Source organism: Miscanthus floridulus, chromosome 3, assembly GCF_019320115.1.
Source record: "Miscanthus floridulus cultivar M001 chromosome 3, ASM1932011v1, whole genome shotgun sequence".
Taxonomy (NCBI): Eukaryota; Viridiplantae; Streptophyta; class Magnoliopsida; order Poales; family Poaceae; genus Miscanthus; species Miscanthus floridulus.
In genome coordinates, this window is record NC_089582.1 from 6,434,878 (window position 1) to 6,505,208 (window position 70,331).

Here is a 70,331-nt window from a genome sequence, read left to right on the forward strand (position 1 = left end):
GTGTTACACGAGAGGCCGGTAACGTGACTTGCCTGTGTGTAGAGTGAGTCCACTGTTTTGTCACTCTAAAAAAAAAAGTGTCATGTCATATATATACATATAATAATCCTCTGCCCATAGTTGATTGATATATATATACGTATAATCCTCTGTCCATAATTGATTGTCGTAGCCTCGTAGGCAAATGACAGTAGACCATAATTTGGTAACATGTCATGTGCATATAATCTATTTTGTTAGTATTTACAATAATAGACATTCTGGTCATTCCAATAGGTCCAGATTAAATGGCAAGGCCCATCTAGTCTCGCGTGATTAGGCCGATCACTGCGGTTGTTTTCACGGAGAAGAAGATTCTCCCCGATCTTTTCTCCCGTCACTAGGGGAATCCAGAGGGATTAATTTTGTTTTTCTGGATTTTTTTAATTCATTAAGTAAATCATAAAATCAGAAAAATCAATGGCTCAGATTGATTTGAGATATTACCTTCTTAAAGGTAAAGGTTGTATCTTAGCTTTTTTACTCTACATATTCCCTCCGTCCCGTAATATAGTGCATTCTAGCATTCAAAATTTATCCTCAAATATAATGCATTGGGGAGGACAAAACCCAATTTTGCATTAAAAACTTTATCAACCAATCACCATTAATCACGTTGTTGATAGCGTCTGATTAGGAAATAAAACGAGGATACATACGTCTTTTATGTTCTCTCTTAATTTATCTTAAAATTACAGGACAGAGGGAGTATCCAGTAATACTCTAAACTTTTTTTTTAGGGAAGCCATGCGGCGCACTTTATTGATTATCAAATAGGATTACATCGTTTACAAGACTCTCAACAATAAAATCAGGGGGTTCATCGACCCAAATACAAATTTCTTTTGCTGATAAAGCAACTTTTGCTAACTCGTGCGCCACCTTATTTGCTTCCCGATCGCACTTCTCAAGAGATATTGCTTCAAAATTCTGCCATAGCTGGAAACATTCATCAAAGATTGGCGCCCCCACTGTAGATGAGATGCCACTTTTCATAGTGTCCATAACCTCCATGCAGTCTGAATGAACGATGAAGCCGTTGCATCCGATGTGTTGAGCAAGTAGCAGTCCTTCTTTCAGTGCCATTGCTTCTGCCATTGGGGCATCAACCACATGCTCCCTATAAGTGTAAGAGCCTGCAATGATGGAGCCATCAGAATCCCTTATGACGACGCCTGTTCCTCCATCCCCACATTGTTCTCTGAAACTACCATCAACATTTGTTAATAACTTCCCTGTTGGAGGTTTTTTCCATCCCTCTCTTTGCCTGACAGTTTTTCTCATCGCTCTTTGGTAATTAGCTAGTGGCAAGAGTAGCTATAGAGAGGGCTGATCGCACCAGACGCTGGATCGGTTCGCCGTGAACAAATTTTTGACGTTCCCACCAAATGTACCAGCCACCCGTTAGGATCAGTTCAGCCAGACCAAAAGAGTTCAGCTTCTCAAGCGGTCGAGAAATCTTGATCAAATCAGCAACAAGCATTGAACCCGATCTATCTGATTCTAGAACTCTTTTTAATTTCCTCCATACTCCAAGCCTCTGCCATATCTCCTTTGCACGGGAGCAAGTAAAAAGGAGATGTTTCATATCCTCACAGTCATCATGGAATGCAGGACAGCTGCTGGAGTTTTCAATATCTCTATTTGCAAGAATCCCCTTGCACGGTAAGTCACCATGCAACACTCTCCAGCCAAAAATTTTGATCTTGCTTGGGATTTGCAATTGCCATAGTTTTTCCCATACTTTCTCATCGCCTACTCCAGTGGCTTGTTCCTGAATCAGGTTTCCTCTAAACTTGTACATCCATTGCTGATGATATGCAGACCAGAACAAGTCTCTAATCATTTGTTCATCCCAATTCCCATCGACAGGGTTTATCAATTCCTCCACATTAGTTACCGGATTATTTCCTCTAGGGGTCAAAATTTTCAGGTTGTGACTGGATGGGATCCAACAATCTTCCCATATTTTAATTTGGGAACCATCTCCAACTCTCCAAATGTATCCTCGTTCAAAACACTCCAAACCCGCCAAAATGCTTTGCCAAGTGTATGAGATTCCTCTCTTCGGTTTAGCTTTTAACAATTACCATATGGATAATACTTTGCTCGTAGAATCCTAGCACACAGAGAGTCCGGCTCAGCTAGGAGTCTCCAGACTTGGCGAACAATGCCAGATTAAACCTTTCCATGTCTCTAAACCCCATTCTACCTCTTTTCTTCGGGGTGCAAAGTTTCCACCATGCCTTCCAGTGAATTATTCTATGGTCATCTTCATCACCCCACCAGAATTGTGATATGGCGTTGAATAGCTTCTCCTTCTCCCTTTGTTTTAGTTCGGACACGATCAATTAGATGTTGAAAATAATCACCGTGATCTGCTCCTACCAACGCAGGAAGACCCAGGTATTTGTCGTTCAATAATACTCTAAACGTTTATATGGAGTACATGCCTGTAGGGTCAAATATATAACTTTATCCAGTGACGCTAGCTGCATGTGGCCAGCGCGCAACGCCGGCCGCCAAGTCCAAATTATTGCACGCCCTGTAGCCGACCAAGGATCCCACAAACACGGTGCTGGGCATAGCGGCTGTCGGCTATATAGAACAGAGCAAGATGCGTCATGTGCGCGCATGCATCTGGTCTCGTGTATGCAGGACAGTTGACTTGGACTAGCGAGGTGGCAATGGCATCCATGCACGCGGATGGGACTGTGCCCTGTCTGCTCGTGTCGTCAAGACGTTTCCTGGAAAAAGGGGATCAGAGGAGAAGAGGTGGGGAGAATATGTGAGGTCAGCCATCGCCGGGCGACACGATGATAAAAACGTCGTCACCAGAGTCTCACTGGCTGGCGACGACGCACCATCCTCTCCGGCCAACACCGCGCAGCTCCGATCCACTGCTCGCATCTCACTCCGGGCGGTTCACTTCTCTCTCTGCTTTGAACTCAAGTACGGCCGCCCGGCCGCGCCCGGCCGATCTGCTCCACCTCCGACTCCAAGCTGCAAACAACCAAGGTAAGCAACCCATGACCGTGAGCAGTCCCACCCCAATGCAAGCGGCAAGCCTAGCTTCATGTACATACATCCTTGTCTCTTCCCATGCCCTCGGATTTGAAAACGATGGCACGGAGCTCGACTCCGGCGATCAACCGCTGTGCGTCGCGGCGGCGCGGTCAGTCGACGACGGACATCGCCTTCCTCCGTCGTCTTTATGACCCACCCTGTCACCGTTTTGTCTCGCTAGCCCAGAACACCAAACGGGCCCAGAGCGCAAGCAGTAAACCACGAAGCTCCACGCGTACGTGCAGCCAAGGTCCAAAGTTCATATATCCTCCGTCCAAACTATGACTCACTACATTCATATAAATTCAAACTTTGTCCATCGAGCCAGATTCATAATTTTTGAAGCTCACTGAATTCAAATTAATTTTGAGTGTGCTTACATTTGTACTGTATTATTTATATGGATTTGTTAATCCGTTTGGTTCTCAGTAGATGTGAATCTGACACGTGCATGGTTTTTGAGGCTGTGGCATCCTACATAGCGGGGATATGCTTAGACGCCTAGACCATGTGAGGTAACTAAAACATAGTGGGGTCATACTACGACATGTAGGATATGCCACAAAAACCATGGACACCAGCCAAACACCATTCGGAGTCATCCCATTTTCTGTAGCACAGGCCATATCTTGCCCATAACCCATCCCTATCGGTGGTATTAGAGACCATCCATCAAATCAAACACAGGAGATGATTTCCACCACCCTTTGTTTCCCATTCCCACCTCTCCTGTCCCGTTATCCGAACACCACCTTTTGCATTTATACACTATAACAGTAACTCAACACTTTACTTTGAAAATAGTAGTTGGGATTTGTACAACATTTAATAGAGGTATGTTTGGTAACTGGTCCTAAGCATAATACAATAGTAATATGATAATCGCCTAAACAGAGCATAATTCAGTCATGTCTAGCTACTAAACCTAGGTCATCAAGGAAATCAATCATGATTAGCAAATATAAATCCATAAATAAGTTAGATGGATTAAAAGTTTGAGGATAAGGAAGAGTTTCTGACTGTGCTATGCACTGTGCACTATCCGACTCCACTAATGACTTGCATGTTCCCTTTTCCACGCACTAGGAGATTAGGACACCATCGAATTCTTTATTTAGGTGTGCAGACCAATTCCTCGACACCCATCTCTATCATTCTTAACTTGTCTCCTCATCCATGATCATAGCCTGTCTAACTTGTGGAGCTCGCTGTCTTCTTAGACCAACTTCAAGGAACTCTTTATATTTTTTATAATTTATATGAACAGAGATTTTGGTGGAAAAAAAATCTCTAACAGTCCTTTAATTGAATATCTAAATATAGACCTCCTCTACTCAAGATTTCTCGCTAGCTGAAGATGACGACCAAGTTAAAGAAAAGCTGTTTGGGGATACAGACATATAGAAACCGATTTTTACTCAAATAACTCTCCAAATGATGATCTAAAGAGAAAATTTTAGAAAGATTCCTGCAGATGCTTTTAATATACTTTCATCTAACATCACAGTTGCATTTAACATCCAGAATACCTCTCTATGGTAAACAGGGTAAAACTGCCACAGCTTTCATGCAGTTGTGTAAATTTTTGCTTGTGGTAAAACGTTCATATACCCTTTTCCAGAAAACAAATAGAAGGTTCATATATCTATTATCTGATAATGTTTCATATCTCTTTCTCCTGAGCAGGGAACGAGTGCTACATATTCTTGTTGAATCCTAATGGCAGCGGAGATGGTCAGTTCTGTGGTTGCCCAGGAGACAGTTAGCCAAATCCTATCTGGTCTGGTTCAGAGATATACAGAATCAAATGACGCAAACAGAAACTTTGAGAGGCTAGAGATGGCACACATCAGGCTGGAGGCTGCTCTTGAGACATCTGACAAGTGGCAGATCACCGATGCATCTTTGCTGCATTGGCGTAAGAAGTTGAAGCGTGTGGCTCAAGAGTGTGGCGACACACTGCACAAATGCAAGCAAAGAATCGAAGAAGATCAATGGGAGGAACAAGAGCTGATGAACTCTTCCCTCCCTAGCCGGATTGTGTGTGCTACCAAGTCATTCATTTTCTCTGCCTTCGGCTTAAAAAATGAGCCGAGCAGATCCATGGTTCAAAGGTTCGAGTGGTTTGCACATGGAGCCAGTGAATTTCTGAGATACGTCGAAGTTGGTGGCACACCACGCTGTCACATGCCATTCAAGTCTCTTAACAGGAACCTTTTTGCAGGCATGGAGCTCCAGCATAAGATTGTTTGGGGAAATGAGTACCCTTCTTATCTGCTATGGCTGGTCCCTTCCATCACTCCAGATCATGGGGTAGAAGCCTGCCTGAAATTCGTCCATAAAGATGATAATGCACCGGAGAACAACTTCTTTCTTGGTGCAATGCTGCAGATATCAGAAAGCACAGACATAGTTGGGACCGTAGTGAACTGCCTGCAGCTCTTTCCTCCTTGTTTCAGGCCTACAATTGAAACCATCAAGAAAGAGCTCACTCAGCTTCCTACGCAGGACTTCGCATGGGTGCCATATGTTGATCTATGGCACAGAAAACACTGGGACAATCTCCACAGCTTCTGCACCCAATGGTTTCGTCCAGATCCATTGTGTTGCAAGAAGCAACAAGGTCTGCAGAACAATAAGCCTCGTTGCATTGGTCACCCAGACATGGTAGGAATTCCAGATGTTTCTCTGGATTCAGTCATTCTAATGCACTTGGAGTGTCAAGTCCCGGTATCCGAGCACAACTATAGGCAGCAGACCACAACCTCGCCATCTCAACGCAGAAGTTCTACGCAGGACTACTCACCATATCTCAAAGCTGGGCTCCTCTTTACCCCCCATGGTTCCTCAAAACAAAGGCTTCCTGAAGAAAAGAACTCTGCAGTAGTGACGGTCCACGGTGAAGAGCAGCACTATGTGCATATTGACATTACCTTAGACCAGCTGAATGAGATCATGCTGCCAAAGGCAACAGATTACTTCTACAGAAACCCCGAAGCGACGGCCTGCCAAATGCTTTGGAAGTCTAGACATGGCACTGAGTACATTAAGTTCGAGAAGCCAAGGATGGAGGAAATGCCATGTGCAGAACGACGGGCAATCTCTAGGGCAGGTAGTAGGAAAAGGAAGCTGGAGGTGCAACAAGATCAGGTGCAGGTGCTGGGGAGCTGGAATCGCAAGGTGGCTTGCTTCCTCAATTCGTGGGTTGCACATGCACCTGTCCGGCTGCGAGGCTTGATCCTGGACTGGATTCAGAGAGGGAAGGAAAGTCAGCTAGCAGCAGTGCCACCACCACTGCACCTGAAGATCTGAATCGATCATGTATAACTTGTATTTAACCGTACAGTAGGCTCCGGAAGGAGATTAGATAATCATGGGATTTTTTTCTGTTGCTTCATGTACTTGTCTGCAATCCATGATCGCATCGCGCCCTGTAAGCATTGTCTTCTTTTTATTTGATTTGACTAGCAATAATTGTCGATTTGATGCCCTCCAACACCTGTACTTCCTCTGTCTTGTATTTTTGAGAGTCAACAAATTTTAAATTTGACAAAATTTCTCTATACATAATAGAGCAGTAAATATAATTGGAAATACTAATGTTGATACTATTTTTATATAAGTGTGGTGAAACTTGAAATTTATTGATCGACTACTACAATGGCAAGGCACTTTTTCTGGGGCGAAAGGAGTAAGAGAATTTAAGTCACCCCATCTCAGTTTTTTTTTTTTCTGAGGAAGCACTATAAACAAAATTTGGATGTGAGGTAAAAGTACTCATGATTTCAAAAGAGATATTTGTAAGGAAATTGTTGTAACAGTGCTTGAGGTTAATAATTTTTTTTAAAAAAAAACAGGAGATTAATAAAAACTTACAATAAGTTTTTGAATGCCTTTTCTGGTTTACTTTGAGAATATACAAGGCAGAAGTGACATTTGTAATCTTGATGAATCCTCTACTGGACAAGAATGGTAGCCTCCCAAGGGGATGGAGGACCCGCTCCTCCTCTCCGTCAACCCCCACTCGCCTGAACCCAAAACACCCAGATCTACACCATCCCCAGCCATTCCATATGCCATCAGCACCCAGATCAGCCTCCAACAACGCCTGATCTATCCTTTGATGGGTCTCACTCTAGCGCTCAACCAAGAATCGGCAAGATCAAAGCCTTCGATGCCCCCATCTAGTTTCTGCTCGAGTCACCGGCGCCACCACTATCAATGCTCGGCTCGTGCTTGAGGAGTGGCCACGCCAACACCGACTCCGAGCCCGGTGGCCATCGCCCTGCGCCGCTTTTCCACTACCTCATCTAGCCTGAAGGACGACCGGCACAGCCGTCTAGTGTCCTCGTCGTCTCCACGCGTGGCGAGGGGCCTCTCTCCCTCCGCCCTGCCTTTCCACCCTGGAGGTAGCTCGGTGGGAAGATCCAAGCTCCATCAGTGGGCTGATGAGGACGACGACCTCCTATCCAATGGGAACCCCACCTCCGTCGCATCCCCGTCTGCCAGCCCAGCCATCGTGCATTTGGTGGATGTGTAGATGCTAGCGCTGCTGCCACTGGAAAATTCCACCTGGGCTCGACTCATGTCTATCCTGGTGCGAACTGGTGATGGGGATCCTCCTGCTGGTGTGTGTGGAGGCTAGATTCATGGCCGCGAGGCTGGCCTAAGGCAATCCAAACGTGGGCATAGGTGCCGAAGGCCCCAGCAGGTTCATGGCTTGCCACTCGAGAGGTCCGACAATCGCATGCCACCTCAATGAGCTCTTGCTCAACAACGGATTGGGCCTAGGGTGTCCCGTCACCATTGCATCATGCCGCCGAACACTACGTGAAAAACGGTTTGTAGTAACGGGACAAATATTTTTATAGGGGCGGCTTGTGATGGAGCTGCCCGTACAGTGGCGTGCTTGGGAGCCTAGAGACCAACTGTCCCTACAAATGGAACAGCAGGGGCGGCTGGATGAAAGGACCTAGGATGCCGCCTAGAGGGGGTGAATAGGTGTTTCTAAAAATTAACACCTTTAAATGCGGAAACAATTAGTAAAGGGAGTTTCCAAAATGGAAACTCCAAATAAGAGTAATACCACCCCTCACAAGTTAGCCACAGAGTATACAAGGTACTAAATAAATCTAGGAGCCACAATCCTGCAACACAACGATTAGCGCAAGGATCAAATAAATTCAGCACTGAGCTCTAATACCGGACGTGTCCGTTAGGTATACCGGACGTGTCCGGTATGCACATGTTCTGCAGAAAAGCCGAGCACAGTGACCAATACCGGACGTGTCCGGTATACATGATTTCAGCAGAACAGCCCCAAACTAGCTCCCTTCGATTTCTATCTTCAAACCAAACTGCAGGTATCTACTGGAGATGACAGTAAACACAGAGAACCTGCACAAGAGCTAGAGCGACACAAATATCGAATGAAAAGCAAATTGAGACACGATATTTGTTTTACCGAAGTTCGGACTCGTTCGAGTCCTACTCTCCGTTGAGGGGGCTGCGGGCGACCCAGCGAAGGTCAGCCCTAGAGGGTACCACGAAGGTCACTCTAGCTGGAGTCTTTTCCAACTTCTTTTCCTCCTTCCACTAGATGATTCGAGGCGGCGGAATCGACTGTTACAAACTTTCCGAGGCACACCACAAGCTCTCGGGTGCTCTCTGGCGACGCCTAACCGTCTAGGACCGAAGAGTCCAAGAGTAACAAATGTGAATCACGAGATTGACAATATGCACAAGTGCTCAAATGGTTGGATTGCTCTCTTTTTGAATTTCACTCAACCCACAATTTGATTTGGCAAATATGATCAATCACTCACTAAGAGAGGGTTGGGAGAGTTGGCAAGGCTCAAAAACGTGTGTGTGTATCAACAGAATCAGCAGCCTCCAAAGGTGGAGGCTTGGGGGTATTTATAGCCCCCTTAGAAAAACTAGCTGTTGCAATACCGAACACGTCCGATATGCATACCGGACACGTCCGGTATGACTTATACTGCACCAACGGTAACTAAGTTATAGTGAAGTTGTGAGGCGTCGGAACTCCCGATGAATGCCGGAACTCTCGACTGTCGGAACTCCCGACTCACGTCGGAACCCCTGACCCTCAGCAAATTTGAAAAACATGTAACTCACTTAAAGTATGTGAGGTGTCGGGACTCCTGACTCATGCCGAAACTTCCGACCATCGGAACTCCCGACTCACGTCAGAACTCCCGACCCTCAAGGCTTTTGAAAACTAGCCATTGGCCTCTGGTCATGCATACCGGACACGTCCGGTATGACCAGGACAGCGAACCCTCCAAGTCAGTTAAAGTGCGAGACGTCGGAACTCCCGACCCTTGCCGGGACTCCCGACCGTCGGAACTCCCGACGAACCAACCCAAGAACAACAATTTTAGCACTGCTGGGTAAATACCGGACACGTCCGGTACCAGCAAAGATAAAGTTAGCTCTTTTGTCGCTCAAATACTCAAAACTCACATGGGTTGGCTTGAGCACTTATGAAACATTATCTATCAACATGATGCATCCCTCTTAATAGAACAGCATACCTATTAAACTCAAGATCAAAGGAAAAATGAATTTATACCACTTGAGTTGATCTCTTTAGAATTAATGTCGTCCCTTTCAATCTTCATCAAGTAAGGGTGCTAACATGTTGATGTTGATCTTTTCACTTGAGCATAGCCATCTTGAGCATGTGACTTGATTCCATACATCAAATTTGAATAATCCTAAATGTATCAAGTCACTTCCATCAAACACTTCCATCAAACGTGGCCATCATAGCTTGATTAGTACCCCAACTAAATGCAAGTACTTCCTTCTTCACCCTAGCTAGGTTCTTCGGCCACCAAGCCGTCGCTTGCCCTTCACCCTTGCTTAGTACCTCGAAGCCTTTCCTTGCTATCTTCACCATCTCAAGCCATCAAGTCACATCTTGTGTTGAATCATCCATTCATGTATTGTTATCTTTTTTATTTCAATTTAGCAAGCTTCAAATATGAGACCAATCCATATGCAATCCCTTATGTCTCATTAATTAATTCTTACAAGCTTGCTTTCTCATAGAACATGGAAATCCCACAATAATTAAGCCTTTGCATGAATTCCATTTGCATTGTTGTCTTGTGCTTGAACTAGATTGTTTACACAACAACACATCATTTTGGCTTTCATTAAGTACATGTGAGATAACCTATTACCTGTCCACACTTAGCAAACGGGTTAGTCCTTTAATCACGTTGTCATTCAATCATCCAAAACCCACTAAAGGGCTAGATGCACTTTCAATCTCCCCCTTTTTGGTGATTGATGATAACTTGATTAAAGCTTACACAAGGATATAAACATTTAAACTTTTGGGTTCAATGATTTATGAGAGGCTCCCCCTTAATATGTGCTTATGATTAGAATTCACAAAATGACCTCAAATGTTAATTGCACATACTAAAACATATAGGAGACTCCCCCTAAATCATTGCATCCGTGGGGTGCATGTGCGTGTGACAAAGTGAAACCATGATGCATATGATAAGATATATCACACAAGAATAAATATAAAGACATCACATCAAATATTTTCATTCTAGCATGCATAGTCTTTATGAAAATAAATATAACACATGTAATTCACACATAGCACTCATTACACATTTTCTCAAGTCCAGAAACCACTGATATATAAATAAAGATCATATCTCAAGAGATACATAGATAAAGCATAATTAAGTCTCATCTCTCACATGATACAATCTCTCTCAAATCCAAGATACATCAATGAAGCTCAAAAACAAGAAACTATAGCCTGCAGTACATATCTTCAGGTACAAAGATAAGCAAATGAAACTATCCTGAAGCTTTAATCAGTCTCTCTCCCCCTTTGTCATCTATCACCACAAAGGTCCAACAATGACATACTAAGGACAAAGGGGCTACAAGCTATCACTGAAAGCTGAGATCACTCATCATCATCATCCCTACCAGCATCCTCGGCATCTGAGCGTGCAACACCAGCTGGACGAGAACCACCCGCACCAGATGGGTCATAGCCACCAGACCCGTAGTAGCCACCACCACCAGTGAGGTCACTCCACCAGTCTGAAGCATAGTCGTCTACAGTGCTGGGACATGGCTGAAAGTGAGTAGGCATACGAGCCTGAAGTGGTAGAGTGTCAGGGCGCTCAGGTGCCTGCTGCTGCTGTCGCTGAATGAACTCAACATACTCTCTATCATATCTAGCCTGCTGCTGCTCCTCAGTCTTAGGCTCACTAGCTGCCTCATCTGATAGTGGAGACCTAGGAGGATCAAGCTCAAGCCTAGAAGCAATTTGCTTCAAGGTTCGAGTATCCTTCCTCCTAGCCTCCCTCTCCTTCTGTTGTTGGGTCTGGATGTCCTAGCACATCCCAAATATGGAGCTAAAGAGCCTGTGGATAGGCGAGGGAGGACTGCCACGGCGTGAAGAAGAACATGAAGGAGCACGTGGTGGAGGTGAAGCTCCTGCTGGTGCACCACTCCCAGGTGCATCTGCCTCTAGTGCTGCTGCTGCTCCTCCTGGTCCTGCTGGAGGTAACCCTGTCTCAGGCAGATCTGCAACAATCTTTAGGGCCTTGTGAATCTTATCATACTCGAATGTGTGCCCTATCACCTGCTCAATCATATACATGATATAAGGAGCAAAACCACAGCCCTTGAGGGGCCTCTCTCCCATACTCCTGATCTCGGACCAAATAAAGTCAAATATGCTGAAGGGCCGAGCATCAGGTGCTATCCTGTGGAGTAGGTTCCTAGAATAATCTGCAATGTTGCCCTTGTCTCCACCCTTGTAGTCAATAGTCTTCCTGAACATCCTATCCAGGTATCTATAGGTAGGGTGCAGACCTAGAACCTTCCCCACTGCTCCTCTCTCACCTCTAGGTGGATACATATATGCGAGCTGCTCAAGAGGCAACACCTGCTCGGTGTGGATCCGGTCTCTCTGGAGGTCATCCTCTGAAAAGCCAAGGTGAGCGGCAAAAACATCATAATCAACACTATACCACTAGCCCTCAAGCATCCAGTGCATCCACCTCTCATCCTCCTCAACAAACAGAGTAGCATAGAACTGAGCTACTACCTCTGTGTTCCAGTCATGATGGAACTCCATGATCTCATAAACCCAGTGCGCTGGCAAATAGCAATGGCATGATCAACTGAGGCCTTCTGCAACTCTCTAATGTACTACCAGTTAATCCACTGAGACCTGGCAATAACTGGGTTCCTGGTGAGAATCACACTAGAGTAGAAGTCCAGGTGAAAAGCTGTCTGGAAGCGGTGATCATACTGAACCTTAGGTAAGCCTCTCGGATCAACCCTTCGCTCATCTCTAGCTTTCCTTGTCATACCCTTTTCCCTGTAGTCAACTCTGGGAACATAAGAGGGCACAATGGGCAAACGTGTCTCAAGGAGACCACAATGCATACCCTGACCAGGCTGGTGCTGAACAGGAGGAACTGGCTCCTCCTCCTCAATCTCCTGCTCCTCATCTGAGCTATCACCATCTGATCTTCTGTCGGTGCTCTTCCTCTTTCTTTCTTCTCTAGACTCCACTCTGAACTCATCAGTGTCAGTGTTAGAAGAAGAGCTCCCTGACCCCTCTGCATACTGAGCTGCTGCACTAGAGGCAGCCCTGGTAGACTTCCTGCTGGTCGGCTTGAATCTAGAATGCATTTCCTGTCTTGCCTTCTTGTACTTTTCAAGTGCTGAATCATGCCTGTGCTTGGACCTCGGCTCCTATCGTCCACTCATAGCTGTTGTCCTGTATCCAAAGATTTGCAAGAAATTTTAGATACATGCCCAAAATTTAATCTCGAATTGCAATTTAGACGTAGAATCTTTGATCCATGGTTTTACATCCATCTTTGACACACAACTATCAATAGGTTTGCAAAACGAAGATACAAAAGAAGCTAAGCCTAACAAACAATTCTAGGATAGGATTGAATCAAAGGAGAGCAGAGAGCCTGCTCTGCTGGGCCATATCGGACACGTCTGGTAGCATACCGGACACGTCCGATATGGGTGACCAGCAACCCTAACTAGGGTTCCTCAATTCAAACCATCACGGATCAATTCCAAACTTTGGACATTGCTTCTATATCACCAATGTAGCATATTGATCGAAGGAATTTCAAAATCATGCATTAACCATGTAGATCGGATGAGGTCCATGATTAGGGTACCTTGAGAGGAGAGATGAGAAGGCGATGAGAAATCCAAGTCCCTGGGCCTTCAATCTTGATGCAAGCCTTTTCCAATGCGATCTCCTTCTCTCCTTTTTCTTGGTGAAGTCCTCGGTCGCCCTAGGAGAGGAAGAAGTCGGTGGCTGGTTTGGTTGGAAGGAGACAAGCCTGTCTAGGCCGAAGGGGTACGCTCGGTTTTATAGCCCCGCTCATACCGGACACGTCCGGTATACGCGGGCTGGCCCAAATAATTCCAAAATTTGTTTTCTCTCTTCCAATCCACTTTTCTGTTATTTCTCAGTCCAAAAAGGTATATAATCTTGATCCAAACCGAGTATCATCACTTTCCTTATCCAATACCATGAAATGATTTATCCTTTTTTCCAAATATTTGGCATAAACAAGATTTCGCTTATTTGAGAGAGATAGAGTGAAACATAGTAGACTATGGACTTAAGAAAGCCATGTCATGTGTGATTAGCCAATCAAACAATCAAGAAGAGCTATAATCATCACATGACAAGGCTAGGTCACAAAGACCAAGATTCAAATAGTTTTTCAAATTCACACCACCTACACATGCTAGTTATGGGTTTTGAAAAAACATCTCTCCTCTATCACACAAATGCACATTCTAACATATAAAAGGCCTTAGATGCACTTACAATGTATGTATGTAGACACATACCTTTGCCTTGAGCCCACAAGAATACCACTAAGAAGATAAATAGCATGATGATCTTTATGTTGACCTCAATTGCCAAATAATCATGCTAGATACATTTTCATCCAAAGAACTACAAAGAATGCTAGATAAATTTGTTAGTCCACAATGGTGCAAAATAAAAATTTAGCTCCCCCTAAATAAGTGCTTCAAGTAATTTGAATGACTTTCAACAAGCACTTTATTCTATTAAGAATTTGGGAGTCAATTTTCTATTTTGAACCACAACCAAATAATTTGCCATAAGTAAATTTGAGTATAAGAGATGCTCATAATCCACTTAGTTTTGGTAAACCACAAGCTTCTGAGTAAATTAAGGATATATGAAAATATATGGATCAAAGACTCAGTTGTAATTCAAATTGTGTTCTGGTTGCTGCAATACCGGACACGTCCGGAATACAAAGAATAGAAACACTTACTTTCTGTCCCTGGCCATACCGGACACGTCCGGTAGTAATATCGGACACGTCCGATAGGTTCAGGACAGAACCAATTAATTCACTACTTGTAATTCTTCGTTTAGCTCTAGTATTTATTGTAAACTTGCACCTCAACAAATGAATTGGTTTACTAGAGAGCCGTTAGAAGCATCATATGGCAAAGTAGAATTCTTTTAATTGAATCTAATTAGCCACTTTCATTATTTCATAAATGTACCTATTTGTGAACTATAGAACACGAAACGAACAAAGTGACTGTCCTAAAAGGTTTAGGTACTTGTTACCAATGGTGAGGATGAAATATATGATATGTTCATTGAATTATCTTCGGGTCAACCATATAAGGGATTATGATAAGAATTGGTTGATAGATTGAGTGAATATTGTCAAATTGCTTGCTCAACCACCCCGACCTTTATCTCATCACCAAGTACCTACATCATTATCCTAAGCATACTTTGGTACCCAACTCTTGTTGGGTCCTTTTGAGTTAGTCAACAAGTGCTTAGACACCCAAATAGCTTTAGCACTAGTTTATGGTGAACACATCACCTTGCTAATGCTAACTCCATTTGTGGTCTTCCTAAGCATATCATTATAAACAAATGTGTTCGGCTTAGGTGAGTTACCATTTGAGCATTCATAGCTTAGATGCCCCTTTCTTCTACAAGCATAGCATATGCGGCCTTTGTTTGCTCTATGCTTGCTTTGCTTGTATGGACATCTATCAACCTTATGGCCCATCTCATTGCATCCATAGCATTTTCTTGTTGCAACTTGGGCTTCCTTTCTTGCCTCTTTGTACATTGGCCATTTCTTGGTAGGATGTCCTAATTTCTTGCTCATGAGACAAGCACTTTGTCCATCACTCTTCATTTGCTTGGCCTCCTTGGTAGAAGCCTTTTGATGGCGGCTTCAACCTTGTCGGCCCAACTCTTGTGTGGACACATAGCCCACTCATGTCCATACAATCTACAACCATAGCATATCCTTTTTCCATGTTTCTTGCTCTTGGTTGTGTTGGCCTTGCTTGAGATGTGATTCTTTTGTTGGGCTTTGGAGGAAGCAAGGGTGTTTAGTTGGGTGAATTTTGGATTTCGGGCTACTGTAGCACTTTCGCTTTTATTTGGCCATTAGTGTTCAATCATGGTCTAATTAGGCTCAAAACGTTCGTCTCGCGATTTTCAACCAAACTGTGCAATTAGTTTTTTTTTTCACCTACATTTAATGCTCATACACGTATCGCAAGATTCGATGTGATGGGTACTGTAGTAACTAAACACGCATAGGTCGACTTTGGCGATTTAAGGATGACGTCCTCAACATGTCAGGTCGCATGCTCGAGGAAGAGGCTATGACTCCGCTGCTAGCTAGTTTCCGGGAGAATGGTCTCATGGAAGGAATCCAGGGATGACCTGAACCCCGGCCCACTGCTCTCGTCATGCCACGGGGTCTCGTGAGTTCCTGGGGCCCATCCTCAGGAGGACTTAAGCCTAATGGGTGGCCAGGCCATGAGCACAAGTCCGACAGCTGATTGTTTTGGGCTTGTGGACTGCATGCTTGCTGTCACGGCATCAACCTCTCCATTACTGCCCTCTCCCCTGTGGAGATTGATGGCCCTGATGGGATGCTTGTGTCACCGGGTTTTTGGCCCAGATGCCATCCAGTCAGCCGCCACCGCCATACCAGACATAGGTCCTACTCGTTTCGCTTAAAAACTATGACCGAAAGTATTGTTTACTAATTTGTTGTGAGAGAAAAATACTGTTCCTTCGCAGAAACAGTATGGCTCATAAGACAAGCGAACAGGATCATAGCTGTCGATGTCATCAAGGATTTCGTCGACTCCTTCCGACGGCCACTGCAACAGCCCCTCGTCCACGTCCCCTTCTAGATTGAGGGTGACCGAGGTGATCGACTATGATACAGATGACAATTTTGTGCCCCAGCACAATGCTCGTCTGGAAGCTAAAATTAAGTTCAGGGAGCCGAAACTAGGCGAGGAAGGTTATGATGAAGAGGTTAGCTTCGAAACCACCACGGAGCTCCCCGATCAGGCATCCTTTGAAAAATTTCAGCAAGGCTTCGCTCTGCCGCTGTCGCCCATGAAGGAGGCAATGCATGCGCTTATTCCTAGGTAGGGGGCGCAAGAAGGGTGCCGCAGTGACGACATGTAGGTTGTGGTTGGCAGCCTTAGTTTTTCAATTCTACTGATGTATAGTATATTTTTAATGGCCTCGCTGGTGGCTCGCTAGCAAGAATGAAAACACTGTTGTAACCTTTTAAAACTTTCTGTCTCTTAACAAAAAAACAGGGCTCAGTCCGGATCGTAAAAAAATAAGAATGGTAAAAGAAGCCGTGAAAATGGCAGCAACATGGTGAGCCAAGCCGAGAAGGTGCAGACTATGGACCCGGCCCAGGTTAGCTCGACACTCATGGTGCCCATATATACTTGAAATATTTACATGTATGACCTTCAAAAAAAAATGTGTCTTCTTTCATGGTCCTATTTTTTTAACTTATCTACAAGGCCCGAAAACAAAAATTCCTTCCTATATGGCCTTCCGTCAATTTCATGCACTTAACGGTGTTAAGTTAGGAGTAAAAGAACCACTTTACCCCTGGTGACAAAATAAAGTACAGAGTTTAGTTTGTCTATTTTAGATTTGGAGTAATATTACACAAATATTTTGACCTTATTTGCGCAATATTACTCCAAATCTAAAATAGACAAACTAAACTTTACAATTTATTTTTTGTTAGGGGTAGAATGGTCATTTACCTCTGACTTAACATTGTTAAGTGATAGAAACGGATGAAAAGTCATACAGGGAAGAAATTTTCGTTTTCGGTAAGTTAAAAAAAATAGGACCGCCATGGAAGAAAGAGTATTTTTTTAAGGGTAAATATCTCTATACACTTTGGTATACGCGGATGCTCTGCTGGGAGGCAAAATGCAAAAATGAGCCAACACGTTGGGCTTAGGCCAAGACAAAACAGAGCGGACTTTGGGCCGGGACCAGCTGGTCAACTGTACTGACGATGAGTTGACAGGCGAGCCGGGATGGAGAGGGACGCGATGCGCGGCAGCGGCGCCGTGCGCCGTGGGGAGGAGGAAGAGCGTGTGCCGCCTGCCGTAGGGTAGCTCCACACTGGCGACATCGGCTACATCGACGATGACGGCGACGTGTTCATCGTCGACTGGATCAAGGAGCTCATCAAGTACAAGGGCTTCCACGTTGCCCCTGCCGAGCTGGAAGCCATCCTCCTGTCTCACCGGTCAGTCAAAGATGCCGCCGTCTTCGGGTAAGCGACCATTCCCATCCGTGGTTGCATGCAGGCTACCGGACGAGGAGGCCGGCGAGATCCCGGCGTCGTGCGTGACTGCGTGGTGCGGCGGAGAGCCTGGCGTACGTGAAGGGGCGCGTGGCGTCGTACAAGAAGCTCCGGCTGCTGCGGTTCGTGGTCGTCATCCCCAAGTCGGTGTCCGGCAATATGCCAAGATCCTGCGGAGGCTGCTCAGGGACGACTTCGTCAAGAGGGCCAACACGGCAGCAGACTGTAGTCACTGCCGGAGACGGTTTCTTTGCCGAGTGCTTTTTATCGGACACTCGGCAAAAGAGATATTTGTCGAGTGTCAGAGAGAAAGCACTCAGCAAACAACTGGCACTCGGCAAAAAGGTGGTTTACCGAGTGCCGAGAACTCGGCAAACAATAACACTCGGCAAAGGGGCTATTTGTCGAGTGTCGGGCACTCGGCAAACCAGAACACTCAGCAAAGGGCCGCCACCGTTAACGGTCGGCAAAGTGGTGATTTGTCGAGTGTCATTTTTGGACACTCGGCAAACCATATTTTTTCACTTTTGACCTCTAAACTTTTTCTGCAGTCCTCATATAATACCTGGTACTCCATGTTCCAATGTGGCACATTTCTCGGACTTTTTCTATATTTCTTTAATTTATTTCATTTAAATGCATTTTCTTGGATAATTCAAATTATAACTGCTAGTCATTCGAATAATGAAAAAAATAAATGGAAAAATGATATTCATGTTATTTAGTATAATGTGAGGCCATATCCAGAAACAGACCACCAATTTCGAACATCTTTTCACGAAACATGACTACGAACTTGCAGTCGAGTTGTTTTTAAATTCTATAAAAAGCAAACGAAGTCCGAAAATCATGAAACTTGTCAAGATGTCATGATATCATATGTGGAGGCTGTGATAAAAATTTGAGAAGGTTTCGCGTAAGTTGTCACATACGGTGTCTAAAGATTCTTCGAAAGAAATGTAGAAATAAATGCAAAATCAAGGCTTCCATTATAGAGACATACATTCTGGAGGAGGTGACGAACTTCACAACAATATACTATGGTGACAACCTCCCTAGCGTGCATAATCGACCCCCTCGTTACAATGCTGGCGAAAATGAATCAAACCTCAGCCTTTTCCGAGGGCAACTCAGAAGCGCAAGTGCATCGAACCCCAACACCTTGAATCATGAAGAGTGGCGCCATATCATGCTATACGTCATGACCAACCTTGACGAAGTGGCGCCGTACATGCAGTAAGTTCTCAACGAACTAGTTAAATACGTTGTCACTATTCTGCATCCAACCCCCTTGTTTCTCATTGGTATAGGGAATTTCTTCATGAATTCTTACGTCAATCAAGGGATCTTACCCCGCAGCAGCTAGATACCCTTCTTAGACAGGGTGCGGGAAATGAAATGTCCGATTTCATTTCTTGGTTCAAACGGAAGGTACCGTCCAATTTAGCTCGTACTTAGTTTGACATTTCAAGTTACTCGTACGTGCGAATAATATAACGATGTATCCTGCTTGAGCTTGTAGGGCCAGAGGGATGTGTCTATGCGTGCCGAGTTGAGTCAGGTTGCTGATGGCTTTGCCTATAGGGTTAGGTCATTTTCCGGTTATGACGTGAATGGATATCGCTTTCGCACAACAAGCTACGAGCAGAGTCGGCCCAATCGAAGAACCACAAGTTCCGGAGTTTTTACGCCCGGCGTTGATGAGGTGAGTATTATGGAAGAATTGAAGAAATATACGAACTCAAGTTTCATGGTTCCAAACCTTTTAATCCCGTCATATTCAAATGCCATTGGTTTGATCCTGAAGTAACAAGACGGACATATTCTAATCTTGGGCTAGTCAAAATTCGACAGGATTCCGTCTTACCAGGAGACAATATCTATATTGTGGCCCAACAGGCCACACAAGTTTATTATCTCCCATATGTGTGTCAAACCATAAGGCATCTTAAGGGTTGGGATATTGTGCACAGGGTATCGCCACACGATAAAGTACCTGTCCCAAACGATGAAGATTACAACTAAGACCCAAACACATATGACGGAGAGTTCTTTCAAGAAGAGGGACTAGAAGGGAGGTTTGAGATAGACTTAACCGAAGCGATCGGAATGAAAGTAGACAATGAAATAGTTATTGAAGAGGACGCTAGAGATGAGGTGCAAAATGTGAAGGACTTACAAATGCTTGAGCGATTACATTTAGACAATGACAATGGCAACATTGCTCATTCGGATAGTGTTGATTACTTCGACATGATTGATAGTGATGATGAGACTTATGATCCAGCTAATCCCGATCATGAAGATTATTTTTAATACATGTAATACTATGTTATTTTGTAATTACGTTTTATTTATTTTGCATCTCTTTCTAAGTGCTTCTTGTTTATCTATGCTTATTGGTTTACTCTTTTTAATTGCAGGTGATTGAACAAAGATGGTGGGTGGTGGGATGAGGAAGCTAACGTCCTTGTACCGAAGGACAAGGACAAGGACCGCTGCACTGGGGGAGAGTAGGACAAGGACCACTTGTGAACTTATCTGTTGATATATTGTGAGACATGTGACGTTTGTGATATATATATGACGTTTGTGATATATATGTGGTGTTGGTGATATATATGTGTTGTTGATGATATATATGTGATGTTGGTGATGTTATATATATATATATATATATATATATATATATATATATATATATATATATATATCTTCTGTTTGTTTCGATGGGATGTAAAAAACAAATAAAAAATGTTGTTTTCAGTCACTTTGCCGAGTGCAATGGCCATGACACTCGGCAAAGTGACTATCTGGGAACTTGTTTTGCCGAGTGCAAAGGCCATTGCACTCGGCAAACATGATAGATTTGCCGAGTGCCACGGGCCAGGCACTCGGCAAAGATCGCTTGTTTGCCGAGTGTCTTCCGGTGGCACTCGGCACAGACGCCACCTTTGCCGAGTGTATGAGTCAACGGCGCTCGGCAAAGCGGCGACCTTTGCCGAGTGCTTGACCTTGACACTCAGCAAAGCTGTCGTCACGGTGGCGCTCGCCGTCACGACGACTTTTCTTTGCCGAGTGTCAGATTAGCACTCGGCAACTATTTATCGAACGCCCTTTGCCGAGTGTATATCGACCTTTGCCGAGTGCCTGAGGCACTCGGCAAAGAAGCTGTCTCCGGTAGTGAGTGCCAATTGTGACTGGCTGACTGTTTGCTTATACCGGAGCTATGCAATGCAAGATGCAAGTACTTGCATTCGAACGAGCAAATGTCAAGCTATAAGACCATGTTCGCTTCGCTGAAAAGCTAGGCTAAAAAGTACTGTTCGCTGATATATTATGAGAGGAAAACACTGTACAATGACTGATAAATTAGGCGGATAATTTCTAGGATGCTCAATTATGCAGGTTTATACTGTATTATGAATGAGAATACATGGGTTGCTTGGCACAGATCTCACCTAAGGCCACGTTTAGTTGCACCGAGTTGGCGCCGCCTGAACCACGTTTAATTTGGTAATAATTGTCCAATCGTTGACTAATTAGGCTCAAAACGTTCATCTCGCAAAGTACAACCAAACTGTACAATTAGTTTTTGATTTCGTCAACATTTAGTACTCCATGCATGTACCGCAAGTTTGATGTGACGGGGAATCTTCTTTTTACATAGTGTCAAAGTTGGGAATTTGGTGGAACTAAACAGGGCCTAAGTTCTACTTGATGAAGACAATAATACAGGTCCAACTGTTAGGGTACAATCAGATGTTCCAAGCTACTCTATTACAATTGGAATCGAAACCGTGCGTGATTGCCAGGAGGCTAGGAGAACACTGCAGCCTGCATTCTTGTTATTTCTGCAAAATTGTAGACCAAAACTGTTGTTTCTGAATAATTTGGGCTTTCCAAATTCCCTGGTAAACTTTCCCAGCTTGCATCCTGGTGATAAGAAACATTATGTACTGCCGATGCAGACAGTTACAGCCGGCTTAGGCACAAGAACCAAGAGACTTTGTGAGAGAGACAAGTGAGTTATGTATTAATAGTGAAGAGCTAACTACTATATGAGTGGGCAGAGAGAAGACTGCAAAGAACCTTACAGCTAACAAGCCGGCTGTATGATTTCCTCTCCTCTCTCTTCCACGTCAGCATTATGCTTGTAGCCTGCTATTATACTCGCTCTTAGTAGCATCTGCAGGCGCAAAGTCGTCATTGCCACTACTCCATGCATGGCCCTTGTTTAGTTCGCAAAATTTGGAATTTGGGGCTACTGTAGCACATTCGTTTTTATTTGGTAAATAGTGTCCAAACATTGACTAATTAGGCTTAAAACGTTCGTCTCGCAATTTCCCACCAAACTGTGCAATTAGTTTTTCTTTTCGTCTACATTTAATGCTCCATGCACGGGCCGCAAACATTCGATGTGACAGGTACTGTAGCAACTTTTTGGACTTTGGGGTCCAACTAAACAAGGGCTGAGTTTGCGAAACATTTAGTGGCTACGTACTAGTAGTAGCAATAATACAGTTAGGCCACTCCAAGCATTGAGTTTGCGAAACATTCAGTGGCTATATACAGTAGTAGCAATAATACAATTAGGGATTAATCGTGAAATGACAACCTGTAATTGTGAATAAGATCTACGTGTGTCGTCTTGTTGCTTGTTTAACACAAATGAGAAAGGACACTGCACAAATAGCATAGTTGCAGCAAGACAATTTTTGAATTAACCATCACTCATCCAGATTTTATATGCTATCACACACCAATCAAATGGTTGTCACTGCTTGAAACATCCCAACTATCAGTACAGTCCCTAGAAGAATAGATGGAAATACTTGTGTGTGCTGTTTAGGGATGAAAATGGATCGGATACGGACGGATATCACCGATATTATATTTGTTTTCATATTTCTGTCCGGATTCGGATTCGAATACGGATAGTGTCAACTATGTCGGATAGGATACGATTGGATATCGACATCATAAATATGCGATTTGAGTATTCGGATACGGATACCGTATCAAATGTTAGATATCCGGACTCGGATACGGACAGATCTCAACCCCTCTAAACGAATTCAGTTTCGAATACGGTCGAAAAATATCCGTACCGTTTTCATCCCTAGTGCTGTTACCTTGGCTAGGAGATTGGACAAATCCATCATGCAAAATCATATTTCTCTAACTGAAACTCTGAAAGGAAATTACATCTACTTATGCTCACAGTCCAAAGACAATTTTATTAACAGACCCATGCAACCATATGCACTATTTAACTTAAACTTGCGCTCTGAATACCATCTATAGAGAAAGCACACATCCCGAGGCCGACCAAACGGCCTCTTAGATCCGCTCGGGGGAAGAAGGACGAGGAAACGACATACGTGGTGGGAGAAGATCAAGACCCTGAACCGTACGCTGGAAGGAGACCCTCCTCCGCATTCAATACTCCATCAGTCCATGTACCGCCCTGCGGGCCAACCAGCCTCCATACATGCTTTTCGTCCCTCTCTCATCCACGGTGTCCTGCTTACCTAGCCATGTCTGCATTTCCACCGGCTTTTCCTTTCCCAATCTCCACGCCCGCTCCCATTCATGTCCGTTCGATCATGGTGGGTACCTCCCGCCGGTTGTACCAAATCCGCGTTCCATTTTTGTGTATCAGCGCGTGTTTAGTTGGGTGGAAGTTGCAAATTTGGCTACCGTAGCACTTTCGTTTTTATTTGATAAATAGTGTTTAATTATGGACTAATTAGGCTTAAAACGTTCGTCTCGTAATTTCCAACCAAACTGTGGAATTAATTTTTTTTCGTCTACATTTAATGCTCCATGCATGTATCGTAAGATTCGATGTGATAGATACTGTAACACTTTTTTGGAATTTGGGGTGGGAACTAAACACGCGCGCAAACACTGTCCTTTTTCACTGACACTCTGACAGTAGTTTGTTGGACCGAATTCACATGGCATCGAGCAATTAGGGAGGACATTAAAAAATGACAAATAAGAGAAAATGCTAGTGAGTTGATCAGGCATCGGTCAACTGACTAGGGTGGCCTGAAAATGAATCGAGAAAGACTCACATAGCCTATTCGTTTCGGCTGAAACGATCGTGAATTATAAGCCAGAAGTACTGCTGGCTGGTTTGGTATGAGAGAAAAATACTGTTGCAGCTTATAATCCACGATCGTATACGACCAAGCGAATAGGCTGTGGCTTCATCTACCAGAAATTGCCGGTGACAAGCAACCATGACTTTTCCATGTTCCTTGTCTAGTGCTGTGGGAATGAAATATTCCTAGGCTGTACAGTAATTCACCTTGTTTCCCTGCCCTTGTTTGTTACTGCACCATTCTACAATTGATTTTCCACGAAACTTCAATGCAACTCTTCGAGCTCTATCAACTTAATGCCTGTTGGCCTATTCCATTCAAACATGGAATAAGTAGCTAGATATTCTCATCGTTGACGAAGACTTCTTGACCAAATTTTCCATTGCAGAGATCATCATGCACACATTCCCTCTCAAAGCCTTGGACATCACTGTCTTCTCTTTAAGTTCTCATCTTACCACGCCGTGCGATTTCCCCCCAAGACATATCTATACACAGGAAGGTGTCCACCATTCACGACTGCAATTCAATCAAACTCTGCTGGGAGGCAAAATGCAAAAATGAGCCAACACGTTGGGCTTGGGCCAAGACAAAACAAAGCAGACTTTGGGCCGGGCCCAGCTGGTCAACTCTACACCGACGATGAGGTGACAGGGGAGCCGGGATGGAGAGGGACGCGGTGCGCGGCTGCGGGGCCGAGCGCCGTGGGGAGAAGGAAGAGCGCGTGCCGCCGGCCGCCGGAGCATACGGCCGAGGTGACGCCACCCTTCCCCACCACAAGCGCAGGCGCTCTCGAGGAGTCATGGTATGGTCGCTTTGCTCCCCAGTTCCCACCTCACAGTCCAGAGTCCACAGCCTGTTATTCCGTTCCGATTGCAGCAGAAGCAGAGTAGCCTGGCTTAGTTGAATAGTTGATGCATTGCAATTCGCAACAGGAGGGTCTGTGGTTGAACTAGCCTTCGAGGAATAGTAAAGCACAAATAATTAAGGGCTCGTATGTGCAATTTTAATACTGTAGATACAGGATCAATCCTCCTTTTAGCTTGAAAGCTTTATGATCTTCTTTTGGGTATTTCTGATCTATTTTATTCTTCAGAGATAATCCTCTCTCTTTTTTTCCTCAGTTGCAGTTTTGTGTTTGATTTTATACAGACATGGTCCTTTTTTCCCCCTCAGTTGCAATTTTGTGTATCAAACACTATCCTTTTTCACTGACACTCTGACAGTAGTTCGTTAGATCGAATTTACAAGGCATCAAGCAATTAGGGGAAACATGTTTGAAATAAGAGAAAATGCTAGTGAGTTGATCAGGCATCGGTCAACAGACTAGCGTGGCATGAAAATGATCTGACCAAGACTCATATATTGGCTTCATCTACCAGAAATTGCCATGACTTTTCCAAATTCCTTGTCTACTGCTGTGTGTGGATGGAATATTTTCAGGCTGTATTCCACCTGCTTTTCCTCTCCTTGTCTGTGACTTCAGTGCAACTCTTCCACATCTGTCGAAATGATGCGTTCAAACATGGAACTAATTAGCTAGAGAGGTTCTCATCTTTGACGAAGACTTCTTGACAAGTTTCCCTTGCAGAGAGCTACCAGAGAGCAGAGACCATCATCAACACGAAACCTCAGCCCTCTCTATCAGGCTTGTCTACCACGTTCCCCCCTCTAAGCCTTCTACATCACAGTCTTCTCTTTGACTTTAAGTTCCCATCTTACCACACCGTGGGATTTTGCCCTCAAGACATATCTATAGACAGGATAGCTGTCCACCATTCACGTCCATGCAATTCAACCAAAGGTATGTTCTTCGTCCCATTAATTAAGCTAAATCATTTCCTGTGATCCAAAGTTCATGTGTCTAATCTCTCAACGATACTGTTATCTGTTGAATATCGTGAACAGGGAAGGGATATTGTAGATGCTTGAATCCTAATGGCGGAGATTGTCGGTTCTGCAGTTGTTCAGGAGTCAGTAAGCCAAATCGTATCTGGTCTGCTTCAAAAATATGAAGATAAACACAACTCAAATGCGTTCCGAAACCTTGAGAGGCTAGAGATGGCACACATCAGGCTGGAGGCTGTTCTTCAGACATCTGATAAGTGGGATATCACTGATACATCCTTGTTGCGTTGGCGTAGGAAGCTTAAGTCTGCTGCTCAAGAGTGTGATGACACGCTGCACAGATGCAAGCTGAGAATCCTAGAAGACGAACGCATGGAGAAGGAAGTAAGTAATTTCTCCCTTCCTAAGAGGGTTGTGCATGCTACCAGGTCATTCGTTTCTTCTATCTTTAACCACGACAACAATGACTTGAACAGATCCATTGTTCAAAGATTTGAGTGGTTTGCAGATGGTGCTAGTGAGTTTCTAAGATTACTAGAGCTTGGTGGCACGCCACGGTGTTGCATGCCCTTTAACCCTTTTATCAGGCACCTTCTTGCTGGCAAGATACTACAGCATAGAATCATTAGGGCAAACAAGTGCCCTTTGTTTCTACAGTTGGCACCATTTATTAGTGCAGAGCATGGAATTCAAGGTAGGCTTTTCTTTATGCAAAAAGATAGTAAAGTACCAAATGATGATTTTTGCCTTACTTTAATGCTACAACTTTCGGAGAGTACAGACATAGTTGGGGTTGCAATTCAGTGCTTACAGCTGTTTGCCCCTCTAAACAAGTCTACGGTTGAAAATATTAGGATAGAACTTATCCAGCTACCTACTCAAGACTTCTCATGGGTACCATATGTTGATTCACACCAGAAAAAATATTGGGACAATTCTCACAGATTGGGCACACAATGGTTTCGCCCAAACCCATTATGTTGCAAGCAGCATGATAAGAACAACCTTTGTCATGGTAGCAAGGTAGACAAGTCATCTGGATTAGGACATGTTTCTCTAGAACCGGTTATTGAAGTAGGTCTACGGTGCCAACTCTTGCTCCCAGAGTGCAACAAACAGAGGGCCTCACTGTCCGAATGTAAAAGTTCTCTACGTGATCATCCATATCTGAGAGGTGGAGTCCTCTTTGCACCACATGGCTCTTCAGAAGGCATGTTGCTTGTGGATAAATTTCCTGCAATAGCTGCAATCTACAGTGAGGAGCAACATTGTTTGCATACTGTCTTTACCTTGGGACAACTTGAGGAGATCATGCTGCCAGAAGCAATAGATTACTTCTGTCAGCATGAGAAAGCGGCAGTCTACCAAATGCTTTGGAGGTCTAGGCATGGCACTGCATACATTCAGGTTGAGAGAGCAAGCATCTTCATGCCAAACACACGACAAACGTTTCATGGAGCTAATAAGAGAAGGAAGCTGCTGCAAAGACAGGATGAGGAGTTGGAATTGTCTCGGAGATATTGGGTCTCTCACTTCCTTGACTTATGGGCTGCACATGCACCCATCCAACATCAAGGTTCTATCAGGGACTGGTATAAGGAAGTAGAGGAAAAACAGAAGCAGCACATCACAGCAGCCTGAAATTCTTGATCATATATGTACCATGGATCGATCAACAAATGATGAAGAAATAAAATAATGGAGTGTATGTTCCATGAAAGGATCAAAGGGTGGATTTACTGTTCATGACCAAGAACATCTATCAAAATAACAGGGTACACATATTTTTAGATCTTGAATTTGGGATAGATGCTCCGACTAGAGGTTTGTTGGTATTTATAAGTGCAAATAGAATATGAAGGATTCCGCAAGCGCACAGAATACCATTGTAGTGTTTTACCGGGAGTATTCCAAGTATCATTATTTATATTTTACCACAGGGAAACAATGGAGTAAAGACTTATTGAATATCATAGGAGTATCTATCAGTCAACATACCAGCATGGCTAGAGCAGAGGTGAAGGTAATGATAGGAATTAAGGATAATGATACTCAGGGGGTAGATCTATAAGATAACGTAAACTAGTCAACTCGGGAGAGCAACGAGTGAGGTAGATTCCTGTGACATTCTTATTACATGGTCAAAGTATATATATCCAACTATAGTTAAGACTAACTCTACTCTTGTGCACTTCAGGACGCCGCTAAGACGGTAGAGTATCCACAATAGATAACTCTACCAACGCGACTACGGTCCTACAATTTAAGAACCTGCTCAATTCGGAGTGGACTATAAAGGATAGACGGGGCTGTCACCTCCTGCTGCTACCACCCAACGAGAGAACAGGGTGTACTCACAGGCAGAGCATCGTATAAGCACCATACTTACACGAGGCTCGGCTACTTAGCCCAATCGATAAACTAGCAGGCTAAGCGCTCTATGAACCCGCACACAAAAGTAATGATAACCTCAACTAAGCAAGATACATATTAAAAGTAAGCATAGCATGTAGATAGGAATATGATAAATTGGTAATAAGTCTTACAAGATGTAGAATTGAAGATTCAAGGCTTTGCCGAGCCACCAAGACTAGATCCGGAACCTGAGCATGAGCCCTAATCGACCCTAACTCCCGAGTTACTAATCTACTACATTGGAGAGTCTAGACCTAATCCTCCTGGTGTATCTTGATCTCTGAATGAGAGATATGAATTAGGGTTTCAGGGATGCTCTAGGGAGGGGGTTAGGGGCTGCTATATATAGGGCGGAGCATCAATTCTGGACCCTACGTAATACAATCGGTGTAAGATGCAACATCATTGTAAGTGTAATTTCTGTGTGTGTTGTCGCTTATGGTTACCTAATACAGTCGAGGAACTAAACTTCAAAATGTTATGTTTATTGCTTATTAGCTATTCCATATTTATTATTGAATCCAAAATATTTTCCTTTAATGGGAAACTGTCAAGTTCGATTTCTCACCTGGCCTAGATCAAGCACATCTCATTTTTGTGTTGCGGTTACCTAATACAATCGAGGAACTACAATTCTAAATTTTTTGTTTATTACTTATTAGCTATTCCATATTTATTCTTGAATTCAGCATATTTTACTTAGATAGAAAACTGTCAAGGTTCATATTCTCACCTTGCCTAGACCAAGCACATCCTTGCTACAATAAGGGTACTCTTAAGCGGCCTCCACATCGGCACTGGGCCTGTTCAGTCGCTCATCGTCTACTTGGATGGGACTGGGCGGCTGTCCTGACTCGTGGCGTTCTACTTCATGGTACTAAATCTTCTTGGGCGACAACCTAGTATCCTAGTTGGCCAAGCATCGGACAACAATCTCCTGCACCAACACCGAGGCCGAGTACCAAGCCGCCACACACACTGTAGCCAAGTGTTGTTGGTTGCATCAGCTGCTTCAGAAGCTTTACGTCCCAATTGCTTCTGTGATCATCGTTTATTGTGACAATGTTAGCGTCTATCTCATCAATTCTTTTTTGCCGACCTGCGCGTGTGCGAAGCGCAAAATGTGCTCGTGGAGTTCCTCGATGCGCACAGGTAATCACGGCAGAGCCGTATCGAGCTGCTGATGTGCGAGCGCTCCAGGGTGGTGAGCTTGAAATCCAACCAAGAGGGTGAACGGCCACCACATGGCTTTCATGTGGCACAATTTATGTATCAACAACGGCCTCGAGGTTGGTGACACCTATTTCTTCAGTGTGATCCATGAGGGCATCGATTACGGCGACGATGACGATGAAGAGTGGGAGCATGACCAGGAGGACGATGATGCGAAGTTCAAGGTGGAGGTGTGCAAGAAGAACAACGGATTCTTCTCGCAAACTCAACGCTTGATGTGCCACGATAGTTTCAAGAAGGGACCTGCCCATATTATGAAATCGCTCATACATCTACCGAATAAAATTAAACTAAACTTCTGTTGTATTTATTTGTTCATCTAATGAATAGGCCAATAAGTTGTTCTCTGTTATGAAATTAATTAGGTGTTGGTATGCTGCTGGTGCGTTTGATTCATCGTAATTAGTTGATGAACGTAGAAGACCGAGGTAGCAACTCAAAGTAGGCGATTAGCCCACAGACAACGCCAAACCATTCTTCTTCTCTTTCTCGGCACAAAAGCACCACATCAAACTACCTCTCCGTGTGATTTCACCGCCGGATAAAAATGAATGAATTATGATCCATCGTTGAAAAGTTTTTTTTGCTGCCGGTGTAATACCAAGGTTGCACGCTGCTCTTTCGGCCCGGTGGTGAAAGCACTTTTCACTATGGGGTCAATTGCACACTGCCCATCCCCTGGCTCTGGAACCCATGGTAAAACAGTTTCACTGCCAGTTCAACAAAATCTGAAGGTGAAAAGGTTGCGGGGATAATGGTTTCTATAGTAGTAATTGGTCGAGATCGGACTTGAAATAGACTGAAAAACAGTGCCAAAAGCACGCTACGGATGATGGGGTTGAGCCCCAATGGATCGTTCAGTGATGCTGCTCAGTGACTTAGCACAGTAATGCAGTGGGTGCCATATAATCCGGTGGAGGACTGTGTGACCTCACAGATCATCCAGTGATGCCAAGATAAAATTGGTGACTAGTTATTCAGCTTACTGTGGAGCATCGTATGATCCAGCGAAGGACTGTGTGACTTCAGTGAATTATCCAGTGAAAGTCCAACTTGACTTAGTGACTTGTTGTGTCATGGTTACTAGTATGCACCTTATGATCATACAAAGAACTATGTGACCTCAGCGCCTTATGATCATACAACAGTGTGACTAGTTGGCCAATTCATTATGGTGCACCATTTGTTCTAGTAATATTGTGTGTCCCACCGGTGTATCATACGACAATGAATATTCCCAACTAGCAATTGAAGGAATCTCACAACACAACACCACCATATGATCCGGCGGGGCCTTTGGTGGCTGGCAGATCATGCGGTACTAAATGCATCTACCAACTTTTCCAATAGCTAGCAACATTTTCACCCTCTATGTGAGTGCTACCCCTAGCTCATTTGGAGATGCTCTTGGACCCCATTGTACCTAGCACTTATAGACAGGATAGCGATGCATTTGGAGAGCCACCAAAGCAAGAAGTGAGACTCGAGCGTTAGCCTAGAGTGCTATCAGTGTTCTTACTTGGGTTTCTGAAGTTGAAGCTTGAAAACTTGTTACTCTTGGTGTTTGCCAGCATCAAGACAGTCCAGTGAAGGACTTGGTGACCTTCTACAGAACTATTGTGTGGAGGCTCAAAGCGCCTGTACATGGTATTGAGACCCACCATGCCAGAGTGGAGAACAAGTATTCACTAGCGGAGCGAAGTGTAACAAGTCTTTGCGACTTAGGTGCTGCAACATGGGGCTGTGGCAACAACCTAAGACCATGGGGAAAAAATTCAGTTGTCTCATTGTCTCTCTTTCATACTTGGTTTACTCTCATTGCTTGCAATTCTTGTTGAGTGACAACTATGATTCATGCTAGTATGTGGGTAGCGTATATTTCATTCTTGTTCTTAAGGACCTTATTTTTGTATGAAATTTCGCTAAGGACATGGTTCGCTTGTTGTCTCTAAGGACTATCTACTTTGCTTTGTAAAAGAACTTAGGAGATAAGAAGTTTTGGGAGTATAGAATTTGCATAATCTTTGTAGAAGAACTCAGTACATTAGACGTAAGAAAATTATTATGGACATTTTTAACTGCACTTGAGATGAAAATCTAAATAAGTCCATAAAACACATTTTGACTTATTTTTTTCCCTAAATTGAGACATACCGGTGTGGTACGCGGAAACTCTGCTGAGAGGCAAAATGCAAAAATGAGCCAACACGTTGGGCTTGGGCCAAGAAAAAACAAAGCAGACTTTGGGTCGGGCCCAGCTGGTCAACTCTACACCGACGATGAGGTGACAGGGGAGGGGCTGCGGCACCGAGCTCCGTCGGGAGAAGGAAGAGCGCGTGCCGCCGGCCGAGGCGACGCCACCCTTTCCCACCACAAGCGCAGGCGCTCTCGAGGAGTCAAGGTATGGTCGCTTTGCTCCCCAGTCCCCACCTCACAGTCCAGAGTCTGCCGCCTGTTATTCCGTTCCGATTGCAGCAGAAGCAGAGTAGCCTGGCTTAGTTGAATAGTCGATGCATTGCAATTCGCAGCAGGAGGGTCTGTGATTGAACTAGCCTACGAGGAATAGTAAAGCACAAATAATTAATGGCTCGTATGTGCAATTTTAATACAGTAGATACAGGATCAATCCTCCTTTTAGCTTCAAAGCTTTATGATCTTCTTTTGGGTATTTCTGATCTATTTTATTCTTCAGAGATAATCCTCTCTCTTTTTTTCCTCAGTTGCAGTTTTGTGTTTGATTTTATACAGACATGGTCCCTTTTTTCCCTTTTTTCCCCCTCAGTTGTAGTTTTGTGTATCAAACACTATCCTTTTTCACTGACACTCTGACAGTAGTTCGTTAGATCGAATTTACAAGGCATCAAGCAATTAGGGGAAACATGTTTGAAATAAGAGAAAATGCTAGTGAGTTGATCAGGCATCGGTCAACAGACTAGCGTGGCATGAAAATGATCTGACCAAGACTCATATATTGGCTTCATCTACCAGAAATTGCCCTGACTTTTCCAAATTCCTTGTCTACTGCTATGTGTGGATGGAATATTTTCAGGCTGTATTCCACCTGCTTTTCCTGTCCTTGTCTGTGACTTCAGTGCAACTCTTCCACATCTGTCGAAATGATGCCTTTTGGCCTATTGCGTTCAAACATGGAACTAATTAGCTAGAGAGGTTCTCATCTTTGACGAAGACTTCTTGACAAGTTTCCCTTGCAGAGAGCTATCAGAGAGCAGAGACCATCATCAACACGAAACCTCAGCCCTGTCTATCAGGCTTGCCTACCACGTTCCCCCCTCTAAGCCTTTTACATCACAGTCTTCTCTTTGACTAAGTTCCCATCTTACCACACCGTGGGATTTTGCCCTCAAGACATATCTATAGACAGGATAACTGTCCACCGTTCACGTCCATGCAATTCAACCAAAGGTATGTTCTTCCTCCCATTAATTAAGCTAAATCATTTCCTGTGATCCAAAGTTCATGTGTCTAATCTCTCATCGATACTGTTATCTGTTGAATATCGTGAACAGGGAAGGGATATTGTAGATGCTTGAATCCTAATGGCGGAGATTGTCGGTTCTGCAGTTGTTCAGGAGTCAGTAAGCCAAATCGTATCTGGTCTGCTTCAAAAATATGAAGATAAACACAACTCAAATGCGTTCCGAAACCTTGAGAGGCTAGAGATGGCACACATCAGGCTGGAGGCTGTTCTTCAGACATCTGATAAGTGGGATATCACTGATACATCCTTGTTGCGTTGGCGTAGGAAGCTTAAGTCTGCTACTCAAGAGTGTGATGACACGCTGCACAGATGCAGGCAGAGAATCCTAGAAGATGAACACATAGAAAAGGAAGTAAGCAATTCCTCCCTTCCTAAGCGGGTTGTGCATGCTACCAGGTCATTCGTTTCTTCTATCTTTAACCACGACAACGACGACTTGAATAGATCCATTGTTCAAAGATTTGAATGGTTTGCAGATGGTGCTAGCGAGTTTCTAAGATTACTAGAGCTTGGTGGCACGCCACGGTGTTGCATGCCCTTTAACCCTTTTATCAGGCACCTTCTTGCTGGCAAGATACTACAGCATAGAATCATTAGGGCAAACAAGCGCCCTTTGTTTCTACTGTTGGAACCATTTATTAGTGCAGAGCATGGAATAGAAGGTAGGCTTTTCTTTATGCAAAAAGATAGTAAAGCTCCAAATGATGATTTTTGCCTTACTTTAACGCTACAACTTTCGGAGAGTACGGACATAGTTGGGGTTGCAATTCAGTGCTTACAGCTGTTTGCCCCTCTAAACAAGTCTACAGTTGAAAATATTAGGATAGAACTTATGCAGCTACCTACTCAAGACTTCTCATGGGTACCATATGTTGATTCACACCAGAAAAAATATTGGGACAATGCTCACAGATTGGGCACACAATGGTTTCGCCCAAACCCATTATGTTGCAAGCAGCATGATAAGAACAACCTTTGTCATGGTAGCAAGGTAGACAAGTCATCTGGATTAGGACATGTTTCTCTAGAACCGGTTATTGAAGTAAGTCTACACTGCCAACTCTTTCTCTCAGAGTGCAACAAACAGAGGGCCTCACTGTCCGAATGTAAAAGTTCTCTACGTGATCATCCATATCTGAGTGGTGGAGTCCTCTTTGCACCACATGGCTCTTCAGAAGGCATGTTGCTTGTGGATAAATTTCCTGCAATAGCTGCAATCTACAGTGAGGAGCAACATTGTTTGCATACTGTCTTTACCCTGGGACAACTTGAGGAGATCATGCTGCCAGAAGCAATAGATTACTTCTGTCAGCATGAGAAAGCGGCAGTCTACCAAATGCTTTGGAGGTCTAGGCATGGCACTGCATACATTCAGGTTGAGAGAGCAAGCATCTTCATGCCAAACACACGACAAACGTTTCATGGAGCCAATAAGAGAAGGAAGTTGCTGCAAGGACAGGATGAGGAGTTGGAATTGTCTATGAGATATTGGGTCTCTCACTTCCTTGACTTATGGGCTGCACATGCACCCATCCAACATCAAGGCTCTATCAGGGATGGGTATCAGGAAGTAAAGGAAAAACAGAAGCAGCACATCACAGCAGCCTGAAATTCTTGATCATATATGTACCATGGATCGATCAACAAATGATGAAGAAATAAAATAATGGAGTGTATGTTTCATGAAAGGATCAAAGTGTGGATTTACTGTTCATGACCAAGAACAGATCTATCAAAATAACAGGGTACACATATTTTCAGATCTCGAATTTGGGATAGATGCTCCTACTAGAGAGTCAACACTCAACAAGAAGCAGAGCTACATCATGGAGGAATTTTGCTTTACTGAATAGAAACTTGTGTTTAATGTTGGTTTCAGTTGAGAACCCTATTCCAAATCAGGAATGTATGTGACCATTTTGTATAGTAGTGTTTATTAATCAGCATTTGATCTTTAAGTGGCCATTCCATGGTTACAGTATATATATACACATAATACATCTAATTGATCGTACAAATGTGTAAGATGCAACTGCATTGTCAGTGTCGTTTTTATATGTAGTCGCTTGCTGTTACGTAATACAGTCGGTGTAAGATGCAACAGCATTGTAAGTGTAATTTCTGTGTGTGTTATCGCTTATGGTTACCTAATACAGTCAAGGAACTAAACTTCAAAATGTTATGTTTATTGCTTATTAGCTATTCCATATTTATTATTGAATCCAAAATATTTTCCTTTAATGGGAAACTCTCAAGTTCGATTTCTCACCTCGCCTAGATCAAGCAATCTCGTTTTTGTGTTGCGGTTACCTAATACAGTCGAGGAACTACAATTCTAAATTTTTGTTTATTACTTATTATCTATTCCATATTTATTCTTGAATTCAGCCTATTTTACTTTGATAGAAAGCTGTCAAGGTTCATATTCTCACCTTGCCAAGATCAAGCACATCCTTGCTACAATAAGGGTACTCTTAAGCGGCCTCCACATCGGCATTGGGCCTCTTCAGTCGCTCATCGTCTACTTGGATGGGACTGGGCGGCTGTCCTGACTCGTGGCGTTCTACTTGATGGTACTAAATCTTCTTGGGCGACAACCTAGTATCCTAGTTGGCCAAGCATCGGACAACACTCTCCTGCACCAACACCGAGGCCGAGTACCGAGCCGCTACACACACTGTAGCCAAGTGTTGTTGGTTGCATCAGTTGCTTCAGAAGTTTCACGTCCCAATTGCTTCTGTGATCGTCGTTTATTGTGACAATGTTAGCGTCTATCTCATCAATTCCTTTTTGCGGACCAGCGCGTGTGCGAAGCGCAAAATGTGCTCGTGGAATTCCTCGATGCGCACAGGTATTTCTGATCTATTTTATTCTTCAGAGATAATCCTCTCTCTTTTTTTTTCCTCAGTTGCAGTTTTGTGTTTGATTTTGTACAGACATGGTCCCTTTTTTCCCCCTCAGTTGCAGTTTTGTGTATCAAACACTATCCTTTTTCACTGACACTCTGACAGTAGTTCGTTAGATCGAATTTACAAGGCATCAAGCAATTAGGGGAAACATGTTTGAAATAAGAGAAAATGCTAGTGAGTTGATCAGGCATCGGTCAACAGACTAGCGTGGCATGAAAATGATCTGACCAAGACTCATATATTGGCTTCATCTACCAGAAATTGCCCTGACTTTTCCAAATTCCTTGTCTACTGCTATGTGTGGATGGAATATTTTCAGGCTGTATTCCACCTGCTTTTCCTCTCCTTGTCTGTGACTTCAGTGCAACTCTTCCACATCTGTCGAAATGATGCCTTTTGGCCTATTGCGTTCAAACATGGAACTAATTAGCTAGAGAGGTTCTCATCTTTGACGAAGACTTCTTGACAAGATTCCCTTGCAGAGAGCTACCAGAGAGCAGAGACCATCATCAACACGAAACCTCAGCCCTCTCTATCAGGCTTGTCTACCACGTTCCCCCCTCTAAGCCTTTTACATCACAGTCTTCTCTTTGACTTTAAGTTCCCATCTTACCACACCGTGGGATTTTGCCCTCAAGACATATCTATAGACAGGATAGCTGTCCACCATTCACGTCCATGCAATTCAACCAAAGGTATGTTCTTCCTCCCATTAATTAAGCTAAATCATTTCCTGTGATCCAAAGTTCATGTGTCTAATCTCTCATCGATACTGTTATCTGTTGAATATCGTGAACAGGGAAGGGATATTGTATATGCTTGAATCCTAATGGCGGAGATTGTCAGTTCTGCAGTTGTTCAGGAGTCAGTAAGCCAAATCATATCTGGTCTGCTTCAAAAATATGAAGATAAACACAACTCAAATGCGTTCCGAAACCTTGAGAGGCTAGAGATGGCACACATCAGGCTGGAGGCTGTTCTTCAGACATCTGATAAGTGGGATATCACTGATACATCCTTGTTGCGTTGGCGTAGGAAGCTTAAGTCTGCTGCTCAAGAGTGTGATGACACGCTGCACAGATGCAGGCAGAGAATCCTAGAAGATGAACACATAGAAAAGGAAGTAAGCAATTCCTCCGTTCCTAAGCGGATTGTGCATGCTACCAGGTCATTTGTTTCTTCTATCTTTAACCACGACAACGATGACTTGAATATATCCATTATTCATAGATTTGAATGGTTTGCTGATGGTGCTAGCGAGTTTCTGAGATTACTAGAGCTTGGTGGCACGCCACGGTGTCACATGCCCTTTGACCCTTTTATCAGGCACCTTTTTGCTGGCAAGATACTACAACATAGAATCATTAGGGCAAACAAATGCCCTTTGTTTTTACAGTTGGCTCCATTTTTTAGTGCAGAGCATGGAATTCAAGGTAGGCTTTACTTCATGCAGAAAGATCCTAATGGGCCGGATGATGATTTTTGCTTTACTGTAACACTGCAGCTTTCGGAGAGTACGGACATAGTTGGGGTTGCAATTCAGTGCTTACATCTGTTTGCCCCTATTTTCATGTCTACGGTTGAAAATATTAGGAAAAGGCTTATGCAACTACCTACAGAAGACTTCTCGTGGGTACCATATGTTGATTCACACCAGAAAAAACATTGGGACAATGTTCACAGATTTGGCAGTCAATGGTTTCGCCCAAACCCATTATGTTGCAAGCAGCATGATAAGAACAAACTTTGTCATAGTTGCAAGCTAGACAAGTCATCTGGATTACCATATGTTTCTCTAGAACCGGTTATTTATGTAGGTCTGTGGTGCCAAGTCTCACTCTCAGAGTCCGACAAACAGAGGGCGTCACTGTCCGAATGTAGAAGTTCTCTACGTGATCATCCATATCAGAAAGCTGGAGTCCTCTTTGCACCACATGGCTCTTCAGAAGACATACTGCTTGTGGATAAGTTTCCTGCAATAGCAGCAACCAACAGTGAGGAGCAACATTGTTTGCACCCTATCTTCACCTTGGGACAACTTGAGGGGATCATGCTGCCAAAAGCAATAGATTACTTCTGCCAGAATGAGGAAGCAACAGTCTACCAAATGCTTTGGAGGTCTAGGCATGGCACTGCATACATCCAGGTTGAAAGAGCAAGCATCTTCAGGCCAAGAACACGGCAACCGTTTCATGGAGCTAAGAGAAAGAAGCTGTTGCAAGGACTGGATGAGGAGTTCGAGTGCCTGACATATTGGGTCTCTCGCTTCCTTGACTTATGGACTTCTCATGCATCCATCCAACTGGAAGGCTCGATCATGGACTGGTATCAGGAAGTAAAGGAAAAACACAAGCAGCACATCGCTGCCGCCTGAAATTCTTGATCAGATATCTACCATGGATCGATCAGCAAGTGATGGAGAAATAAAAGAATGGAGTGTTCCATGAAAGGAACAAAGTGTGGATTTACTGTTCATGACCAAGAGCAGATCTATCAAAACAACAGAGATCAAGTACATATATTTTCAGATCTCAAATTTGGGATAGATGCTCTAACTACAGGGTCAACACTCAATACAGAAGCAGAGCTGCAGCATGGAGGAATTTATGCTTTAATGGCTAGCAACTTGTGTATAATGTTGGTCTTAGTTGAGAATTCTGTTCTGAAATAGGAATGTATGTGAGAATTCTGTATCGTGGTGTTTCTTAATCACCATTTGATCTTATAGTGGACGTTCCATGGTTATAGTATTATTTATCTAATTGTATCGCACAAATAAATGTAAGATGCAACTGCATTGCAAATTTCGTTTTTGTGTGTAATCACGTAGTATGATTACCTTATACAGTTGAGGAACTAAAGACAATTGAGTATTATAGATCAAGGTTTTTTTTAGCAGTACGATAACCAAAAGAAAAATATGGATTAGCAAATCCTGGTCTATTATTTGCCAACCAAAAGATCATGGAGGTCTAGTTATTCCAAACCCAGACATACAAAATAAATGCTTACTAAGCAAGTGGTTGTTTAATGGTTTAAGGCAACAATTACTTAGGAATAGATACGTCAAAGATAAAACAATAACACAACTCACAAAGAAGGCTGGTGATTCTCATTTTTGGATGGTTCTGATGGGGGTGAACGACCAATTCATAAAACTAGGCAAATTCAAATTGAGAGATGGCTCACAAATCAGATTCTGGGAAGATATTTTGTTGGGAAGACACCACCTTAAGGCACAATACCCAAACCTATATAATATTGTACCTCTAAATGTCTCTTTAGAAGGGCTTTAGCATGAAACAAGTTGACAGAGTGGCACCATCTAGTAGCTAGAATAGTGAACATTCAGATTGGTGGAAAGGGATGCCTTCTTTTGCTTGTTAAAAGAAAATGGATCTTTCACGGTAAATGCACCAGACATTCATTAACTTATGCGGGGGTTTCAGTTAGGTCCATCAACTTAAAAGTTGATCTTTTAGGTCCATAAACTTTTAAGACATTCACCGGAGGTCCATACCATTTCACTTGGAGCTTAGATTGAACATCTGGATCTATAAACTTTTAAGTGGTTCACAGAGGTCCGTACCCCTTTGTTTGGCCTTTAGATATGATGTGGCATATAGAGTTAAGGGTTAAGTCCAATTTACACCCTCCAACTTGCAGCAAAGTTCGGATTTCAACCTCGAACTTCAAAACCGGACAACTTTGGCCCTCTAACTCTCGAAAAAGTTCAACTTTCAACCTTCTGGGCGGTTTTGCTGGTAAACAGTAACTTTTGATATTTTTGGGTGGCGCCGAAATTTTATATTATTTTTCAAGCATCTTAACGTCCTCAAATGAAAAAACTCAAAACTACAAAGTTGTAGATCTCGTCGAGTTCTACAATTTATATATAACAATTATCTTCATCCGACATCGTATTGAAGGGTTTTCTATTTTTTGAAATTTGAGTCTCATCACGCGATAAAATATGGTGCTGAAATTTTATATTATTTTTTCGAGCATCTTACTGTCCTCAAATGAAAAAACTCAAAACTACAAAGTTGTAGATCTCATCGAGGTATACAATTTACATATAAAAATTATCTTCATCTGACATCGTATTAAAGGGTTTTCTATTTTTTGAAATTTGAGTAAAATCACGCGACTGGTCGGCAGCGAAGCTTTCCGCAACACGTTTGGCTAAGATGAATATGGACTTTGGGCCCGGCCCAGGATATCATAATGATGACACGATGGGCCCTTGGAGCAAGCGAAGAAGGCTCAAAACTCTGGGCCCGGCCTACGCTATGCTACCTCGACACTAGGCTACTCGCCTGGGCCGCACGGCCATGGTTCGCCGGGGCGGAGCGGAGAACGGCGGTGGAGGCCGGCGGTCGGAGAGGATAGAGACACGGCGCCGTGGAGGAGTGGGAGCCGCGACGGACCGGGAGATGACGGCCGAGGCGCTCCTACCTCACACAAGCGCTCTCCAGGTACGCGCGATTTTTTTCCCCAACTCACGGTGCTGCTGCAGCCGGGCAGGAGCACACAACCTAGCTATGTTCGGCGCCTCCTCTGCCTGCTAGCTGCTCTGCTTTCAGAAACCAGACTGCCTCTAGCTCTGCTCGCTCCATGGCCTTCAATCTTGTACCACTAGATCCGGGCATCTGGCCATGTCGGAGTCGGATCAGTCGTAGTAGTATAACAGTCTGTTCTTAGAATCTTATCTATGTACATGTACTATACTGTTAGAAAAACATATACAGATAGTTCCTTTTTCTTTTTTCTTGTTGTGTACTATAGTTTCATGCATCGAACACAGTCCATTTCATTGACAGTAGTCTGTTTGAACAAACTTCCATGGCATCAAGCAAGCAAGCAAGCAAATTAAATGAGGGGAGACATGGAAAAATGTTATGAGTTAATCAGACATCAGTGAACCAGTACGTGGCAAGAAATATGAATTTACAGAGACTTGAATGTTGGCTTCATCTACTAGAAACTGCCACTGCTAACGAAAACTCTCTAAAAAGAAGTTCCAAGCTCATTGTCCACTTGCTAACAAGAAACCTGAAAAGGAATTCCAAGTGGCGCACGGTTTAAGCATCTGAGAGGCCAAGACCTTTTAAATTATTCTCAAGTTGCATTCCACTTTCTTTCCCTGCCGTTGGTTTATCGCACCAACCTTCATTCTTTGATTTTCCACACATGACACGGTTTTGAACGGACCTCTCCTACTTTTCTCTACTCGGTGCCTATTATATATCCAGATGTGTAACCAAGTGCAGACTCTCATCATTAACTTTTGAGGGACTGGTCTACCTTTTTTTCCCTGCAGAGACCAATTATTGGACTTGCCTACCTCTTTTTCTCCTTCAAAGTCTCTGATATATATCACTGAGTTCTCTTCAAGTTCACATCTTGCTTCATTCTATGATTTGGACTCGAGATATCTATGCATGAAAAGGATAGCTGTCCATGTGATTCAGTCCAAGGTATGTCCTTACAGTTGCTAAGCTAAATCTTTGCTTCTGATACAAAGATCATATGTTTAGTCTCTCATGTGTGCTGTTTCATGTTCAATTTTTATGAAGAGGGAAGGGATACTATGGATCCTTGAATCCTGATGGCAGAGATTGTCAGCTCTGCACTTGTCCATGAGACAGTGAACCAGCTCCTATCCAATCTGGTTCAGAAATATGAGGAGAAAGTGGAATCAAGTGCCAACAGAAACTTGGAGAGGCTAGAGATGGCACACATCAGGCTCGAGGCTGCTCTTGAGACGTCAGAGAAGTGGCAGATCACTGATGCATCCTTGTTGCGTTGGCGCGGGAAGCTGAAGCGTGCTGCTCAGGAGTGTGATGACATGCTGCATAGATGCAAGCAGAGGATCCTAGAAGACGAACAGACAGAGGAGGAGGTGAGAAAGTCCTCGTTTCCTGTACGTATAGCACATACTACCAAGTCATTTGTTTCCTCCATCTTTAGTCCCAACAAAGACGAGTCAAACAGCTCCACTGTTCGAAGGTTTGAGTGGTTCACAGATGGTGCTAGCGAGTTTCTCAGATTACTAGAGCTTGGTGGCAGGCCACGCCACCACATGCCCTTTGACCCTCTTGTTAGGCATCTTCTGAATGGCAAGAAACTACAGCACAGAATCATTCAGGCAAACAGGCGTCCTTTGTTTTTACAGTTGGCGCCCTATATTACTTCAGACTACGGAATAGAGGCTAGATTCATCTTTATTCAGACAGATGGTAATGCATCGGAGGATGACTTCTTCTTTTCTTTGATGCTACAACTTTCAGAGAGTACCGACATAGTAGGGATGGCAATTCAGTGCCTACAGCTATATGCCCCTCTTTTCAATTTCAAGTCTGCAGTTGAAACAGTTAGGAATAAACTTCTGCAACTACCTACAGAAGATTTCTCATGGGTGCCAGATATTGATACACATCACAAAGAACATTGGGATATTCTTCACAGGTTTGGCACAGATTGGTTTCGCCCAAACCCATTATGTTGCAAGCAGCATGATCAGCACAAGCTTAGAAAGTTAAACAGGTCAAGATTACGAGATGTTTTTCTGGAACCAGTAATTGAAGTACATCTGGAGTGCCATGTCTCAGTCTTGGACTGCAACCAACATAGGTCCTTACTGTCTGAAACCAAATATTCTCTACAAGATTCTCCATATCTGAAAGTTGGACTCCTAGTTACCCCCCATGGATGTTTAGAAGACATCCTACTTGTCGATAGAACTCCTGCAGTACCGGTGATCTACTGTGAGGAGCAGCATTTCTTGCATACAGACTTCACATTGGGACAACTGGAAGAGACCATGCTGCCAAAGGCAATAGATTACTTCTGCAAGAATGATGAAGCGGCAGTCTACCAAATGCTTGGGAAATTAGAACATGGCGCTGCATATATTCAGGTTGAGAAGGCAAGCATGGGCACACAAAGAACAAGCATGAGGACTTCTCAGGGGCCTAGGAAAGGGAAGATGTTGCAATGGCATGATCTGGAGATAGGGAGAAAAACAAGTACCATCTTTCAATTCCTCAACCTGTGGGTTGCACATGCGCCTGTCCAGCTGCAGGGCACAATTGTCAACTGGATTCAGAAAGAAAAGGAAAAACAGTTAGCAGCTCTGCAGCTACATCAGAAATTCCAAATCATGTAAGGAAAATGAGGAACACAAGACTGGAAATGGGATGTTCAAGGAACAAATCATGTATTTGGAGTTACTATTCATAGCTGAGCAAAAATATGCAGAAAACATAAATACTCCAAATACAGAGGCATGTTGAGCACATAACTGTTTTTAGTTTTTTATATGGTGCTGCGTGTTTCTCTCCAGCTGATCCTATGCTGACATGGTTTTACCATCATATATCAACTGTAATTTGTTTGTAAGAGGTGTCTAGTTAATTTCTATGTGAATTTTAAGAGGGTCGTTATGGACCATGGGCTATTCCATTCCTTTTCAGAGAATTATAAAGCTAATGCTCTTTTGCTACCATGCACAACTCTCTGTTTTGTTCTAACTTGGAACACATTGGTGTAATGCTCTGTCTCCCCCATGTCCTAAACTCTGACACTCTGTAAATTATGAGTGGTGACTTGCATTGCCTCTCCAGTGAGGACAATGTACTCTGGCTGATAATTGCATCTGCAAACTTTATTTGACTGCAATTTCTCCATTTGACAGTCCTCTGTGCCTGATGATTTTAGACAGCAGATAAAACCACAGTTTCCCCGTGCATGGTTTGGGTGTGACACTTTTGACTTCTGTTTGCTTTGTACCTGCTGTTTGACTGTTCTCCATGGACTATGGGCGTGCCCGTCGTTTCTTGAGCTAAAAAATGCGGAGAACCGCAGCACTGCAGTGGTCTAGACTCCAAAACTGCAGGCATTTCTTCTCCACCAAATGCACCACTCTGTCCTAGACGCGCCGTGCTCTGCTGACTACCCAGGTAAAGAGGACGACGACCGAACTCTGAGGCATGTGCAGGGAATTCTGGAAGCTTGGACGATATTTGCATGAAGCATCCAGTGCCATTCTGTTCACGTGGCTAAGTTCCTAGAGTATGCTCTCCTATGACTTTGCTAGTGAGTAGTGACGTGTAGCTTTTCATCTGGTACAGACTCTCCAAACACCATGACTTTGCTGAATTCCTTTTTCATTCGTGCACAAAGTAGAAGTGCTCAGGTTGTCATTTGCTTTGTTGTCTGGTCCTTGGTCAAATATCACCCCACCCACCATTTGATTTTCTTGCACAAACACGTGCAGACCGGCAGATTCTCATGTTGCTGTTAAGTCAAAGAGATAATTTTTTTAGGCATTAATTAAGCCAAAAAGCAATCATTAATTAGTTTTTTCCTTCTACAAACCAACTCCTGTGCACGGATCACTACCAGACCCCAGTTGTTGACTTCTCGACGTCTCTTTCCTCTGAAAATCTTGGGCATCACATTCACATTACCCTCCAGAATATATTTATATACACTTGCGACAACTCCTCAGTCCTCACCACTTCCTTGCACATCAACTGAGGGTAGGTCCTCTGTGGAACACATTTTTTTTCTGTCCCGAGATTTTGTTCATATATTTAGTCTCCTCATGTACAAATGCTTTTTTTCTGAGCAGGGAAGGAATGCTACAAATACTTATTGGATCCTAATGACCGAGATGGTCAGTTCTGTGGTTATCCAGGAGACAGTTAGCTAAATTCTATCCGGTCTGGTTCACAGGTATGAGGGCAAAGAAGACTCAAATCCAAATGATAACTTGGAGAGGCTTGAGATGGCGCATATCAAGCTGGAGGCAGCTCTTGAGACATCCAGTAAGTGGCAGATCACTGATTCGTCGTTGTTGCGTTGGCGCAAGAAGCTGAAGCGGGCTGCTCAAGAGTGCGATGACACACTGTACGGATACAAGAAGATAATCCTTGAAGAAGAACAGATGGAACAGGAGGTGAGGAATTCTTCCTTTCCTAGACGAATAGCACATGCTACCAAATCTTTTATTTTCTCTGCCTTTGGCCGCAACAACTATGAGTCCAGCAGATCTGTTGTTAGAAGATTCGAGTGGTTTGCAAATAGTGCTAGTGAGTTTCTGAGATTCATAGAGGTTGGTGGCACACCATCCCGTCAGATGTCATTCAACTCTTTTGTCAAGCACCTTTTTGCAGGCAGGGAACTACAACACAAAATTGTCCGTGGAAATGAGTACCCTTTGTTTCTACTATGGTTGGTGCCCTTTGCTACGAAAGAACATGGAATAGAAGTTTGCCTGGTATTTATCAAGAAAGACAGAAATACACTTGAAGATAACTTCTTTCTTGGTGCAATGCTGCAGATATCAGAAAGCACAGACATTGTTGGGACCGTAGTGAACTGCCTGCAGCTCTTCCCTCCTTGTTTCCAGCCTACAGTTGAAACCATCAAGAAAGAGCTCACTCAGCTACCTACACAGGACTTCTCATGGGTGCCATATGTTGATCTATGGCACAGAAAACACTGGGACAATCTTCATAGTTTTAGCACTCAATGGTTTCGTCCAGACCCATTATGTTGCAAGCAGCATGATCAGCATAAGGTTGGCCATATTAGTAACCTAGGCATGGATGCTTCTCTGGATTCAATTATTGTAGTAAATTTGCAGTGTCAGATCTCACTATCCGAGTATAATCAACAACGGACCTCACTGTCTGAATACAAATATTCTCTGCGCGATTATCAAAAGCTGAAAGCTGGACTCCTCTTTACTCCCCATGGTTCTTCAGAAAACATGCTACCTGCGGATAGAAGTTCTACAATGGTGCCGATCTTCAGGAGGGTAAAACATTGCGAGCATACTGACATCAACTGAAAGAAATCATGCTGCCGAAGGCGATAGATTACTTCCAACAAAACACTGAAGCGACGGTCTACCAAATACTTTGGAAGGCTATACATGGCACTGCATACGTTCATTTTGGAAAGCCAAGCATGGAGGCTCCAGGTGCACGGAGAACTTTTAAGGGAGCTAGGAAAAGAAAACTGGTGCAACAAAAGGATCAGGAGCTGCAGCATCGGACGCGTATGATCTCTCACTTGATCGACTTATGGGGTGCACATGCGCCCGTTCGGCTACAAGGCTTGATCTTGGACTGGATTCAGAAAGAAAAGGAAAGTCAGTTAGCAGCACCAGTGCACCACTGCTGCACCTGAAATTCTAAATCGTTTAACCTGGAGAGATAACCGTAACAGATCAAAGGTTGGATTACTACTCAGAAAAGAGAGCAAATCTGTCAGAAAAAAAAAATTGCAGATATATTGGGGATGCTCTGTTTCCAGTGAAGAGGGGCAAACCCATAGCATGAAGGTCTTAAATTACATGTCAATGGTTTGTGTTTTCTTGGTCTTAAAATTAGGAAGTACTACTATAATTCTACATTAGGAACTTATGGAAGTACAGCACATCACTTGATCTCAGTTTGAGTTATGCATATATGACCAGCTGATCAAGTGATCATGTAATGGGAATTACATGGGAATAAAAAGTGAAACCTATTTGTAACCGTATGGTTCTGTTGCTTTTGTGAACGTTTAGATTGTGGTTACGCCATGCCTCGGCTTGAATTTAAAGGTTGTCATAACTTCTACTTATTTATATTGATTAAATTAAAGCTTGACCATGGTTGCTTTCTTCCCATTCTTTCTTCTTTCCACTAATCTAATGGTTTCATTCTACAAAGATGATTAAAAACAAACCTTAGAGGTAGAGGTGCATGTATGATGTATGAGTGTTTGTTTTTCAAAAACAATCAAAGCAAATTTACATGCTTGTATGAATGTTTTTTTTTTCAAAAAAAAAATTCACATGTTTGCCCCATTGCTTGTCATAAGTCAGCCCACCTACTGCAAAGTGCAACTTTAATCTCTTGCCGCAAAACTTTCGTATTGACTTGCTGACGCAGATTCTCCTTGTACCCAAACCATAATTCCACAGAAATCTTGTTGTGGAAAGAGCATGCGGGAATTTGGATTTGTTTGACAGGTGGAATTTCGTGGTACTAAGGAAATACTCCACGCGCTCTACAACCATAATTTAAACAGTCAAATCTCAGTCCATGATATTGAACGGCGAAAATAGAAAGAGCTGTGAAATCAGCCAAGTAGAGCAGCCGACAAAAAGAAAAGAAACACCAATCACGAAGCAATCTAGCTAGGCCGTCCATCTTTCTAAGTTACAAAAAAATGTTATCAATATTGTAATTCTAGATAGATTATAAAAATGTATATGTTCTAGAATTTATCTAATGATAGGTTAGAGTGCGCAGCGCATCCGGCCCAAGACTACCTAATAGGCGAGGGCAAGGCTGCCCCCACTTTATAAGTTGCACTCCCCTGCCATCAAGTTTTTTGACTATGGGCTCCAATATCATATTATTTGTTAGAGTGCGTAGCGGATCTAGCCTAGCTCACTATGCCCATAAATTGGCACCTCCTTAAGCCCAGGTGCATCGGAGCGCACAACATATTAAGGCCTATACCTAACTCAACCCAAAATACTAGGGCCTGTTCGCTTGAACTTATCAGCTATAATCTACAGTATTTTTCTCTCACAATAAATCAGCCAAAGCCAGCTTATCAGCCGACTTTAATACCAGCCGACCAGGCCCTAGTATAACAGGAGAGGGTTGCCCCGCCTTATATGTTATACTCCCCACAATCAATTATGGATGTGAGACTAAATCCAAAGATGATGGTGACATTTTTTTTTACTAAAGGCTACAACATAAATAAAAATAGAAAAAGCCACAAAGAATATTTGTTAGTTGGACCAAAACGAATATTTTATTACGCTCTGGCCTCTAGGCCTAGGCCTAGCCCAGTTCTCGCCACACTGCACACCGCTGGCTGCTGGGGAAAGCTGTGGATTATGGGACCCCACCGCAGTGCTTTTGCCGGACACAGTGGAGAGGCACGCCGCCGTCGCGGAGGATCCCACCCACGAGCGACGACCGGTTAGGGAGGCGAGAGAGGGTGCGCGTTTTGTGGGCGGGGGGCCATGGAGGACAGGGTCAAACCGCCGGACTTGGCGGCCGAGGCGTCGTCCGCCACTGCGCCCACGCGTCCCAGTCGGCTAGTCCTCTACGACATGACATGCTGGGCCAAAACAAAAGTTGTTAACTCTTGGCCCGGCCCAGTTAGCAGCGCCACGCCACTGGAGAAGCAAGGAGCTGTAGGTTTGCCCTTGGGTCCCACGTGGCAGTGGTTTGCCGAGGTGGGCAGGTGGCAGAATTCGTCGGTCGGTCGAGGAGGGTGCACGGGGCGGCGGCGCCGTCGAGATTCGAGAAGGAACGAAGAATGAGCGGAGATGGCGGTGGAGTCGCCGTCCGCCGCTACTCCGTGCGGCGGCGCTAGAGGTGAGCTCGATTTACTCCCCACCGCGGATGCCACAACCTGCCCTGCGTCGAGGGCGTCGAGCAGCCTGTCAGTCGATGTGAGATTTATAACAAGCACCTTGTTCGCTTGATCCGGCTGATGCTGTTTTGTTGTGAGAGAAAAACATTGCATGGCTGATACGATCAAGCCAGGGTGGTGCTCTGCGATTTTAGCTAGGTTAGGACCTACTGTAGGAGAGAAAGAAAAAGCACAAATTTTCTTCTACTACAGTGGACTTTAGATGTAGTCAATGCCTCAATGGTCATGTACGAGCAAATCTTCTTTTGCTTAATTGGCTGTGAAGATTTCTGATCTGTCACTGCACTTCTGCACTCTGTCATACATCTTACAGGATATACAGGAGTCCTCTGTACTCTGAGGTGTATACATATGTTGTCCTTTTGAGTTTTGACTATCGATGATCAGTTACACAATGAGGTGAACTGGCGAAGGAAGTATAGAAAACTAAGGCTTACGGTGATTGTAGGTGACTAGTGGACGTTAGGCCATACTGGTACACCATGGAAAAAAGTTTGCCAAAGACTCAAAATATTTGCTTTGCCCACTACAAATTGCCAGTGGCAACGGGCAGTTTCAGGCTTTGCATCATTCATCTGGTAAGGACCAAGTATTTCTGAGTTCCATGTACGGCGCTGAATTCATGGATGAGAGAAGTTCTAGATGACATATTTCCTATTTTTCTCCAGTTGTCGGCGCTGATTAGCATAGAAGCCTCCATATGGTTCAACAAGTCATCATTTAATGCATGTTAGCCAATTATTTTCAAACGCGTAAAGAGAAGCAGAGGCTTTCATTGTTGATTGAAGACAGATTTTCCTCCTTGAATCGACATTTCTGCCCTATAAAGACCAAATCATCCCCCCCCCCCCCCCCCCCCCCCCCCCCCACACACCCACCCACACCCACATCCTTCAACCTATGCTATCATACCCTGTTAGTGAATTGAATGCCTCTTTTTTCTTCGTCTTGGACTGCGTTATCTTATCTGCCACTTCTGTTTTATTATGTCAAAGGTATATTCTTACAGCTACTAAGCTAAATCTTTGCTTCTGAATTTTGATCCAAAGACATATTTAGTATCTCACGTATACTTAGTTACTGACTCAATGTTCTATGTTGCATTTTCTTAGCAGGAAATGGATGCTGTGATTCTTTTGGATAACCGGTTGGAATTCATCATGATCTGTCAGTGTATTTGTCATCCATCTTTCAGCATATGCAGATATAGAATAGAAGCCCTTTTCATCCCAGCAGTCCTTTTGTTACTAAAGAAGCAGTGAGGGGAAGGAAAGATAGAAAAAAGAGGATACAAGGAAAACTGCCGACAGTCAGCCTGTTCGCTGGTTGGTTTCTGAGCTGATAAGTTCGGCTGGTGCTGGTTTGGTGTGAGAGGAAAACACTGTTGGGTGGCTGATAAGTCCTGGCTGAAACCAACGAACGAACAGGCTGAGTAAGGGTAGTTTCAAGCTGTCTACTGCGCGGCATTAGTGGATGAAAGATGCTCAAGTTCACGTATTTCACTTTACTTTCAGGTCAACTAGCATGGCAGCCTCCATTTGATTATTCACACAGCATGTGCTTCGTCAACTTGCCACCACTTAATGCGTGTCAGGCAATTATATTCAGACATTTATAGAAGCAGAGACTGTCATTGTTGATTGAAGTCACATATACCTTTGCGGAGTTAGTGGATGAAAGATGCTCAAATTGACATATTTCACTTTACTTTCAGGTCAACTAGCATGGCAGCCTCCATTTGATTATTCACATAGCATGTGCTTCGTCAACTTGCCACCACTAAATGCATGTTAGGCAATTATATTCACAGCAGCAGCAACAATAACAACAACAACAAAGTCTTTAAGTCCCAAACAAATTGGGGTAGGCTAGAGTTGAAACCCAGCAGAAGCAATCAAGGTTCAAGCACGTGAATAGCTGTTTTCCAAGCACTCCTATCTAAGGCTAAGTCTTTGGGTATATTCCATCATTTCAAGTCTCCTTTTATTGCCTCTACCCAAGTCAACTTCAGTCTTCCTCTGCCTCTCTTCACGTTACTATCCTGGCTTAGGATTCCACTACGCACCGGTGTCTCTGGAGGTCTCCGTTGGACATGTCTAAACCATCTCAACCGATGTTGGACAAGCTTTTCTTCAATTGGTGCTACCCCTAATCTATCACGTATATCATCGTTCCGAACTCGATCCCTTCTTGTATGACCGCAAATCCAACGCAACATACGCATTTCCGCGACACTTATCTATTGAACATATCGTTTTTTCGTAGGTCAACATTCTGCACCATACAACATAGCAGGTCTAATCGCCATCCTATAAAACTTGTCTTTTAGCTTATGTGGTATCCTAAGGATAGCTAAGCTGATCACTGACTTCATGAGTAGGCAATTATATTCAACCATATATAAAAGCAGAGACTCGCATTGTTGATTGAAGTCACATATCCCTTCTTGAGCCAACATTTCCCCTTATGGAGACCAACACCTCCTTATAAAGATACCTTCATACACAGGATAGCTAAGCTGATCACTACTTCCATGCAACTGTATCAAAGGTAAATTCTTATAGCCCTTAAACTAATCCTTGTTTGCAATCCAAATTCCATATTTTTATTCTCATGTATGCTAACTTATGGTATATGCTAATTTTCATGAGTAGGGAAGGGACGCGATGCTTGAGTCCTAATGAAAGAGATGGTCGGTTCTGTGGTTGTCCAAGGGGCAGTTAGTCAAATCCTATCTGATCTGATTGACAGGCATGAGGGGAAAGAGAAATCGAAGGACAACGAAAACTTGGAGAGGCTAGAGATGGTGCACATCAAGTTGGGGGCTGCTTTCGAGACATCTGAAAAGTGTCAGATCACTGATGCATCATTGTTACGTTGGCGGAAAAATCTGAAGCATGCTGCTCAACAGTGGAAAACATTCATGGAAATGGAATTTTCTTGGGAATAGATTGAACATAAATGGTTCGGAATTCTTCCCAGCTAAGGACCTGTCTGTACGTTGAGGACATTCTCAGGTATGAGCTAAATTCTGTGTATGGGGTTAAGACTTGAGAGAAGGTTGTTGAGTACTTGAGTTAGATATGTGAACAGTTCTCTGGAAGAGTAGGAATGCCAGGCCTTTAATGACCATGACGTCTCTGCTGCTAAACTCTTCGAACGCTGCATTGGATCTTCGCCTCTGGTCACACCGAGCTAGAAAGCCTGCCCATTGTTCTCTTCAACTTTTGGGTTGAGTTTTTTTTTTTTTTTTTTTGACAATGTGACATAGCTTTGCACTTTACATCTTTCTTCTCATTTTGCATATCCTCTGGTCCCTGCATATTCATTTATATATCAAAGTTCAGGCTGGCAATCGCCTACCATAGTACCAATCGTGATCTTCTTTATATTCTTTTTGTCCTTTTCCGTTTCTTGAATTCTGTTGCTTGGACACATCTTTTTTTTTCTTTTATGATTAATATATATTATTAATCAGTAGGGTGCTACCACTCCTGTTTCCTCAAAAAGAATCGCCTACCGTAGTTACTCTAAAGAAAATCCACTCTAAGAATTTATGTAAGTGCAGTGCAGTGCGCTGTTCATGTGTTTAGCTTCATGTAAATCTATTTCACACTAGAGATTATATATAGTAAGAAAAGGGAAAAATAGAAAAACATAGGGGTATGGCCAAAATAAATATTGTCAGACTCTTGGCCTGGCCCAGGTGGTGGTGCAACACCGCTGCAGGTTCTAGCTTCTGGGCCCCACGCGTTTGACTAGAATGCCATGGAGCAAGGGGAGGTTTCAAGCTTTCCATGTTCACCTGCAAAGGACCAAGCCTTCTGAGTTCCCTGTACGCTGCTGAACTAATATAATGGATGAAAGATGTTGAAGCTCACGTATTATATTTCCCCTTGTTCTCTTTCAGTTTATTAGCATAGCAGCCTCCGTATGGTTCAACTTGTCACTATTTAATGCATGTTCAATACTATGTTAGCCAATTATATTCAAACGCGTAAAGAGAAGCATAGCAGACTCCATTTGATTATTCACACAGCATGTGCTTCGTCAACTTGCCACCACTTAATGAATGTTAGTCAATTATATGCATATATAGAAGCAGAGACTCTACCATCATTGATTGAACTCACATATCCCTTCTTGAACCAACATTTCCGTGGCTTATGGAGACCAACACCTCCTTATAGAGGTACCTTCATACACAGGACAGCTAAGCTGATCACTACTCCCATGCAATTCTATCAAAGGTAGATTCTTACAGCCACTCAGCTAAATCCTTGCTTGTGATCAAAATTCCATATTTTTACTCTCTCATGTGTGCTGACTAATGGTATATGCTACTTTTCATGAGCAGGGAAGGGACGCTATAGATGCTTGAGTCCTAATGGCAGAGATGGTCGGTTCTGCGGTTGTCCAAGGGGCAGTTAGCCAAATCCTATCTGATCTGATTGACAGGCATGAGGGGAAAGAGAAATCGAAGGACAACGAAAACTTGGAGAGGCTAGACATGGCGCACATCAAGCTGGAGGCTGCTCTCGAGACATCTGAAAAGTGGCAGATCACTGATGCATCGTTGTTGCGTTGGCGGAAAAATCTGAAGCGTGCTGCTCAAGAGTGCGACGACGTGCTCCACAAGTGCAAGAATAGAATCCTGGAAGAAGAAAAGATGGAACAGGAGGTCAGTAGTTCAGCCTTTCCTAAACGGATAGCACATGCTACCAAGTCATTTATCTCTTCAACCTTTGGTCTCAACAACCAGCTAAGCAGATCCATTGTTCGAAGATTTGAGTGGTATGCAGATGGTGCTAGCGACTTCTTGAGATTCATAGAGCTTGGTTGCACACCGCATTGTCACATGCCCTTCAACCCTTTTGTCAAAAACCTTTTTACAGGCAAGAAGCTACAACACAATATCGATCTGGGAAATCAGAGCACATTTTTTTTGCTGTGGTTGCCCTTCAGTACTCCAGAGCATGGAATAGAGGTTGTCCTGTTCTTCATCCAGAAAGATGGTCTGGCACCCGAGAATAGTTTTTTCTATAGTGTCACTCTACAACTTTTAGAGAGTATGGACATAGTTGGAACTGCCATTGATTGCTTGAGGTTGTACACACCCCTTTTTAAGTCTAAAGTTGAAATTATTAGGAATAAGCTTATGCAACTACCTACACAAGACTTCTCATGGGTGCCATTTCTTGATTCACGCCAGAAAAAACATTGGGAAAATCTCCATAATTGTGTTTCTCAATGGAATCGCCCAAACCCATCATGTTGCAAGGAGCTTGACCAGCATGAACTTCACTGTAGTAGCAACACAGGCACGCTAGATATTTCTCTAGAATCAGTTATTGGAGTGCACTTGCAGTGCCAAGTCTCACTGCATGGAGGCGATTTTTGTCTGCAAGATTCTCAATATCTGATAGCTGGACTACTGTTTATGCCCCATGGCTCTTCAGAGGACCTGCTGGCTGCGGATAAAAGCTCAGCTATAGTGGTGAATCAGAGTGAGGAGCAACATTGCGCTCATACAGGCATTACCTTGGCACAGCTGGAAGAGATCGCACTACCAAAGGCTGTAGATTACTTCTGCCAAAACACAGACACATTAGTGTACCAGATGCTTTGGAAGTCTAAACATGGTGCTGCATATTTTCAAGTTGCGAAGGCAAGCACGACAATGCAAAGCACACGGCGAATGACTCGGGGCACTAGGGCAAGAAAGGCAGTGCAACGACAGGATCAGGAGCTGGAGGAGCAGCCGTATGTGGTTCCTCACTTCCTCAACTTATGGGCTGGGCATGCGCCTAGCCGGCTGCAAGGCTCTCTCGCAAGCTGGATGCAGAAAGAAAAAGAAAATCGGTTAGCACCTTCACAAATGCGCCTGAAGTTCTAGATAATTTAGCATGGATCGATAATAGAAACTAGCAGAAAAAGATTCATAGAAATGGAATTTTCTTGGGAACAGATTAAACATAAATGTTGGGAATTCTTCACAGTTAAGGACATGTCTGTACGTTGAGGACATTCTCAGGTATGAGCTAAATTATGTGTATGAGGTCATGACTTGAGAGAAGGTTGTTGAGTACTTGAGTTACATATGCGAATTCTCTGGAAGAGTAGGAATGCCAAGGCCTTCAATGACCATGACGTCTCTGCTGCCAAACTCTTCGAATGCTGCTTTGGATCTTCGCCTCTGGTCACACCGAGCTTAGAAAGCCTGCCCATCGTTTTCTTCAACTTTTGGGTTGAGTTTTTTTTTTTTTTTTGGAATGTGACAAAGCTCTTAGCACTCCTGCTCTCCCTTCCCATTTTGCAAATCCTGTATGCACTGATCCTTGCATATTCATTTATATATCAAAGTTTGGGCTGTCAATCGCCTACCATAGTACCAATTGTGACCTTATTTATATTCTTTTTGTTCTTTTCTATTTCTTGAATTCTGTTGCTTGGACACATCCTTTTTTTCTTCTATTATTAATACTAGCAAATATGCCCGTGCGTTGCAACGGGAGAGAAAAAAAACTATCAAGCATTCATGCAAAACGATGAAGTGAATGGTACATATCTACTTATCTTTTATCCTTTTATAATTTATTTTATGATGACCGTGACATCCATAATATAAGTTAATGCTAACAATAAATATCAATGTCTTACTAAACCTATATCAAATTGAAATACACATTGGTATATTTTTCCTTTCATTACAAAACACATAATTATTTAGCTATAAGTATGTCATAACTTTAATTTTTCATAATACCCATGTGTTTCTATGACTCAATATCGACCTTTGTAGCTTTTTGATGCATCATATCAACCTCCGTAATTTTTTTGTCAATGTGTCAAGGATTTGTCTGTCCACCGGTGATTGAGACCTCTCTTGAATTTTCAGACGGCAGTTCTCGTTAGGAATTACATAAATACATTTGTAAAATTTTATTAGATAATAATCTACGAAGTTTTCGGTTCATGAAATATTTAGTTGTGCCGCAAAACTGGTTTGGTATTTTAATGATCTTTCTATGATTTTGACAAATTTTGCAATATCTCCGTTTTTATAGAAAAAGAGAAAAACGAAAGAAAAGGAAAAAGGCTTGCATAAGGAAAAAGGCTTGCATAGGCTTGATCCAGCCCACAACGAAGCCAGCCCAACTGCAAGAATCCAACCCAGGTCGGAAAAAAAGCCCACCAGAGAGGCCCACTCGGATCTGGACATTTTGCATCACCTGATATATTTCAAAAACTATTAAGGTCCTCCCATATTTTCTTTCTCTCTAGTATCTTTACATCTGGAACTCTATATATTTTTTCTATTATCTTCCCTACTCTTGGAGGAGGAAGAGGCTGGAAAAAAAATACGGCGAAAATTTTGTCTTTTTATTATTAGGTATAGATATATATTAACCAGTAAGGGGCTCCCACTCTTGTTTCCTAAAAAAAATTCACTCTAAGAATTTATGTAGGTGCAGTGCACTTCTCATGCATTTAGCGTCATGTAAATCCATTTCTTACTAGAGATTATATAGTAAGAAAAAGGAAAATAGAAAAACAGAGACATACGCTGGGCCCAAATAAAAATAAAATTGTCAGACTCTTACCCCGGCCCAGGTGGCGGTGCAACACAGCTGCAAAAGTTCTGACTTTCACGCCACACCTTGCCCGTGCTGATGCACATGGTGTACGGTGATTTTGCCACGCCACACGGCCTGACACGGCCAAAAGAGTTAAAAATAGAAATATGATGGGTTATTTTAAAAATATGATTTAGAGAAACGTTAAAAATATATTTAAAAAACTCTCATTGTTAGTAGGTGGTGTTTCATTAGGTAGCCTTAGCATATATGCCAAGCATGTCAATACCATTCCGATACCACTACCACCTGGAATGACGAGTATATATCATACCGGTGCTAGACCGGTATTAAAACATTCTTATCACGTACCGACCTCAATACCAGCTATTCCGGCCAATATCGGTCATATCGGTACCGGCTAAGAATCAAGTAATATCTGATTTAATGTACAATTTATAAACCTGTTAAATTATATGATATCTTAAACATAAGCCTATATATTTTTTGGAATGGTCGCTACTAAAGTTGTATGAAAATATATCATATATAGTTACTCATATATAGAATTATTTATATATATTATAATTTTGTTAAAAAAGTCTAAACGGTATTATGGTATTGACCAGTTCCGGAATGTTCTGTTCCATGTGGAAAAAAAAACAGAATAGTCTCTGGAACGGATTTTTTATTTTTATTGTAAACGGAGGGGAAGAGAGCTCCCACCAGTTCATTGCTTGAGTGTAAAACCAATTGCTAGTTTGCAACTCAGAAAACAGAGTAGCTATCAGCACACCAGGAGCAGAACAGAGCATCGTTATTAGCTGAAAAGTATTGTTGGCTGATTTATTGTGAGAGAAAAACATTGTATTGACTGATAAGATAAGTTAACGGAATTGACAAGCACTCCACTCCACGCCGCTGGCCAGTGCTTTTCCCAACAATCACGTTTGCGACGCGGACGCTCGGCGGTGTTGGCCCGGCGCCGAACCCGCGAACAAGACAGAAGCTGTGGTCTGGCCCCGCGAAACCGCAGCCGCCCGTCGTCTCCATTGCAGGGGCATGTGCGTGTGCCCCTGGTTTCTCCACGGGATGCGCGCGCCTCCCTGACCACCGCGTGCCGACACGCGTCCCGTCACCCGTGCGCGCTCTGACCGCCGCGTATGCACGCGCCGACCACACCACACCGCCAATACTACAAACGAGCCCGCACGACGTCGTGTGCCTCCTCGCGCTCACAAGTCACACCGCGGACACAGCGAACACCAAGTCTGCACTCTGCACCCACCAGCGAGCCAGACTCCGCGTCGTCTTCTCGGCGACGCCCGACGCCGGGGCCGTGCCGCCGCCGCGTCGCGCCTCGTCGGAGCCTGCTGCTGCGGCTGCGAGTCGTCGTCCAAACGGCTCAGGAACGGGTGGCTCCGGCTCGTCTGGCGATGCCGACGATGAGCTTCATGCTGCAGCCGCCGCACCGTCGCCGTCGCCGGGTCTCACCGCCGAGATGGCTCTGTCCATCCTCGTCGACTGCTTCGGCCACTAGCTTAGAGATCGTGCTCGCACTGTAGCCCTTTTCAGGCTCCGAATGACTTGACTACTGCATTTCTAAATTATTATTATTGTATACTACTGTAATACGGAGTTGCATGTACGCGTGTATTGTATTATAGATTTATTTTATATATTATATATACAAATGCGTGGGATATTTATATTAGCAAATGCAAAGTGTAGAAACTGAATTTTGAGCACAAAGTCAAAAGGAGCTACGGTACGGAGTATTTGGAATTGTTGCTTTACTGACGTTCATCAACAGGGAATGTGGAAGAAACACTTGGACCAACGCAAAAAAGTTGCCCAGGTGGCCCACACTCACCGTTCCGCAAGCCCATATATGAGTCCAAACAGCCAAGAATTCGCGCTTGTTCAAGCCCATATATGAGTCCAAATAGCCAATAATTCACGCTTGTTCCTCGTAGCCTTTGCGGGAGACCGGAGCTCGATCGAGGAAGCCCAGAAGAAATACTCCCTCTGTCAAAAAAAAAAAAAAAAAAAAAAAAGACCACAATTGTAAGACCAGACACAGAATACCAAGGATTGGTGGTAAATTACTAAATTGACCCTATAAAGATCAGCCCAATCCTCACACTTTGTCCAACCACTTCGGAACTCTGGAAGCTTCCTCACTATGAATTCTCCAGAGCCCCTTACAATTTCAGTCTTTTTGGGACAAATTTTGAATACTACAATTGCATTCTTTTTGGGACGGAGGGAGTACTCTGTTTGATGGAGTGTCGGTGTTTCGAATCATCGGCTAGTAAATTTGTATTTACACGTTTGGCCCGGATGGTGTGCTCGGAGGACACAAGGATTTATACTGATTCGGGCGGAATGTCCCTACATCCAGTTTGAGGCTGCTCGTGTTACCGGCACTGAGTTTATAGTAGGAAGTTATAAACAGGCGAGAGAGGGAGCGGATCCCAAGTCTCTGGTGAAAAAGTTGAATGGCGTTGAGTCTAGTTGAGCTCATCTAGCTGTTCAGCCGTGCCCCTATGGGGTGTCCTGCTTTTCCTTTTATAGAAGAAGGGGAAGGCGTAGGTTACACGAGAGGAAGAAAAGGAGAGGGAGAGAGAGAGAGAAAAGCTAAGAGCCAAAGGCCTCCGAGGCCACGGCGCCCTTCATGTCCTTTATGCGGGTCCCGCCGATGCTGTAGACGACAACGGGGACGGCTTCACATCGTGCTCCTGTTCATCATCGTGAGCATCGTCAGTTGGTCGTGGCGCTCCACTCCGTCCCGGCAGTGGCATGGTTAGCCGATACCCCTGTCAGCGACCGTATGGGGATTAGGCAGCACAGTGTCCGCACGACTGACGCTGTTGGAGACGTGAGCCCCCGGGAGTGGCCCATCATGGCCATGGGTCATGTCAAGATGCGCCTACTCCCTTTTCGATGTCAGAAGTTTGACCTAGGGTCCACACTCTTTGATGAGGACATGAGCTCCACGCATACGACCATGCTTGGAGATAGAGGATGAGGAGATCAGCGAGGGTGTCCTAACCAAGAAGGAGGCTCGAAGCTCATCCAGTTCGAGTCACCAAGGTGGAGGCCCAAATCAAGTTCGAGCCCATCTCGGGTTCCAGGACCAGTATGTCATAAAACTGGTCACACGGGCGCGTCCGGGCTCCTTTTTTGACGATCCACATATGGATGGAAAGCTATTTAGATAAGCAAGCCAATGCAAGTGGTGTCACATAAAAAACCCTTCGGAATTAATGGAAATCGTCGAAACAAGTCAGCGTCTAGAATCTGCCAGGGTGCTACGACATCGTCTTTTGATCCGTTGGGCCGTATATCGTCTTAAAGCCCATTAGGGGCGCGTCCAGGGGTGAAATCTGGGGCTCTATAATTAGCAGTCGTCTCTCTCCTTATGGTTTGGGTTTTGTTTAGTTCTTGATTTCCTCATAAAACCGACGTAGTTTTGCTACAACTGTGCCGCCAAGAGCGCTTGCTGTGAACCAGGGCCCCGGTTCTTGATCTTTTTTGCCTGTGGTGATTAGTCCTTTCGAATAAAGACCTGAACTCCTTCTCGTTATCATAAGCCTCATATTTATTTACAATTTCAGATTGCGTTCATCATGTTATTGCTTGTGTTCTCGATTTGCTTGCAGGAAAGCCTTCTCGCGCGAAGTCAATCGCGTTCGCGTGGTTGATAACCAACGAAGCAGTGGTGTAACGGTTGCGAGGATCTGAATTAGTCTTGGTTCGAAGCCTAGATCGTAAACGTCGAGTCTCCATCAATCAATGCTATCGTACCTATCGAAAGATCGGGCCTTGTCTACATTAGGTGGTATCAGAGCCCTTGTTGCCCGTTAGGTATACTTTTATTTTCTCTTTTATATTGTTACTGTTTTTGTTTTACCTATAGTCCACAAAAAGCCAAAAAAATACACCGCCTCATATTCGCTATCCTATAGCCTCGTTGTACCATGCAATTTCGTCTCTGTTTTGTGTTGTTGAGTTTGTGTCCTAAGGCAAGTTCTGGTTGCTGGTTTTAGATCGTTTTTTAGTCCAGTTTGTGTCTCTCCCTTTGTTGTTCATCATAATCCGTGAACACCTTCAAGTCTTGTTGTGTTTCCTTTGTATCCATCAAATCCTAGTCCACGCTATCTAATTTGTTACACTTATCTTGACTGTTTGCATCTATCCATAGCCGCCGCAATAACTTTTGCGCGCATTGTTCCGCTTTGTCCTCTAATTCGGAGTCAGTTCTCAAAACTGGTCTAGTTTTCGCATACAAACTCGGATTTCGACGTTCCATATATCAAAATCGATTAGAAAAAAATTTCAGATCCATTCATCCCCTGTTTCGTCGGGTTCAGAAAATTTTATTTTGGCCAAAAACTGGTCACAAGATCCTCTTTTCGTGGTCACAAGTTTTTTGTCAATTTTGAGCACGTCTTCTAAATTTTCCATGGGCCACGTCTTTCACTTATTTAAGCTTATATTTTCTATGGTTACTTCTTTTGTGCTCCTAAGTGAAGAAAAAATATCAAAAAAATAAAAACAAAAAGTCAAAGAATCCTAAAAAAACAACGACAGCCCAAAGATAGAGAAAAAAGAGGGGCAAAAGTGGAACAATATCTAGAGGAGCACATAGAGAACGCCATTTGAGCTGTGTTTGCGTGTGCTGATTTCTGCCTTGTTACTAATCATATTTCTGCTGCTCACATCACTTAATTCATCTGGTACTTGGAACATGAATATGCCAGCAACTAAGACAAGTACTCGGGATACTTATTCAGCTTTGCTATTTAGTTACGAATATTGCTATTTCTTGCTACTATATTATGCCTGTCTAAGTTCCACTTTCTTCTAACCAAGTACATGTTCGTCTTGCAACTGTTACACTCAAGCTACAACGGTATCACAGTCATCGACCGATTGCACCACTTGTTGCTTTGGTAAGAATACTTATAAGACCATGGTAAGATGCTTGAGAGTGTGTGACTTTACTCCTTGACCACATCCTATAGTAGCTGATAGGAAAATACATACTTGTGTATTTTCTTGTTTGATGCTAACAATGACAGGTTACAACACGTATCCATATGAGACATCAATGATGCATGGGCCACGCACTATTGCTGCTACACCTCCTCCCGTAGGTCAATTTATTCTTTCTTTTCTGCCTACTTATGATGGTATTGGTGCTGATGAGTACATTGAGTGGAAAACTAAAATAGATAATATTTTTGCACAAAGTTATATGTGCGAATGGAGGAAAATTAAAAATGCAACTAGTGTTTTGAGACAATCTGCATCAACTTGGTGGGAGTCTTTAAGTTTTTCAGATAAACCTCACACATGGAATGATATGAAAGATCTTATGAGCGAAAATTTTGTTAATCCATCTCTTGTAATTAATTCAAATGATGAGGTGCATCAACTAGATCAATCTCTTGTTATTCGTCCTGCTATGCCTAACCTTTTGCAGGACAATGTATAAAAGAGCGAGGATGACGTGACAGAAAATGAGATGCTCACAGCCTCATGTAAAAATTCAGAACCATCAACTATTACTCCTGCTAAACATGAGAGCAAAGATAATGCCCATGATGCTAAACTCACGAAAGGTGGGCATTCTCTTGATGTGCTGAATTCTTCCACGAATGCTATGATAGAGCAAATATTAGTGGAACCTTCCCTTGATTTACCTTTGTCACAAGATGCTTTGCTTGATGTTCCTTGTTATAAAGATGACTTGTGTGATGAAATTTATGTTATACCCATGCAACCATTAATGAATGATCATGCTACATGTGTGTTGGAATCGAACATTTGTGCTGAAAATAAACATGTTATTCATAATGCTAGTGATGTTGATGAACTGGAACTTTTATCTTCTTTAAATACTTTGAGTTACATTGAATTTGATGTTTTGTGCAATGTTAGTTATTTGGAGGAGAAACTTAATGCATATGCTGATTTTCTATGGTTGTCTAGACATACATATCATGTTTTTGGCAAATATAACAATAAAGGACAATATATGATGGAACGAGTTTATATTTGTACAAATCTGAATTCTCCTTTTGTTGTACAAAGTAATGATCAACTAGAGGATAGTTTAATCAACACTGTTGTTATGCCACATTCCTCTAGTTTTGCTTTTCGAACACAAGTGGAATCAAAGAAAGGGAGCATATGTTTCTTGTTAGTACTAATCTTCTGCAGGATAGTATTGGCAAAGATCGTATGTATTTCAATCGAGCAGACTACATGTCTGTAGGACAAAACAAGCTACAAACCTAGACATGTGGTCATATTCTTTATCACAACATTGTCCATTCCCATTATTTTGGAAACCTCGTTTGTCCTCATGTTGCGCAGGATCGACTTCAAGCAAAATCGACGCCGAGGACGGCTTTTCATCAAGAAAGAGAGGATGATGAGGACATGAGCTCCATGCATATGACCATGCTTAGAGATAGAGGACAACGAGATCAACAAGGGTGTCCTAACTGAGAAGGAGGCTTGAAGCTTATTCGGTTCGAGTCACCAAGGTGGATGCCCAAATCAAGTTCGAGCCTATCTCGGGTTCCAGGACCAGTATGTCATAAAATTGGTCACACGGGTGTGTCTAGGCTCCTTTTTCGACAATCCACATATGGATGGAAAGCTAATTAGATAAGGAATCCAATGCAAGTGGTCTCACGCCAAAAGCCCTTCGAAATCAATGGGAATCGTTAAAACAAGCCAGCGTCTAGAATTTGCTAGGGTGTTGCGACACCATCTTTTAGTCCATTGGGCCATGTATCATCTTAGAGCCCATTAGGGGGCGTGTCTAGGGGAGTTGAAAGGTCCTTATTTGGTTTTAGTAATTGAGTGACAACTTAGGTGGACTAATTGTGTTTATATGAGATACACAGGTGATTAGTCCACAGGTACATGTGTGTGAGCAACATATGCCATGAAGGTGAAAATAGCTTGGAGATGTTGCAAAGCTCACACATGTAATGATGAAGGAGCTTAAATGCACATGAGACATGACATTGGGTCATGTGATCAAGGTGGAGAAGATCAAGACAAGACTTGGCTTGATGGACCGGTTGTAAGCGTGAAGGGCAAGTTGAAGGCTTTGGAGTGATGGACCATGTGGCGGTGAAGCTTGAGCATGACTTGGCGCCGATGGACGATGGCAACGGTGAAGGGCAAGTGAAGTTAAGATCGATGAACCAATATGATCACGTGATGATATGAAGTGGATCATATCATTGTTGATCATGTTGGTGCATGTGTTGCATCGACGTTGGAGGAGATGGAATGGAATGTGCAAGGCAAAGGTATAACCTAGGGCATTTCATTTCACCGGTCATAAGTGTGTAGAGAAGTTTATGACCGGGTTTAGGATAGATGGCTGTACTATCAAGAGGGGCAAACTTGTTTGCATATCGGTCATCTAGTGCCACTCGAGTGATCTAACTTTGCATCGTCGCTAAGATCGAGTGGTGTGGCAAGTTGAGTGGCTAACATCCTTTGGGAAATGATTGTGAAAAGCTAACACACATACACATGGTGGTGTACACTTGGTAGTGTTGGCACATTTACAAAGTAGATGGAGTTGGAGTTGATGTGGATCAACTTGGTGAAGAAACTCCACCGGCACCCTACACAGAAAAGACAGAGTCTCACTGGGTGCACCGGACGCTGGCACTGGTAGTGACCAGACGCTGGTAGGGCGCGTCCGGTTAGGATGACGCATGGTGACACATGAGCTGGAGTGTGACCGGACACTAAGCTGCGTCCGATCACGTGTGACCGGACGCGTCCGGTCAAGGTCAGTACCTTACTGTAAACGACTAGATGCTGAGGGTCCAGCGTTCGGTCAGTTGAAGCTGCTGTGTCCAGTCAGAAGATGACCGTTGAGATCGGAAGAATGCCGTTGAACGCAGGTGACACGTGGCTGTCATCGGACGACCGGACGCTAAGGTCCAGCATCCGGTCAACACGACCGGAGCGTCCGGTCGACCCGACAGTTGCCCAGTGAAGGGGTAACAGCTAGTTTAGTCCTTGGGGCTATAAATAGAAGTGGCCTTCGGCCATGGATGGAGCTGAGCACCTTGGGGGACTTTGTGTCCATGTTTGAGAGTGCTTAGGAGCCCTCCATCTCACACATACTTGATACTGATCATCCGATTATGTGAGTGAGCGATTCTAGTGCGATTGCATCATGAGGTTGCATCGAGTGGCACTAGGTGATCGAGTTGCAAGCCAGTGGTGCTTGTTACTCTTGGAGGTTGCCACCTCCTAGATGTCTTGGTGGTTGTCTCTGTCGAAGCCCGCAAGAAGCTTGTGTGGCGCTCCAGAGAAGAGCTTGTGAGGGGCATTGTGCTCGCCCCGCGGGAGTTGCAAAGAGCAACTTTAGTAAAGCGTGTCATTGAGCTACCCTCACCTTCGGGGTAGGTTCTTGCGGCGCCCGACGTGCGGGCTTAGCGGGTGATGCTAATTAGCCGCCGAACCACCAAGTGAGCGGTCGACACAACGGGGACTAGCGTGTTGGCAAACACGTGAACCTCGAGAGAGAAATCATCGTGTCAACCTTGTTCTTCCCGTTGGTTTGCATTCCCATTACACAAGCTTGCAATTACTTTCATATACATTGAGCTTGTGTTGTTGCTTTTGTAATTAGTTAGCTTGTGTAGCTTGCTAGTTATCTTCTTGCTTGTGTAGCATAGAAGTAGCTCCCTTGCGTGGCTAATTTAGTTTATGTAACCTTGTTAGTCACATTGCTTAGTTTGTGTAGCTAAGTAATTGCGCTCTCTAATTTGGCATTGGTTGCCTTGTTATTGAGCATTGTTAGTAAGCTTAGTTGGCTTTGTGTTTTTGCTTACTAGCATGTGTAGGAGCTCCCTTGTTGCTTAAAGTACTAGTGGCATAGGTTTGTGTGACCTTGCTCCTAGAATTGGTTAGGTGAGCTCTAGCTAGCCCGGCACCTTTGTTGATTAATTAGTATCTTTGGAAGGTGCTAGTGAACATAGATAGAGGGGTGTAGTCTTGGCTAGACCGATAGTTTTAATTCCATACTTGTTTCGGTTAGCCAACGTGATTAAGTTTTAAAAAGGACTATTCACCCCCCCTCTAGTCGCCATCTCGACCCTTTCAGGAGTGACGTCCGGGGCTCTATAATTAGCAGCCGTCGCTCTCCTTAGGGTTTAGATTTTGTTTAGTTCTTGATTTTCTTGTGAAACAGAAGTAGTTTTGCTGCAACTATGCCACCAAGACCGCTTGCTGTAAACCAGGGCCGCTAGTTCTTGATCTTATTCACCTGTGGTGATTGGTCCTTTCGAATAAATACCTAAACTCTTTCTCGTTATCATAAGCCTCATATTTATTTGCAATTTCATATTGTGTTCATCCCATTCTTGATTGTGTTCTCGATTCGCTTTTAGGAAAGCCTTCTCGGCGAGGTCAATCACGTTCGCTTGGTTGATAACCAACGGAGCAGTGGTGTAACAGTTGCGAGGGTCCAAATCAGTCTTGGTTCAAAGCCTAGATCGTGAACGTTGAGTCTCCACCAATCGATGCTATCGTACCTATCGGAAGATCAGGCCTTGTCTACATTACTCTTGGACGTGTAGTGGTTGGGGGCGGTACGGACCCCGTCGGGCGAGGCGGAGTCCACGCCCGAGGGGTCTGGCGAGGCGGAGTCCTCGCCCGAGGGGTTGGGCGAGACGAAATCCGCTCCTAAGGGGTCTGGTGAGGCGGAGTCCTCGCCCGAGGGGTCGGGCGAGACGGAATCCACGCCCGAGGGGTCAGGCGAGACGGAGCTCGTGCCCTCGGGGTCGATCGAGTCGGAGCCCGCGCCCTCGGGATCGGGCGACACGCGGCTCGCACCCAAGGGGTCTGGCGAGGCGGAGCCCGCACCCTCGGGGTCGGGAGACACGGGGCCCGCATCCGAGGGGTCTGGCGAGGCGGAGCCCGCACCCTCGGGTTTGGGCGACACGGGGCCCGCACCCAAGGGGTCTGGCGAGGCGGAGCCTACGCCCTCGGGGTCGGGCGACACGAGGCAAATTATTGTCACATAGCCATTAGCTTCTCACTTCCGGGTATCCTTAATACTAATACCCGACACGGAGTGTCATGGTCATACACCCCTGTTTGGCTGGTAGCACACATCCTGACATTGTCTTGTCCCTGGAGCCCAAAACCTCGAATAGCACGCGCTACCATAGATATAGAATCACTACGGGAGTACTGGTTCATGTCTACGATCGGTAGTGGTAGTACAACCAATAGTAATAATATTATTTGGTGTTTATTATAAATTGATAATATAACACCACCACACCTAAAATTTTATTGCTGAAATCTATTGGACTCAACCTCACACCTACTCAGTTTTTCTACATTCCTTTCTCACGCCCACTCAGTCTCTCTAGTCTCTCCCATTCCTCTCCCTCTCTCCACACCCACAAGAGCACCGGCTTCTCTCCTCTCCCTTTGCTCTTGCTCATCCTCTCCATGCCCAGCGGCCTTGAGTGCACGCATAGGTGGCTTGGAGGCCTGGCGTAGCCCCCCCCCCCCCCCGGTGCTCAACGGTTCGCCATGGGGAGGGGGGGCGGGCCGGCATCCCGAGAGCCCGACGTGGGTGTTTGTTGGCACTAGCACAACCTCCCCATCGTCAATGACCTTTTTTGTTTTTACAATTGATTTTCACCACTGGTTGGTTACTGAAGATAGAGTCATTGTCAACTTATCACCACCATGTGGTTAATCAAGTAGGCGGTGACATTAGTTTTATCATCATCGGATGCAAACCGGCGGTCATTAGCTCGATTATCACCAACAGGGTGAAGTGAAACTCGCTAGTGATGGGGCATTCCTAACCGGCAGTGAATCTAGCTAGCAATAATACTAAGTCTGAAGTGTATCTACATGGTGCCTTGATGACTATACATACCAGATCGTGTTACTAAGTAGGTGACACGTATGCTAAGTATTCATGCTGGCTTATAATACTAATTGGTTCAGATACGTCATCGAATATACTGTATATGTGTTGGCACATATTACGAACCGACGTAGATATTAAGGGCTAAAAGGAAATAGGTCATTCTTGGTGAAAAGTTTTATAGCATTGTTTTCACAAACACCATGTTATTTAAAATAAAATGAGACATGGTTGAAACAACTATCATCCATTGGCGTGATCGGCTGGGGCTGGCTCTGGGCTGGCTGGCCAGCCCCCTCATATGGACACTATTCACATGAACCAGCCAGCAGTACTTCTCTCACATAAACGAACCAGCAACGATACGAACCAGCCAACCGAACAGGCTGCATACATGGTTTCATTCTAGTATATTATAGACATTTAATTCCATGACCATCTAGAGTAAAAAACCGAGTCAACGGAGTTCATCCAAATAAAACTCAATTCTTCTCTATTCCATGACCATCTAGAGTAAAAAAACCGAGCCAACAGAGTTCATCCAAATAAAACTCAATTCTTCTCTATCTTATTAAAAACATTGCAACATCATGCAAAAAAATGTTTGTATTGTAGCCTACTAAATACAGATTAAACTCGAACAAAAACTCATTAAAGGCTGGCATGCTATGTTTGGTAGGATGGCGAGAAGGCTACTCACGGAAGTCGTGGGTCAAGGATGCGATTTTAGAATGGCAAGTGTGTGAAAGACCGCGTAAGTGGTTTAGGTTTAGATATCCAAGACATATACTCCCTCCGTCCCCAATTAACTGTCATCGTTGGTTTCCGTGCCGAAAGTTTGACTAGATTTGTAGAAAATACGTGCAATATTTGTATCTCCAAATAAATTTATTAAAAAACTAGATTCACATATCTATCTAATGATATTAATTATGTACCATAAATATTAATATTTTTTTACATATATTTAGTCAAAATTATTTCTCGGGAAGCGAAAATGATAGATATTTAGGGACGGAGGGAGTACTCGACTAGCTACTGTTGAGGTCCGTCGGCTATCCAATAGAGGTGGAAGCACATGATGATAATAAGGCTGTGGCAGGATGTGTCCTTACGGATGGAAAAGTAAGGATGGGAGGACCTTTCTACTTGACGATTAAGAGATCATGATTTATGATCCAATTATCATGGGAGTTTCCTCAAACGGAAATTTCTTAATACCACTAGAATATAACGGTTATTTTCCCCCCCTAAAAGTCGTAATAAGGGCACCTCTAAGAAATTGAGGTATGTAGTAAACTAAATAATAGTCTCGTAGTTCGTTCGAGCCTAGGAAATAAGAGTCTATTTCTTTCACTCCTCTTTCTTCCACATAAGCAAAAGCCTGAGATCTTCTGTAATGTTTAAAGCACGCATCATGAGTAATTCACAAATTAATAAGGAGCTATAGCTAAGAAGGGTCGTCGTAGTACTAGTATATGTACTGTAGTATATATACATCGTCACATTTCCACCCGGATATATAGTAAGGAATACTCGATCACTATCGCGGGTAGGTTCAACGAATCTAACGAGAAAATTAACACCTAGGCTAGCTTTGCCGTGTTAATTGGGAGGACACGCACGAACTTTCGTTGACTTTGATCCGATGCGGCCAGCTAGCTGTACGTAGCCTGTACGAGCCTGGTTGGTCCCCGGTAACCAAGGGCGGTGGAGAAAGCTGCAGTAGGCTACTGGCGCCGGAAGACGTGCTCCTCGCCGGTGCGGTGGTTGAAGTGGCGGATCCACCGCCCACGCCCGGACCTCCTGCTCTGCTGCTGCGCCGTCGTCAGGCTGGGGCCCTTGCCGACCCCGACGTGCAGCACCTCGACGCCGCCGGCGCCGATGGGGAGGTAGGCGGCGCGCACGACCCTGGTCCCGGCCGCCATCGTCCCCCACGGCGCGGTGGCGGAGGCGGCAGCGCGGCGCCGGACGCCGCCGCCGGTGGGGTCGCCGTGGCGCACCACGACCATGCCCCTGGGCCCCGGCCTCGCCGCCCTCAGCACGGCCGCCGCGTCTCGCCGCCGCGCGTCCAGCACGAGGAGGTCGACGCCCTCCAGCCGCGCCATGGCCGCCTCGGCGGCCGAGGACGAGGAGCCGGAGTTGATGGCCTCCTGAGTCGTGGCGCCGTCGTTGTCGTTGTCGTCGTCGAGGCGGGCGTAGCGGCCGCCCGTGCGGCGCGCGGCGGCGGCGAGCGCGAGGCTGGTGGCGGGCGGGCGGCGGCTGCTAGACGGCGACGGCGACGGCGACGGCGAGGCGTCCACGTCCACGTACGGGGCGTCGACGATGAGCTGGGCGTTCCAGCCGCCGGCCATGGCGGCGACGAGCTCGGCGAGCTCGGGCGAACCGTCGGCGGAGTCGTTGCCCGCGATCGCCCGGACGCCGTCGATGTAGGCCTTGGAGGCCGTGTCGGGGCACCACACCAGCTTCATCGTCCACCGTCTCTGCTGGACGATGGATGGATTGGTTACTTGGCGGCCAAGGAAGGAAGGAATGGAATGGAAGGGAAGGGGAGAAGAGAAGGAAGAGTTTATTCGGGCGTGGAGAAGGGGGCATAGAATTGAAAAGCGGAGTGTCGGGCGATGGATGGAGGATAAGCGAGAGCGGATATATGCGATGCCGCCCCGCCGATCTGTGGGCTGCGCTGCGCTGACCAGCAAAAAAGGAAAAGGACAGCACGGACAGGCGCAGGGTGTAGTAGTGGTGTAATCAAATCAATGTGGAAAGGCTGGGTCTGTGAACGGACGGACGTGCGGGTGCGTGAGTTGGGTGCAGGTGGATGGGTGGGCCGGCGTGTCACGTAACGTATCTTGACGACCCAACTAAAGGCTCTCCTTGTCGGCTCGTGACACCCAATAACTGCCAGCCGGCCGAGCAAGTGCTTCCTTTTTCTTCTTGCTTTTCTTTTCTTTTTCCATCTCAGAGAGAGGGAGGATGGTTGAGTCAATATACGTGCTTTCGGGGTGTGCCCGCAGGCCTTTCCGGGACGTCCTAGTTGGGCGACTCCTGCCGTCCCCCTCCCTTCCCCTCCGGCATCTTGCCAGGGGCTGAAGAGAGTGGAGATTCATGCTTTTTAATAAGCTTTACCTAGTAGATCGAGTCATTAGGGTTAGTGTCTCCCCATACCAATTTTTTTAGTATTGGAGTTTTATCTCCTTCTCCTCCTCTCCGGCGACGGTGAAGGGGAATGGTGGAATCGTCTTCTCTATGGCGGCTCCGTTGAAGATGAGGGCGACCACTTCGACGTCGGCATCTTCATCGACATGACGACATGGAGACTTTTTTTCGGACGGCGGCGTCATGGCGGAGGTGATGTCGCCGCCATGGAATAATTTTCTCCGGTCTCTTCTCCGTTTTGTTGTGGTTAGATCTGGCCATGATGAAGGACTAGGGAGAATAATTTTCAGATCAGTCTTCCTCACTCTTCGGTGGTAGAAAGAAGAAGAAGGACACC

General features: G+C 44.2%; 8 protein-coding genes and 1 pseudogene across 16 annotated transcripts; 7 read left to right on the forward strand and 2 right to left on the reverse strand.

Moving 5' to 3' along the window:
- Nucleotides 1-798: 798 nt before the first annotated feature.
- LOC136543046 (uncharacterized) lies at nt 799-1,323 on the reverse strand. The gene has a single exon (XM_066535618.1). It carries the CDS (start codon nt 1,321-1,323, stop codon nt 799-801), a length of 525 nt encoding a protein of 174 aa, XP_066391715.1.
- A 1,351-nt stretch (nt 1,324-2,674) lies between these two features.
- Nucleotides 2,675-6,531, forward strand: LOC136541283 (uncharacterized). Its single transcript, XM_066533099.1, has 2 exons — nt 2,675-3,057; nt 4,792-6,531. Exon 2 carries the CDS (start codon nt 4,825-4,827, stop codon nt 6,415-6,417), a length of 1,593 nt encoding a protein of 530 aa, XP_066389196.1. The 5' UTR covers nt 2,675-3,057; nt 4,792-4,824; the 3' UTR covers nt 6,418-6,531.
- Nucleotides 6,532-24,611: 18,080 nt separating this feature from the next.
- On the forward strand, nt 24,612-30,445 carry LOC136544854 (uncharacterized). 4 transcript variants are annotated; one of them, XM_066536910.1, is made up of 3 exons: nt 24,612-24,752; nt 25,539-25,751; nt 25,856-30,445. In XM_066536910.1, exon 3 carries the CDS (start codon nt 25,886-25,888, stop codon nt 27,434-27,436), a length of 1,551 nt encoding a protein of 516 aa, XP_066393007.1. In that variant the 5' UTR covers nt 24,612-24,752; nt 25,539-25,751; nt 25,856-25,885; the 3' UTR covers nt 27,437-30,445. The 4 variants fall into 4 exon arrangements, 3 of the variants coding, with proteins under 3 accessions (XP_066393007.1, XP_066393006.1, XP_066393008.1); XR_010780850.1 differs by having other exon boundaries at nt 24,639-25,751; nt 25,856-27,906; nt 27,993-30,445; XM_066536911.1 differs by having other exon boundaries at nt 24,650-24,752; nt 25,550-25,751.
- Nucleotides 30,446-31,744: 1,299 nt separating this feature from the next.
- LOC136544855 (uncharacterized) lies at nt 31,745-34,907 on the forward strand. 2 transcript variants are annotated; one of them, XM_066536913.1, is made up of 3 exons: nt 31,745-31,844; nt 32,656-32,866; nt 32,971-34,907. In XM_066536913.1, exon 3 carries the CDS (start codon nt 33,001-33,003, stop codon nt 34,549-34,551), a length of 1,551 nt encoding a protein of 516 aa, XP_066393010.1. In that variant the 5' UTR covers nt 31,745-31,844; nt 32,656-32,866; nt 32,971-33,000; the 3' UTR covers nt 34,552-34,907. The 2 variants fall into 2 exon arrangements, with proteins under 2 accessions (XP_066393010.1, XP_066393009.1); XM_066536912.1 differs by having other exon boundaries at nt 31,773-32,866.
- A 1,401-nt stretch (nt 34,908-36,308) lies between these two features.
- On the forward strand, nt 36,309-38,717 carry LOC136544856 (uncharacterized). The gene is made up of 2 exons (XM_066536914.1): nt 36,309-36,546; nt 36,651-38,717. The coding sequence occupies exon 2, from the start codon at nt 36,681-36,683 to the stop codon at nt 38,223-38,225; it is 1,545 nt and encodes a 514-aa protein (XP_066393011.1). The 5' UTR covers nt 36,309-36,546; nt 36,651-36,680; the 3' UTR covers nt 38,226-38,717.
- A 1,449-nt stretch (nt 38,718-40,166) lies between these two features.
- LOC136544857 (uncharacterized) lies at nt 40,167-43,361 on the forward strand. The gene is made up of 3 exons (XM_066536916.1): nt 40,167-40,329; nt 41,175-41,331; nt 41,431-43,361. The coding sequence occupies exon 3, from the start codon at nt 41,463-41,465 to the stop codon at nt 43,020-43,022; it is 1,560 nt and encodes a 519-aa protein (XP_066393013.1). The 5' UTR covers nt 40,167-40,329; nt 41,175-41,331; nt 41,431-41,462; the 3' UTR covers nt 43,023-43,361.
- A 749-nt stretch (nt 43,362-44,110) lies between these two features.
- On the forward strand, nt 44,111-46,374 carry LOC136541291 (uncharacterized; annotated as a pseudogene).
- Nucleotides 46,375-48,081: 1,707 nt separating this feature from the next.
- On the forward strand, nt 48,082-54,685 carry LOC136544858 (uncharacterized). 5 transcript variants are annotated; one of them, XM_066536920.1, is made up of 5 exons: nt 48,082-48,255; nt 49,429-50,863; nt 50,968-51,330; nt 52,486-52,563; nt 52,671-54,685. In XM_066536920.1, the coding sequence occupies exon 5, from the start codon at nt 52,701-52,703 to the stop codon at nt 54,207-54,209; it is 1,509 nt and encodes a 502-aa protein (XP_066393017.1). In that variant the 5' UTR covers nt 48,082-48,255; nt 49,429-50,863; nt 50,968-51,330; nt 52,486-52,563; nt 52,671-52,700; the 3' UTR covers nt 54,210-54,685. The 5 variants fall into 5 exon arrangements, with proteins under 5 accessions (XP_066393017.1, XP_066393018.1, XP_066393016.1 ...); XM_066536921.1 differs by having other exon boundaries at nt 52,522-52,563; XM_066536919.1 differs by having other exon boundaries at nt 49,429-50,608; nt 50,694-50,863; nt 50,968-52,563.
- A 13,544-nt stretch (nt 54,686-68,229) lies between these two features.
- LOC136544859 (uncharacterized) lies at nt 68,230-69,449 on the reverse strand. The gene has a single exon (XM_066536922.1). It carries the CDS (start codon nt 69,307-69,309, stop codon nt 68,569-68,571), a length of 741 nt encoding a protein of 246 aa, XP_066393019.1. The 5' UTR covers nt 69,310-69,449; the 3' UTR covers nt 68,230-68,568.
- Nucleotides 69,450-70,331: the final 882 nt, after the last annotated feature.

Excerpts from the sequence above, each read along its gene's own strand:
- LOC136544859 (XM_066536922.1), bottom strand. The coding sequence starts at position 69,309 with ATGAAGCTGGTGTGGTGCCCCGACACGGCCTCCAAGGCCTACATCGAC.
- LOC136543046 (XM_066535618.1), bottom strand. The coding sequence starts at position 1,323 with ATGAGAAAAACTGTCAGGCAAAGAGAGGGATGGAAAAAACCTCCAACA.
- LOC136541283 (XM_066533099.1), top strand. The coding sequence starts at position 4,825 with ATGGCAGCGGAGATGGTCAGTTCTGTGGTTGCCCAGGAGACAGTTAGC.
- LOC136544858 (XM_066536918.1), top strand. The coding sequence starts at position 52,701 with ATGGCAGAGATGGTCGGTTCTGCGGTTGTCCAAGGGGCAGTTAGCCAA.
- LOC136544856 (XM_066536914.1), top strand. The coding sequence starts at position 36,681 with ATGGCGGAGATTGTCAGTTCTGCAGTTGTTCAGGAGTCAGTAAGCCAA.
- LOC136544855 (XM_066536913.1), top strand. The coding sequence starts at position 33,001 with ATGGCGGAGATTGTCGGTTCTGCAGTTGTTCAGGAGTCAGTAAGCCAA.
- LOC136544854 (XM_066536910.1), top strand. The coding sequence starts at position 25,886 with ATGGCGGAGATTGTCGGTTCTGCAGTTGTTCAGGAGTCAGTAAGCCAA.
- LOC136544857 (XM_066536916.1), top strand. The coding sequence starts at position 41,463 with ATGGCAGAGATTGTCAGCTCTGCACTTGTCCATGAGACAGTGAACCAG.